Genomic DNA, 72,089 nt, shown 5'->3' with positions numbered 1-72,089 from the left:
ATGTCATGGGGAGAGGGGCGAGGGGGAGTTCACTGATAGTCCATGGACTAGATACATTAAAGGTAGGACTAGTTATGTTGATTTCATCGACATAGATACATTTTCAATACATGATTTAAATGCCATGGTTTATAAGTTAGGATATGTCACATGTAAGACTAAAATGATTTACTACTACTTTCTAATACATGATAACTATATGGATTATAGTCTACTCCTACCAGGTAATGATCAAGATGTCATTGTGTTGTCAAGTACATTGCTCATAACAAGGAAATAAGTGTGTTTAATGAACATGGGAGGACTTTACTATACAAATATTTTAAGTCGCGGGGTAAAGTCATTTTAGAGTAAATTCAAGTATAAGGGTCACCATAATATGTTAGGAATAGAAAACATAGTAAGAAAACAAGGTCTTGTAGTATAAGGTTAAATGTAGAGGATCCGATTGAAACATCTATGCCTATTGTTCCCTATGTATATGCCATGAGAAATTTAAAAGAATCATAAGGTCCTAGTGAGAGTTTAACTATTGTTGGTCCAAAGGGTGTTATTTATAGGGTGAAGGTCCAAGGGGTACAAGTTCTAGGAGTGGATGTCTAAAAGGCGTTGGTTCTATGGTGGAGGTCTTAGAGGTGTAGGTTTTAGGGTGGAAATCCAAAAGGTATAGGCTCTAGGGGTGGAGGTCCAAGGGGTTCAGGTTTTAGGGGTATTGGTAGCCGGTTTAATTGTTCAAGGGGTGTTGGTGCAGATGGTTCAGGAGGTTTATAGGGTGGTGGTGCAGATGGTTCATGAGGTTCAAGGGGTGGTGATGTAGATGGTTCAAGAGGTGTGTGGGATGGTTAGGCAACCTTCTGATTTATGGTTTATGTTTATATGGTATCTATTGAACAATGATAGCTTTTGGTATAATTTATATGATAAGTTTTGAGCATAACTACATCCTATGTGTTCATGCAACCCTAGTTGCTTTGGATCTAAGTTTTTCACTAGTTGAACATGCAAATTGAATACCAAAGCAAAACCCTAGATCTAGCATATATATAAATCAAAAATTACATAATAAAAGGGTTTTGATGTTTACCTTACTTGTTACGTAGTAATAACAAGAACACCTTGTAGATCCTTGACTCTTGAAAGCTTAATGCCTCAAATGTTGCACCTCTAATGGCTTACAAACTGTGACATCCCCTAATTTCTCGGCCAGAAAAGACCGATTTAATTTATGCTTTTTAAAATAAAATCAGAGAAATCTTTTTAAAAGATGTTGCGGAATTGGTCCCCAAAATAAAACATGATAAAAGTTTGTCAAAACCTTTCTTTAAGAAATATATAATTTCCTTTTATATCAAAACCTCGGGATGTCATGTTCCGATACAGATCAAAAGCATAAACAAGACATTATAAGCCTTACAACCGTTATTTATAACTACTGGCCTATAATCCAAAAATCACTCATCATCATCATCCGACTATGCTCGGGGTCCACTACCTGTAATCATAAAAAGCTGTGTGGGTCAGGCTTGGGAGCCTGGTGAGCATATAGGGTTTTCAACCCACAATAAATAATAAACTCTTTAAGTTTATCAATCAACAAATAATTTATTAATTTCATCAACCAAAAACAACCCTAATTACCCATTCCCGTTATCCTCACCTTACGTCCCCAAAACAACTATCACAAGGGACCTAGCCTAAGGATTTTCATTAGGGGTGACAACATTGCTTTGGGGGTTCCTCGGCAATTTATGTCAAATAGGGCAACCAATGGGGTGACAACTTTGCTTTCCTCAGCAAATTATGTCAAACAAGACAACCTAACATAAAACAACCAATAAGGCGACAACATTGCTTTCCTCAGAAATTTATGACAAATAACGCAAACATCGGGGTGACAACACTGATTTCCTTAGCAATTTATGTCAAATAAAACAAACACCGGGGTGACAACATTGCTTTCCCTCAGCAATTTATGTCAAATAAAACAAACACCGGGGTGACAACATTGCTTTCCCTCAACAATTTATGTCAAATAAAACAAACACCTGGATGACAACATTGCTTTCCCCAAGCAATTTATGTCAAATAAGACAACCAATAGGGTGACAACATTGCTTTCTTCAGCAATTTATGTCAAATAAAACAACCAATGTGGTGACAACACTGCTTTCTTCAGCAATTTATGTCAAATAAAACAACCAATGTGGTGACAACACTGCTTTCTTCAGCAATTTATGTCAAATAAAACAAACATCGGGGTGACAACATTGCTTTCCCTCAGCAATTTATGTCAAATAAAACAAACATCGGGGTGACAACATTGCTTTCCCTTAGCAATTTATGTCAAATAGGCACGAAGTCACATCGTCGCCAAGGTTTATACAACAGACACTACGTCACATAGTCGCCAGAGTTTATACAATAGGCACTACGTCTCATAGTCGCCAGGGTTTATCTAATAGGCACGAAGTCACATCGTCACCAGGGTTTATCTAATAGGCACGAAGTCACATCGTCACCAGGGTTTATCTAATAGACACGAAGTCCATAGCTGCCAACGTACTAAATACATAGCTACCAACGTACATCTATACTGTACTAAATTCATAGCTACCAACGTACATCTATACTGTACTTTTATCCCTCCTACTTTATCTACCCATGTTTTACCCAACATATTTGAAGATAAAATATTTATACATTTTAAATCATTTTAAACATGTATAAAACATTCATTCAACATCCATCTCAAATAAACAAACAACATATATACACATAGCACATATTTTATATAAAATACTTCATATCTATGTGTAAGATGAAAGTGACTATACACTCACCTGATTTAATGAAAATCGGGCAGCAATTCGTTTCCTAAAACGATCGTTTCTAATAAAACCGAGAGTTTTATTCAGAAACCGGGCTCTGCGAAGGGTCGGGCTTCGAAACCGAAAAGATGAATTTTCCGGGCTTCTCGGGCACTTCGTGGCGTATTCCGGGGGTTATAATTGATACCGGGGCTTCGGGGGATGTTAAAATGAAAGAAATATGGAAAAAGGGGCTAAAAGTGACAAAACTCCAAAAGTAACCGAGAAGGCTCGCATACCCTTCTATTTATAGGGTCCGAAGTCGGCTTAAGGAGGGTGGGGTCCGCAGGCGAGGGTGCGCAGGTGGCTGCACATGGGCTGCGCGTGCGAGGGCTCGGTGTCAGCCTCTGATTGGACCGCGACCTAGGGTCCGAGATAGGGGCTTCGTGGCTTCTTCTGCGAGACTCGGACACGAGGAATGGGACACGCGTCGGACAGGCATTGGACCACTTCGGATTTGCTCAGCATCTCGGATGACTCAACACTTATTTCGGACACGTGGCATGCTCTAAGCGAAGGTGACGTGGCCGAAGCCACCTATGCGAAATTTCTCGGTTTTCACGCCAAAACTTCTAAAATCCATAACTTTCACATACGAGCTCCGTTTTTGACGTTCTTTATATTCACGCGTAGCTAAATATACGCTCTACAACTTTCGTTTAGACTTCGTCGGCTAATTTTTACTTTAATTTTTATATTATTATTTTTAACAGACCGGGACAGGAAATCCATTAAAAATTCATAACTTCTTCATCCCACGTCCGTTTTCGTCAGAATTTTTACCGTTGTGCTACTAATGACGAGACCTTCGATTCTCATTTAGGTCGTGTCGGCTAAAAATCACTCGATCTAAAATTCGAGTTTTTAGTTGTCTACTGCTAAGCTGAAACTTCGAAAAATCATAACTTCCTCATACGAAGTCAGATTTGGGCGTTCTTTTTATCGAACTTCTCGGTTTAACGAGCACTACGACTTTCGTTTAGATCACTAAGGCTAAAAAGTAGTTTATCAAAAGCTCACTTTTTACGACATTCGGCACCATGCCGGTTTGTCGCGAAACTTCGAAAGGTCATAACTTCTTCGTTATAACTCGGATTTCGGCATTCTTTATATATTCGGAAACCTTGAGACATATACTACAACTTGGTTAAGATTAATCCTTTTAAATAATCTTCCATCAAAAAGTCATTTTTGATGCTTATCGTCTCTAAATTGACTAGCCCGGATCTACGGTCGTTACAATTATCTCCCCCTTAGGATGATTACGTCCCGGAATCATCAACGAAAATAGGACTTGTATAATGATTCCATACGTTATCTTTCCATCCTAAGTAATAACCATGATGCTCAATCTTACACCTGTTCTTCGTACTAGGTTGGACTTTCAATCGTAACCTACAAGTTACAAAATAAATCCTTATTGAGGAATCCTTCTTCTTCTTAGGATAAGTACTTCCCCTTATCTATTGTAACAGATCTACGGGTCATGTTCTAATGACCTTCATCGGATGATGCAACGTCTAGACTCAAGTATCTTTGAGTCAAATTCCAGAATGGAATATACCTTCGTTCGTACCTTAATGTGATATAATCACATTTTAGCATATAGCATTTCCAGCTACAAGCTTCATTAACAACGAGCGCGATGCTATCGATCACATTAATTTCAACCTTCTGACTTTAGTCAGATGCTACATCGAACTTGGTCCTCCGAACCATGTAACAAACTCATCGTAGTCGGACTCAATTTGATATGACCACTAGGGTCGGAATAACAACCAACTTACTAGTCATTACCGAAACAAGGGTAATGACATATCCGAATAAAACGGAATCAATCACTAGTTTCTTGGTAACCTTGTGACTTTCCCTGATCCAAGCGTGAGTCCTGTGCTTCCAGTAGTATAGATCTCTACTACTATTCACACCTACTCATACTCGTCCCAAGTACTGTCTCGCAGTCCCCAAGTCCTAAAATCACAAAACAATTTAACACATACGATGTGTCCAAGTAATCATAAAATTTTCCTAGACTCTACTAGGACTTCTTCCACGTGTATCTTCAATCATCAATTCTACTTCAACTTGGTTGGTGATGGAAATTCCAGATGATGGAATAACTTCAAGAATTACACCAACCATTCATCATCCTGCCAATCGGAGGTGTACTTCAGACGTACCGTACCCCTCTAAACGTTCCGTTATTTTATTAGACTTAGCAACCCTGATAGTTGCCTCAAGAACAGATGCCTGACGTACTGGCACAGTAAGTTCATCCTTACTTTGTTGAAGTAAACGTTTTGTTTCTTCCATCTGTTGATCCAACATCGTACGCACCATTGCCTGCATCCCAGTTATCGTGATTGGCTCAGGATGCGGATTATCGTTTCCGAATCCACTTTGCGTACTCGCCATTTCGATCTATACACCAATCGTAGGTGATTTTAGATCTTTATTTTCGATAGACGTTAAATCTTCGTTATTACTCCGAGACGTTTATATGTTAGTTCTAATCTCGTAATCATACGCTTAGAATCCTACACACATAAGGTTTCCAGATCCGGTTGGCAACAGACCATAGATCCGAACAAATAATGGCATATATGGCAATCATATAGCATTTAGCACATAAAAGCATTTTAGGCATCTTTCCTAAAATAAACTAGTGCTTGTGTCTAAAATATGGTACACACTCATCTCACAATCATCACTTAGCATTCTAAGTTTAAGTCTAGAAATCCTACAAATTCCTAGTTCGCTTAAACTAATGCTCTGATACCAACTGTGACATCCCCTAATTTCTCGGCCAGAAAAGACCGATTTAATTTATGCTTTTTAAAATAAAATCAGAGAAATCTTTTTAAAAGATGTTGCGGAATTGGTCCCCAAAATAAAACATGATAAAAGTTTGTCAAAACCTTTCTTTAAGAAATATATAATTTCCTTTTATATCAAAACCTCGGGATGTCATGTTCCGATACAGATCAAAAGCATAAACAAGACATTATAAGCCTTACAACCGTTATTTATAACTACTGGCCTATAATCCAAAAATCACTCATCATCATCATCCGACTATGCTCGGGGTCCACTACCTATAATCATAAAAAGCTGAGTGGGTCAGGTTTGGGAGCCTGGTGAGCATATAGGGTTTTCAACCCACAATAAATAATAAACTCTTTAAGTTTATCAATCAACAAATAATTTATTAATTTCATCAACCAAAAACAACCCTAATTACCCATTCCCGTTATCCTCACCTTACGTCCCTAAAACAACTATCACAAGGGACCTAGCCTAAGGATTTTCATTAGGGGTGACAACATTGCTTCGGGGGTTCCTCAGCAATTTATGTCAAATAAGGCAACCAATGGGGTGACAACTTTGCTTTCCTCAGCAAATTATGTCAAACAAGACAACCTAACATAAAACAACCAATAAGGTGACAACATTGCTTTTCTCAGCAATTTATGTCAAATAAGGCAAACATCGGGGGGACAACACTGATTTCCTTAGCAATTTATGTCAAATAAAACAAACACCGGGGTGACAACATTGCTTTCCCTCAGCAATTTATGTCAAATAAAACAAACACCGGGGTGACAACATTGCTTTCCCTCAGCAATTTATGTCAAATAAAACAAACACCTGGATGACAACATTGCTTTCCCTCAGCAATTTATGTCAAATAAGACAACCAATAGGGTGACAACATTGCTTTCTTCAGCAATTTATGTCAAATAAAACAACCAATGTGGTGACAACACTGCTTTCTTCAGCAATTTATGTCAAATAAAACAAACATCGGGGTGACAACATTGCTTTCCCTCAGCAATTTATGTCAAATAAAACAAACATCGGGGTGACAACATTGCTTTCCCTTAGCAATTTATGTCAAATAGGCACGAAGTCACATCGTCGCCAAGGTTTATACAACAGACACTACGTCACATAGTCGCCAGGGTTTATACAATAGGCACTACGTCGCATAGTCGCCAGGGTTTATCTAATAGGCACGAAGTCACATCGTCACCAGGGTTTATCTAATAGGCACGAAGTCACATCGTCACCAGGGTTTATCTAATAGACACGAAGTCCATAGCTGCCAACGTACTAAATACATAGCTACCAACGTACATCTATATTGTACTAAATTCATAGCTACCAACGTACATCTATACTGTACATTTATCCCTCCTACTTTATCTACCCATGTTTTACCCAACATATTTGAAGATAAAATATTTATACATTTTAAATCATTTTAAACATGTATAAAACATTCATTCAACATCCATCTCAAATAAACAAACAACATATATACACATAGCACGTATTTTATATAAAATACTTCATATCTATGTGTAAGATGAAAGTGACTATACACTCACCTGATTTAATGAAAATCGGGCAGCAATTCGTTTCCTAAAACGATCGTTTCTAATAAAACCGAGAGTTTTATTCAGAAACCGGGCTCTGCGAAGGGTCGGGCTTCGAAACCGAAAAGATAAATTTTCCGGGCTTCTCGGGCACTTCGTGGCGTATTCCGGGGGTTATAATTGATACCGGGGCTTCGGGGGATGTTAAAATGAAAGAAATATGGAAAAAGGGGCTAAAAGTGACAAAACTCCAAAAGTAACCGAGAAGGCTCGCATACCCTTCTATTTATAGGGTCCGAAGTCGGCTTAAGGAGGGTGGGGTCCGCAGGCGAGGGTGCGCAGGTGGCTGCACATGGGCTGCGCGTGCGAGGGCTCGGTGTCAGCCTCTGATTGGACCGCGACCTAGGGTCCGAGATAGGGGCTTCGTGGCTTCTTCTGCGAGACTCGGACACGAGGAATGGGACACGCGTCGGACAGGCATTGGACCACTTCGGATTTGCTCAGCATCTCGGATGACTCAACACTTATTTCGGACACGTGGCATGCTCTAAGCGAAGGTGACGTGGCCGAAGCCACCTATGCGAAATTTCTCGGTTTTCACGCCAAAACTTCTAAAATCCATAACTTTCACATACGAGCTCCGTTTTTGACGTTCTTTATATTCACGCGTAGCTAAATATACGCTCTACAACTTTCGTTTAGACTTCGTCGGCTAATTTTTACTTTAATTTTTATATTATTATTTTTAACAGACCGGGACAGGAAATCCATTAAAAATTCATAACTTCTTCATCCCACGTCCGTTTTCGTCAGAATTTTTACCGTTGTGCTACTAATGACGAGACCTTCGATTCTCATTTAGGTCGTGTCGGCTAAAAATCACTCGATCTAAAATTCGAGTTTTTAGTTGTCTACTGCTAAGCTGAAACTTCGAAAAATCATAACTTCCTCATACGAAGTCAGATTTGGGCGTTCTTTTTATCGAACTTCTCGGTTTAACGAGCACTACGACTTTCGTTTAGATCACTAAGGCTAAAAAGTAGTTTATCAAAAGCTCACTTTTTACGACATTCGGCACCATGCCGGTTTGTCGCGAAACTTCGAAAGGTCATAACTTCTTCGTTATAACTCGGATTTCGGCATTCTTTATATATTCGGAAACCTTGAGACATATACTACAACTTGGTTAAGATTAATCCTTTTAAATAATCTTCCATCAAAAAGTCATTTTTGATGCTTATCGTCTCTAAATTGACTAGCCCGGATCTACGGTCGTTACAATTATCTCCCCCTTAGGATGATTACGTCCCGGAATCATCAACGAAAATAGGACTTGTATAATGATTCCATACGTTATCTTTCCATCCTAAGTAATAACCATGATGCTCAATCTTACACCTGTTCTTCGTACTAGGTTGGACTTTCAATCGTAACCTACAAGTTACAAAATAAATCCTTATTGAGGAATCCTTCTTCTTCTTAGGATAAGTACTTCCCCTTATCTATTGTAACAGATCTACGGGTCATGTTCTAATGACCTTCATCGGATGATGCAACGTCTAGACTCAAGTATCTTTGAGTCAAATTCCAGAATGGAATATACCTTCGTTCGTACCTTAATGTGATATAATCACATTTTAGCATATAGCATTTCCAGCTACAAGCTTCATTAACAACGAGCGCGATGCTATCGATCACATTAATTTCAACCTTCTGACTTTAGTCAGATGCTACATCGAACTTGGTCCTCCGAACCATGTAACAAACTCATCGTAGTCGGACTCAATTTGATATGACCACTAGGGTCGGAATAACAACCAACTTACTAGTCATTACCGAAACAAGGGTAATGACATATCCGAATAAAACGGAATCAATCACTAGTTTCTTGGTAACCTTGTGACTTTCCCTGATCCAAGCGTGAGTCCTGTGCTTCCAGTAGTATAGATCTCTACTACTATTCACACCTACTCATACTCGTCCCAAGTACTGTCTCGCAGTCCCCAAGTCCTAAAATCACAAAACAATTTAACACATACGATGTGTCCAAGTAATCATAAAATTTTCCTAGACTCTACTAGGACTTCTTCCACGTGTATCTTCAATCATCAATTCTACTTCAACTTGGTTGGTGATGGAAATTCCAGATGATGGAATAACTTCAAGAATTACACCAACCATTCATCATCCTGCCAATCGGAGGTGTACTTCAGACGTACCGTACCCCTCTAAACGTTCCGTTATTTTATTAGACTTAGCAACCCTGATAGTTGCCTCAAGAACAGATGCCTGACGTACTGGCACAGTAAGTTCATCCTTACTTTGTTGAAGTAAACGTTTTGTTTCTTCCATCTGTTGATCCAACATCGTACGCACCATTGCCTGCATCCCAGTTATCGTGATTGGCTCAGGATGCGGATTATCGTTTCCGAATCCACTTTGCGTACTCGCCATTTCGATCTATACACCAATCGTAGGTGATTTTAGATCTTTATTTTCGATAGACGTTAAATCTTCGTTATTACTCCGAGACGTTTATATGTTAGTTCTAATCTCGTAATCATACGCTTAGAATCCTACACACATAAGGTTTCCAGATCCGGTTGGCAACAGACCATAGATCCGAACAAATAATGGCATATATGGCAATCATATAGCATTTAGCACATAAAAGCATTTTAGGCATCTTTCCTAAAATAAACTAGTGCTTGTGTCTAAAATATGGTACACACTCATCTCACAATCATCACTTAGCATTCTAAGTTTAAGTCTAGAAATCCTACAAATTCCTAGTTCGCTTAAACTAATGCTCTGATACCAACTGTGACATCCCCTAATTTCTCGGCCAGAAAAGACCGATTTAATTTATGCTTTTTAAAATAAAATCAGAGAAATCTTTTTAAAAGATGTTGCGGAATTGGTCCCCAAAATAAAACATGATAAAAGTTTGTCAAAACCTTTCTTTAAGAAATATATAATTTCCTTTTATATCAAAACCTCGGGATGTCATGTTCCGATACAGATCAAAAGCATAAACAAGACATTATAAGCCTTACAACCGTTATTTATAACTACTGGCCTATAATCCAAAAATCACTCATCATCATCATCCGACTATGCTCGGGGTCCACTACCTATAATCATAAAAAGCTGAGTGGGTCAGGTTTGGGAGCCTGGTGAGCATATAGGGTTTTCAACCCACAATAAATAATAAACTCTTTAAGTTTATCAATCAACAAATAATTTATTAATTTCATCAACCAAAAACAACCCTAATTACCCATTCCCGTTATCCTCACCTTACGTCCCTAAAACAACTATCACAAGGGACCTAGCCTAAGGATTTTCATTAGGGGTGACAACATTGCTTCGGGGGTTCCTCAGCAATTTATGTCAAATAAGGCAACCAATGGGGTGACAACTTTGCTTTCCTCAGCAAATTATGTCAAACAAGACAACCTAACATAAAACAACCAATAAGGTGACAACATTGCTTTTCTCAGCAATTTATGTCAAATAAGGCAAACATCGGGGGGACAACACTGATTTCCTTAGCAATTTATGTCAAATAAAACAAACACCGGGGTGACAACATTGCTTTCCCTCAGCAATTTATGTCAAATAAAACAAACACCGGGGTGACAACATTGCTTTCCCTCAGCAATTTATGTCAAATAAAACAAACACCTGGATGACAACATTGCTTTCCCTCAGCAATTTATGTCAAATAAGACAACCAATAGGGTGACAACATTGCTTTCTTCAGCAATTTATGTCAAATTAAACAACCAATGTGGTGACAACACTGCTTTCTTCAGCAATTTATGTCAAATAAAACAAACATCGGGGTGACAACATTGCTTTCCCTCAGCAATTTATGTCAAATAAAACAAACATCGGGGTGACAACATTGCTTTCCCTTAGCAATTTATGTCAAATAGGCACGAAGTCACATCGTCGCCAAGGTTTATACAACAGACACTACGTCACATAGTCGCCAGGGTTTATACAATAGGCACTACGCTCATAGTCGCCAGGGTTTATCTAATAGGCACTACGTCTCATAGTCGCCATGGTTTATCTAATAGGCACGAAGTCACATCGTCACCAGGGTTTATCTAATAGGCACGAAGTCACATCGTCACCAGGGTTGGTAAGTCACATCGTCACCAGGGTTTATCTAATAGGCACGAAGTCACATCGTCGCCAGGGTTTATCTAATAGGCACGATATGAGTTGTTACTATGAGTTGGTTATACATTGATTGCACGAAAATGCATTGGTAACTCGATGTTATAAAACGTGCCTTTGTGTATGATTCAACAAGTAGTAGAACAAGCCATATGAGTCGAAGTTTATCCATTCCTTTTACCTTCGGGATAAAAGCGATATCTGTGGGCCCCTCGATGATTTAAAGATGATACATGTGAGTGCTTGGCCAAGCCAGGACTGATTTGATTTGTTCAATCAGTCAGTCATCATGAATCGGAAATCGGGAAACAACAAATGGACAGAGAGAATGATTGATAATCCATGTCTCAGTCCATATGATATCTAGAATGGAGGAATATATGATCCCTTATCTAATGGACAAGTCATTGACAAAGGTCAGAGTTCATCGACAAGGTCAGAGTTCGACAGAAGCTTTTGAGAGCTACGATTGCTGATCGGTTCCTGAAGTCATACGCAATAATAGTTTTAGACTTATCCAAGTGGGAGACTGTTGGATTAATGTCTAAGTCCATAACTATAATTGGTAAGACTTGACCCGACCCGGCATGGTCCATTTGGGTTGCATGGCATCATGCATTTGGATAGACTATAATGAGAGAAATAACACTTAAGGTTGGTTAATATATTATAAGTTCTAATATATTAATAAGGCTATTTAATTAGTATTGATCAAGAATTAATTTGGAATTAATTAAGTCATCAAAAGGAGACTAATTAAATATATGGGTTGATTGTGTAAATCATTCATTCTTATATATGTGGGCTTGTGATCCAAGATTCCTTATGTTGGACTAAGTCCATGGGGTGACCCATGGATACTCCATGGAGGTTAAAATCCATGGAGCATAAGGAATGGGTAAAGTTATGAGTTACATGGTGTAACCCTAATAGCCACCATATAAAAGAATCCCATGGCTCAAGAAATCGTGCACTAATGTGTGAGTGTGAGGGCTAGACGATTTCAAGGAGTGTTCAAGTTTCTCTCAAGTTATTCCAAGTGTATTTGGTGTTGTGTGAACCATTTGAGGTGTCACACTTGGGGCATTAGGCACTCAAGCTTCATGAAGACATTCTACATCAAAGAGGTATGTATTCTATCTTGTTATATTTATTATTTTGTATGCTAGATTAGGATAATACCTTGGATGTTCATAATTGTATGTATAATAGAGAAAACATAGATCCAAGGTATTTAGGGTTGCATGTACACTTAGGAGTGTTAGAATGCTCATAACCCAACAATTAGTACATCCGCATGTCATTATAAATGACAACTGTGTACTTACATTTCCCATTACTTTCATAAAGTGACAGTACCACTTGAAAGTCAAACTCAAACTATTTTCGAGTCAAGATAGTTATAAACTAGGGAAAATATACATTTTTACAAGCGACAAACTGAACAGTCGAGTCTAGCACATAGCAGAAGATGTCTTGGTAGAAGGCTACGTTTAAAAGAAAGGACCATAATGCTAGTCTTATGATTCCTTAATGTATACATCACATGATATATATATACCAATAGAGTCCGACAGGTAATAGGATGTGTGCTCTCCGCTTCATCTCCTGTTCCTTGTTTGGTTGTGGGCTTGGAACGAATTCACCCAATCTATTTTCTACCCGATTATATATATATATATATATATATATATATATATATATATATATATATATATATATATATATATATGTATGCTTAGTATACATTAAGTCATCATAAGGGTACCAGGTATGGGTCAGGTTATAGGACACAGAGTCAAAGAACAACTTTTCTAGTACAAAACATACTTTCCAAAATCAGTACTTTTGGTATTCAAAACTAGAAACTTCCCAGTAAAGGGTTTAATCCATTTTATTAAACCAGTACAATTTAAAGGACCTTAGGTGAGTAACTCTATAATACCTTAGTTTATACACCATGTTTATATATAAAACTAATATCCAATAGGTAGTTGGATGGGTGCTTTCCGCCTTACTTCCTGTTCCTCGTTTGGTTGTGGGCTTAGGGCAGATTCACTCAATTAACTTTCTATCCAATATTAGATTATATATAGCAGTATAAACTAAGCTATTATAAAAGTAGTCACTGTGGTCACCATTTTATTATAAGAAATATGGGTTTTCTTAAAGAACTTTTCATTAGATATAAAGGAACCATTACAATTAACTCCATGAATAACAAGTGTTTACACTAGGGTTATATACGACGATGATCTAACAACCAATGGGATGTGTGCTATCCGCCTTAATTTCTGTTCCTCGTTTGGTTGTGAGCTTAGGGCAGATGCGCACAATCGATTGTTTGTTTACTCTGAGTCTTATATAACTCGTATCCGCTTAGTACCCATAGAAAGGGTTGTAGTGTCATTTTACTTAAACTTCCATCAAAGTAGGAAATATAGGATTTTCTAGAGGAACAGACGAACTTTTCAAAACAGAACTTACAACTTACAACATTTTACAACTACATGTTAAAACTACATTTTCAACACCGTTTTACATCTACATTTTCAACAACACTTTACAACTTACTTACACCACTAAACTCTTATGAACTCACCAGCTTAATTGCTGATCAACTCTTTCAAATAACTTGTATTCTCAGGGGACTATTAGACATGTGCTCGTGTTGGAAATTCAGAAGATGGAGCATTATAGCTTCAAGTCTTGTTTGGTTATTTGGGTATGAATTCTATGTTTTTGTGAACACACACATTGTAAACACCTTCTTTCGAAATGAAATGGTTGTTCATTTCTTGCTTACCATATACATATCTCGTGATACTAAACATGACGTCCTCCACCCCTGAACGATTCCACCGTTCCGGTTTTGGGGTGTGACAGATTCTTCAAGAAAGCTCATCTCCATCCCTTGGTGCATCTTCTGGACTTTTGTAAGTCCATAAGCTCTTATATTTTTCATGCAATCTTCTAGATCTAGTTTTTTCTGCACATTTCTTCATATTTATGTTGGTTTGAGTGGATGGATCCAATAAGTTTGGCAACTTTATTGATCATTGAGGTCCAAGAAGGTTAGATGCTCCAGATCTGAAGTGTTATGTAGATTTGAGCTCATGCATGGGGTTTTGACCCCATTTCTCTCATTTGACCTAAGTTGAGTAAAGGACATGCATTAGACATGCATGTCCTCAAAGCAATGATTTTTATGATGCATATGAGTACAATGAAGCTTTCTGGAAGGTATGAGTATATGGTTTAATGGATTAAGGGCTTAATTCATTAATATATTCTGGACATAAACCACGACGTGGTGGCAGAGCTTATCATGGCTGTTTTGTCATGGGATAGCCACGACGTGGCCAGCAGTTGGGCACAACGTGGTAGCTTGCTGAGTTGACTTTGACCTTGACCGTCGACTTTTGACCAGTTTGACTTTTAATCAAACTTGGAGAGGTTTTGAGTGGTAACATGAGGTTTGATTTATGATTGTTTAGGAGGTTCATGCAGCTAATTCTGTGAGATTTTCGAGTAAAGGATTACAGGTCGTTTATCATGTGAGTTTCCTCATTATACTATGTAGGGAACTAGGTGTCGTATGTGCTTGTTGTCTTTGAGACTCTTGCTGTTATGTTGCATGAAAGTCAATGGGGAAGGCCATGGCAACTGCAGAGGTGTTGTAAGACTACAACTAGGCTGTAGCTTTCACTTGGTATGAAATATGCTCGTTGGTTGAAATAGGTCGTACAAGGGTGATTGTAAGATTATGATGTAACACCATATCACTTGGGATGAAATAGGCTTGTTGGCTGACATAGGTCGTATTTCATGTTTATGGTTATATATGGTGTATGATATTTTGGAGAACTCACTAAGTTTTGTGCTCACGGTTTAAGTTTTAAATGTTTCAGGTACTTCCAGCAGCAAGGGAAAAGAGCCAACTCGATTGTATTGCATCCACCGATGATTTCCGAACTACGAGATTTTGGGATTTACTCTGATATTTTTGTGAAACAATATACTAATGTTTTGGATTACTTGACTTGTGATGTTTATAAGATGATTTTACTACTTAAAATCAAAATTTTTTCTTGGTATTTTTGGAACGTTACACATCTTCTTCAAAGTTCTTCAATGACAGATATGAGAAAGAGCAAAACACCCTCATGTTGAAGACATGTGTGCCCCATTACCAACTCAATTTACACGGGGTTAGTAGGCTTTACTCACATTGCAAAAATTGAAAAACACATCTGCACATGAACTCAATTGATATAAATCAAAAAGTTAAACTCAAATTGAGATGTTCACTAAACCACAAGGAGCATCTTGAAACTAGTCTTTTCTAAATTTATGTCAATATATCAATTTCTATTTTACATATAGTCGATTCTTATTTTAAATAGTCAAATAAATAGTTTCACCATAGACTAATGGGAATATGATTTTAATCGCGGATAGTTTAGAAATATTCAATAATTAATATGCAAATAACAAAAATAATTAATTTAGACATCCCACAAGCGTCCAGCTGTACCTCGTTCCTACACCTTTCTTCAATCTATGCAAAAAGGGGAAAAGAAAAGTTAGGTTTTATAAGATTCTTTCAAAAATCAAAACCCCATTCCATCAAATCAAGTCTCTTTACACTTTCTCTTTGTATCATCTCTCTGTGCTTGAATCATGGCGGTATGTTCATCTCCCAATTCGATCATTTTCATTTCAATTTCACCTTTTAATTTTGTTTCTATCATTGTAATTTAGTTCGATACTGTTACTCTTTGTTTTCACTCCGATACTCGATCATTTTCATTTCAAATTCACTTTTTAGTTTTGTCTATCATTGTAAATTCGTTCGAGACTCGATTGATTTCGCTTGATTTCATATACGTTTATGTATCCGTTTGAATCATATTTGGTTTTCTTGAGTTTTATATAGAACTAATCTAGCAATCGAAACTTTCATGAACTGTTTCCTCTTCCTATAATCTGGATTTGTGCTTCGATGCAATTACAATGATGTTAGGGTTGTTGTAATTTTACAGGAAGTAGGACAACCACTGCCAAAGTTTGGTGAATGGGATGTGAATGACCCTGCATCAGCCGAGGGCTTTACGGTAATTTTCAACAAGGCTAGGAATGAGAAAAAGACCGGCGGAGCAACAGATTCACCGGCTCAAAGTGACTTCACACCCCGTAAATCTGGGGGAGCTTCTTCACTTGGGAAGCCTCAATCTGTAAGCCAATCTTGCCTTTTATTTACAATGCTTCAAATATGAAATTAGTCCTTCATTTTTATACCAGATTTTAAATAATACAATACTAATCTTAATATATTTAAACAACAATGATCTGTAGTTGATTTGGTTTTAGATATCAGTTTATGAATTCTTAACTTCATTCTAATGAAACTAATAACCTTTATTGTGCAGAAGAAATGGTTCTGCTTCAAGGCATGAAAAAAAAAATATAAATATGTGTATAATGGAAGATTATTATTTGTCTTCTTGACCATATATAGATGATGATGTTGTGAACTTAAAAAATATATTTGGCTTTGTTTGGTGTCTTTTCTCTGTGATATCTCTTGTTTTATTTTTGTTGTCAATAATAAGGTTTTGTTGTATGGTTTATTATTCAATTCATTTCACAATATTTGGTGTTTGGGTTCTTGTTTATTGATGGGTATAGACCTTTCATACTATTACATGCTTAATTGTGGAGTTTAGAAAGAACTACACAAGACTTGGACCAAGTACTAAATTGACAACTATTTCGAAGTAATAATTTATGTCATGACAATATGTAAACATGTTTATATTTAGTAAACATTGTAATAATGTGTAAAATTATGTCTATGATAACCAACTTTTTTTTTAAACCACGCTCAAAGTATATATTATGTAGTGATAGTTGCCAAAATATAATCCTCACAATTTTTTGAGATTAGATAAAGCTTTGAAACCAAGACTTCAAAGCAAGATCATATAAACATTGTAATAATGTGTTTGAAGTGTTGAACAATTGTCTATAAACTAATCTTTCTGACAAGTTCTATTTCAAGGTACAACCCTAATTAATCTTTAAGGGTTAACACTGTTTGGGAAGCATCTTATTTTCATTGTCTTCGAGTTGCCAATAAACCGATTTTATTGCATAAAATAGAAGCAAGGAAGAGCATGTCATTTTGTAGTTTTACTCTTACTCTTGACGCTAAAGTTTCAAAGTTTGTTATCATTTTGGTTCAAACTATATTTTTTATTTTTTACATATTTGCCTAAAATTACTTTTTCTTTACATATTAGTTTTTTAAGACTTTTTTTACAATGTTTTTGAACTTTTTATTAAAAATACAACTTTTTATACAATCTTTTACACCTTTACAACTTTTTTTTCAACAATTTTAACTTTTTTTACAGCGTGTTTTACAACCATTTTAAATATTTTTGTATGTTTTTAAAATTGTTTACAATCAATACAAAAATAGTTCGAAACCCGTAGAACCAACCAATATAAAAAATAGATCGAAACCCACAAAACTAACTTTGTTGTTCGATCTATTTACAGATCAAATATGGAAAGAGAAATCATACATATTGGATAACAAAGTTGGTTGTATGGGTTTCAATTTATTTATTTATTTTTTGAGTTTGTTGGTTTTATGAGATTCAATCTATTTTCATATTCGATCTAGTTTTTATTTTGATTGTAAAACAATTTAAAAAATGGTCTTAAAAAAGTTTTAAAAGCTTCTAAAAACATTGTAAAAATGATTAAAAAAAAAGTTGTTAAAAGGTTGCACAAAAAGTTGTAAAAAACTGTAACTTTATTTTATATAAAAATTAAATTCCACAAAGCGCAAAGTCAAGCATGGAATGCAATAAATGAAAATAAATTTAAAGATCTAGAATTGATTTTTGAAAATACAAAATGAAATCCATGAAAAGAATGATATGAAAAATGTATAATAGTTAAAATGATATATGTACAAGGTTGAATTTTGCATCGAACATAAAAGCCATATATACATGCACCATATAGGGTCGATTCTGAGGATTCAAATGCCCAGAACGAGATGCAAAAAACAGCCCTTAGCCCCTAACGTGTGACGAATTAAATTATATAAACTGAAGTTTTTTTAAAACGACGATAAGTTTTAGAAATCTGCTTTTCTCATGTGAAAGTGTGAGTCATAATTTGTTTAGTTCAACAGACTTATCTTAAATCATAGAACGATATTTTATCAAACACTTTGTGAATAACAAGAAGATACAACTTCTACTCAAAGTGAAAGGGCATAAGTTTCAGAAATCTACTTTTTTCATGGGGCAAATGCTATAAAAGTTCCTGAGTTTTCAAAAAATTATCGGTTTTATCTTTGGTGTTTCTTGGATTTATTAAAGCCTCAGATTTTGTTTAATGGGTTCATTTATTGCATTTATTAGGTTTTACCTATTTTTGTCGGTTAACCTCATATGAAAAAATATGACATCAAGCAGGGATAAAATCTGTGACTTGCATAAAAAAGCAGCAAAATCACAAATTTATAAAAGAAAAACAAGATGGTTTGCTAATGCTAGGAAACAAAGATGACAAGATATTGTATCATTCAAGCATTTTGGGTACTCCGTACTTCATTACTTGGAAATAAAATGAGTTACATTGTAATTTTGGATGTAAGATTGGTTATGTCAAAACCTCAAGCATTTACCTATACATGAAGTGATCCAAGACAAACATTGTTGAGTTAAAACTTGCGACAATCCCAATTTAATCATCAGAATAACATTAATCATCCAAAAATTAGTTAACCCCAGACCAACAAATTAATCATCAGAATAACATTGTGATTCACCACAAAATTAAAATTGATAAAACCATTAGAAACACATCTCAAGCCTAAGAGGAAAGAATTGTTCATAATAATCAAACCAACAGAGATCGGATTTATGAAATGTTAAATTTGATATAGTATCTAACTGTAAAGATGATCAATCGAAGCATATAGTTCTTGTACTTAGACGACATTGATATTAATAACGAAACTGCAAGAGATACAAAATACTATGATATTGTTACCTAGGTTCTGTTGGTGATTTAATATCATTAATATTATTTAAGTGTAATAGGATTAAATTTGTTGACTAAAAGTGATATTGTTGAATATTGATCAAGTCAGGATGGTGTAGGAGTGCACACTTATTTAAGTTTTCAAGATTCAAAGTACACCGTTATTTAGGGGCGAAGACCCTAAACGAACGGGGGTCCGGGGGCAGCGCCCCTGGGAGCGGGGTCCAAGGGGCGGCAGCCCCTGGCTGGGTAGTTTTGATGACCCTTTTCCGTGAGATCCATTTTATGTTAGGTTTGGTAGTTTTGATGACAGTTTGTAATTGTCTTGTGACAGTTTTCAGACAGGAATAATATAACCATTTTTTGGTCATTTTATGGTATATATTTATTGTAGAACATTTCACATACATTCTCTGATTTTGTATCTCTGAATTTCATCCAATTGAATGTTCGATCTATACCATCGAAATACTTCAATTTGATAGTGAATCACGACTTTCAGAGAATCCAAGCAATCTGTTCATCCCCTAGTTCTAACAGGTTCTTGATCGAACCAAGAACGATGGTATCCGGAAGGGAACTGATTCGTACACAACAATTTTTCTCCATACACAACAATTTATGCTGTAAATTGTTGTGTTGTACAACTATATAAAGCATATATTGTTGTGTATGACAAAAACTGTTGTGTACAAATCATTTCCCTATTTGGAATCGAAATCATGACTTTAGCAACGAGATCAGAAGCTTGAAGTGCCGAAATGTATAACATATTAAAAAAATGGTCCCCTGAAATTTTTACGCCCTATTCAAGCCCATCTTGCCCCTATCCTACCTACACCGGCCATGGCACCATATTTAACATGGGTCCAAAACCATGCATCGCCCAAACCATGAAACTATCAAACGAACCTTTTTTTTTTCAACTCATCTTCTCTTATTTTCTGTTCTTTATATTTGCAATACATGGATAAGACTGGACATGACATAACCATAACTGAACCAGACAGAACAAAACTAAATAAATTATTTGTATTGCATTTGGTACGACGATGCTGGAACGGAACAACAGTAAAATTACCACATCTTTCCTATAACTAAACACTAGGGTTTTTTTAATAGTAATAATTACTAGATACATGTTTTATTTAACATATACGTATATATTAAATTCAACCTAGAAAGTTTTAGATTCTATTTGGAAACTAAAAATACGAACCATGATATTTAGGAATATTTTATAATAATTATTAAGAAATAAACAAAACTAGTTTTCTTTGCTTTGGTAGAAGTTGTGAAGCAGCAGGAGGGTATTTGAATTTTAATGTTCTTGTCAACCTTTGTTCCATTATTTTTAGTCCTAAAATCTGGGAGTTTAGTCGTTTTTGATTTGTTCTTTGTTCCATTCAATTTTAGTTCCTTCCTAACCAAATGTTATGTCTACCAATTTTGTTCTATTCTGTCCGGTCTCACTTATCAAATGCAACCTTAAAGATCCTAACTCTCTTATTCTATGTACTTACTAACTTACTTACATGTACTTAAGTACAAACGTTTAAAAATGCTAACAAGTCTAATGCAATGGAAAAAGAATATCATGCACTTATCTGTAATAAAACATGGGTCTTTGTGCATGACCTAGCGATGTGAACATTATTTAATTGCATTTGGTTGTTTAATAAAAAAGCAAAATGAAGATGGCTCCCTAGCTTGGTATAAAGATAGGCTTGTTGCTAACAGCCATAACTAACAATTAGGTAGGGCTGAGCATGAGTTGGTTTTCGGGTAAAATCAAACTCAAACTAAAAAAATTGGGTTTTCAGCTTTTGAACATGTTAAGTTTGGTTTTCTGTTCTAGGGTTGTGTTTTTCAGTTTTTTTTGTTCAATGGGTTGTTGGATTTTGGGTTCTAACCCGTTTTCCACCGATTATAAAGAAAGTGAAACAAATTCAAGCCAAACTTAATACCAAATCTGCCAAATAGTTTAAAGAAAAATTAAAACGATCAAGTTTACAACGAAAACACAATCAAAAATATATTGCTAAAAGTTTAAAACTACAAAGTTTAACACGAACAACAAACTTAAAGATACAATTCAACAACCCAATAAAAATGCCAAATTGACGTAAGCAGTTGCATAAAAATATGTTTGCGTGTAATTTGGTGTGTGTATGTGTGTTTTCTGCGTGGTTGTTGTAGTGGGAGTTTTTTGGTCGGATTTTAACTCAAAACTGCCACCACCGCCATGAGTGAGTGGTTGTCGCCATGGATCGCGGCCGACCACCACTGCCGAGGTGGCAGTGGGTGGTGTCCAACTTATAAAACACTAAATGACCTAAGCATGTAACCTTAGACCGAGTGGCACGTGTTTGGGTTGGAAACACTAATTAGGGTTTAGATGTAACATCCCACTGATGAGGTACTTCTAATTTTGACCATATGTTTGAATAATATTGCATCTTGGCCCTTGGGATTGAAAAGGATTGCAAAATGCCCCATAGTGGCATTGTTGTAAATTTTGGGCGAAACATAAGTACGCTGGGCGTACCAACATGGTACACGGGGCGTAAGACCTCTTAATGGAAGCGACGCCGTTTTGAGTATGCTGGGCGTACTCTGTATGGACGAAAGCCCTAACCTTGAGGGTTTGGACCCTATTTATTGATCCTTAAGTCCGATTTCTTCACCCCATTCCCAACCTCCATCACTTGAAATGTTCCCTTGCAAACCCTAGCCCTCTTTATTGCATTTTGAGACCTTTGAGTGTGTTTTTGTGTGTTCTAAAGAAGGAAGAAGGTGGTAGTGAACCCTAGAAGCTAGAAGCAAGTTTGGATCTGGAAGTCTTGCCTCATTCTCAATCTCCAGAAGGTAAAAATTTACCACCTTGATGATTAAGTTGCTAGATCTAGTTGTATGATGATAATATGAGCTTTTGTCCCCAAACATGGCCTTTCTTATGCATGGAATGCTATAGAACGTTTGGGTTGTCCTTTTAGACGTATTTCCATGTATTGAGTCATAAAAATATGACTGTGGCCCCTGAGATCCCTTCATGCAAACCATTAAGAGATTCAGAGGTTAAGATAAGTTAGGGTTTTGTTGTTGGGATTGATCTAGACATGTAGAACCATAAAGTTGGAAACTTTATGGTTTGGGATGCCATTTGGGGCTAAGACTGAAAGTTTGACGTAGTGACTTAAGGAATTAAGCCCTCAAAAAGAAGTTATTAAGTCATTGCGTACGTTGGGCGTAGCTTATCGTACGCTGAGCGTACGCCTGAGGGAGCCCGATCTGTATCGCGAGTATGCAGGGTGTACGATTCGAGTACGCGGGGCGTACTCGGTCTGGGTGACTTTTCTTGACCCGTTGACTTTAACTTTGACTTTGACCAAGTTTGACCTAGGGGTATTTTGGATTGTATTTGAGAATTGGTCATTTGGACATATAGGTGATGGTTAAAGTTGAGATTCGGAGTCTGGACCTCATCAACTATTGTTCAGACTGTGAGGTGAGTTTTCCTCACTGTACTTGTGGGTCGAAGGCACCAAGGCCAGCCTATTAGATTAATATCCTGTTATACATTGATATGTTGAGTATGGGATATATATGTATGATTATGTGATAGTTACTGATAGTTACTGATATACATAGATTGATATTCCAGTTCGATGATTGAGTGGACCCGAGGGTATTCCAGTCCGATGATTGAGTGGGCCAACTGTATATTGGTATTCCTGTCCGATGACTGAGTGGAACTGTTGTATATTGGCATTCCAGTCTGATGACTGATTGGGCCAGGAAGGGGTATCCAACCTGATGGCTGTGGACCCGAGGGTATTCCAGTCTGATGACTGATTGGACCTAACATGCTTGTTCATTATGATATGTGTTTTGTATGGTGGTACTTTGGGGGAACTCACTAAGCGTTGGATTACAGTTTTTGGTTATAGTTTCAAGTACATATGAGGATCATGGAAAGGCAAAGGTGTGGTCGTACACATCTATATTTTATGTTGTTGATCTTGGGAAACTCTGTTTTGAACAATGATTTGAAAAGAATGGTTTTGTAGACACTTTTATTTGTAAATGGGTTGATTTAAAAAGTTTAAATTGGTTATGATTTTTGAGACGATACATTTGAAACCCTAATGTCAAGAAAACCCTAGTTTTGTGTTTTGTCGGCACCCGCGTTGAACTGTTAATTGAACTTTAAATTATACTCGATAATGCCCTACGATTAGCTTAATGCAGTATTGGACTTAATGAATTAAGTCCTTAAGGGGTTAAGTGTGGAAAACTAACCCTAGTTATCATTTTATATGGAAACCCTAAAACTCGGGAATCCCTATTTTGGGCAATGACCGGGGCGTGTAATTGGGCTATTGCTTGGATTATTATTATACTCGAGTATGTTGCTATATTGTAGTGATTTGTTATATTTGTATGCTGGTATTGAGTATGTTTCTTTGCTGTAATAATTTGTAGAACTATATGTTATCTGTGCTTGCTGGTTATCATCTATGGAGTGCTTGTGGTCATGTAGGATAGCTTGAGAACTCTTGATCTAGGCTTTCTTGCATGTTCCTTGTTTGGTTGTGGCTCTAGAGTAGGATCATCTGTTCGAGTGACTATCTCATCTCTGGTTACTTATGGTTACGCATTTCATGGAGTTTAGCTGGTAGCGGGACTGTATGCTGTGAGAGGACTAGTAGGCAGTAGTGAGTTGTATGATTGATGTTGCTTGTATTATGTGCCTACTTAATCCTTGATTGTTTACATGTCGACATGTTGTGTTTGGTTTGGGGTTGAGGCGGTACTGCTTTGTGCTATAGGCCAAGATACCTGGTGCGGGCCGGCTGTAAGCCGTAGGAATGGAGGCTCGGGATGAGCGATTGGGTTGAGGTGGTAAGGCCAATAACCCGATATAGTTGGGCATTACAGTCCGATGACTGATTGGGCCCGTTGCTCGTTTATTTTTTTAGTTATGTGTGGTATTTTGGGGGAAACTCACTAAGCTTTATGCTTATCCGATTATTTATTGTTTCAGGTATCATTAGTGTGTATGGGAAGGCAAAGCGGGTCTATACACACTCATCGGCAACATTGAGGATTCCACATTTTCTATAATACTCTGATTTTAAATAAATGTAATTTGGAATAAATGGTTTTTCTTAATAATTGATTTATAAATTGGAAAGTTTTACTTAAATAAAAAATGAAAAATATTGGGTTGTGAAAAATGGGACATTACAAGTTGGTATCAGATCCCTGGTTTGAGTGAATTAGAGGAACACTTGTGTGAATCCAGTCTCAAACTAGGATCCGAGAGTTTTTTGTAAAATGTTTTTGAAAAAAATAATTTATAATAAATTGGTTGGGCTAAGGACATGGGCTCGGTCTCTTGTCATGTTGTTGTTTGATTGTTGGCTTGGGATCGGGAATATGGACCTTGACTTAACTTTGGCTTTTTTTAGGAAGATGTGGTGTGTATAGTCAGCCAGAGCCCGAACATGAGAGTTGTTCCCAAAATACCCATATTGTTATGTTTGCTGAGTTTTGATTTTGCTGATATATGAATTGTTAGAAAAACATGCTAGTGGATAAGGTTATTTTAGAAAATGTTGGATAGTAATGCCTGATTTTTGTGATGCCTTCTGATATAGGGAGTTGCTTACCTGCTATATGCTTTTGATTGTGTAATTGTTGCATGTATGTTGATTAGTTGTATATGATCAAGATTGAATAGCCTTAGAATGATTGACTTGGCCTTACTTCCTGTTCCTTGTTTGGTTGTGGATTTAGGGCCGAGTTGATTATTCAATAATCTATCTGACCCCGTATTATGTACAATAAACATGCACAAAAGTAACCAGTGGTGCAGGAGCGAGTGTAATCCTATGAAGAGTGCTTAGGAAGTTAGTTGTAGCTCGCAGGAGAAGTGGGTGTTAGTACACCCAGGAGTGGCTTAATGCAGTGACTTAGAACCTTAGAATGAATTCTGAATCAACCACGGATAGGTGTGGAAGGTAGTATGAGACTGTACTACTGAAAGCACGGGATCCATATGAGATTCAAGAGGAATTTTGAGGCTGCTAAAGGAACTAATAGGAGTAGGGCCTAGTGTGTTGAGCAGTGTATTGTGATGTCTGATCTTTCCTTGATGTATTTTCAGTATGGCGGTTGTTGAAGGTTCAAGATAAGGAGCCTGCAGCACTAGGAGAGCTTGTCTGAGTGAGGAGGAGATTCGTGAGATCATTGCTGCAGAAGTGGATGAGGCGATCAGGGAGATTACTCCGGAGTTGTTTGATTTTGTCAAGCCTGCCATGATTGAGCTATTTGATGATCGCTATGTTGAACTTTCTGAGGTTGCTATTGCTGCAGCTACCGTGACTGTTGCTGCCATTGGGGCTCAAGGAGAGAGAGCTTTCCAGTATCGGGACTCGATAATACGAAGGCCCCAAAGTTTGATGGGGTCTTGGACCCGATTGAGGCGATGAGATGGCTGTCTGATGTAGAGGGTTGTTTCATCACGTGTTCTTGTCCGAATGTCCAAAAGGTCAAGTGCGCCCTAAACCTTCTCAAGTTGGGGGCAAGGGATTGGTGGAGATTGGTGACTAGTTCTTATACCCCTGAGCAGAGGGTCGTGATGACTTGGGAGTAGTTCTCAGTGATGTTCTGTTCAAGGTATGTTCCCCTGGTCGAGAGGGGGAGACTGGCCCAAGAGTACCTGGATCTGAGACAGACGACCGATTCGGTGACGGAGATCACCAAGATGTTCACTGAGAGGGATTTGTTCAGTCCTGAGCTCGCTGCTTTAGAGCAAGCTCAGATGACTCAGTATTTGAGCATGCTCAAGATGGACATTCGATAGTTTTTGTGTACCAGACAATACGAAACTCTCGCCGAGCTTCAAGATGCCGCGAGGAGACGAGAGATTGAGATAGATACCTAAACGAAGGAGCAGTGTCAGGCTTCAGACCAGTCCTAGCCTGCAGCGAAGCAGTTCACGTCCTCCGACCAGAGTTCGAGATCAGTTGGAGGGAGGCACATATGTTCTATATGACACAGGTGTGGCGAAGAGGGCCAGTTTGGTAGAGATTGCAAGCGGAGTGCACGAGTTTGTTTCCATTGCGGTCAGGAAGGCCACATCAAAGCTCGTTGTCCTTTTCTCAGTGAGGTGTTGGATCCTACACCTTTAGCTTGGCAGTTACCCGAAGGTCATCATGGGACTGTTGGGGTCCCAAGGATCGAAAGTTGAGTTGGCAGTCTTTCTATTTAGCAATTGTGGTGGTATTGGTATTCATCTGTAATTTTTGTTTATGATTCAAAGTCTAGTTGTATTTTTTGGATGATCAGTTGAATGGAATCATCTTATTTAGCCCTGTTAAATTGATTCTTGTTATGAATTAGTCATCGTTGCCCTCGATTATATGTGTATTGGAATGTATGAATGTTGTGTTGATTAAATATTTTTATGTAACATGATATCAGTGGTTGGAATCAAGTGATAGAGTTTGAGTTAGTCTGGGTATCAAAGGACTATGAAGTTCTCAGTTTTAAGCATATTTCAAGTGGGGGAGAGTGGAACCTCGCAGCAGGAAGACTTTGTGCCAAGAATCGGTTGTCAGTTGGATTTATCTAAGTTCTAGACTTCTACGCAACTGCTAAATCTTCTGGGTTCGCGACAAGATCATTGTCAGCTATTGGGTTTTTGCCTTCGAATAGTATTAGTCTTAGCTTTGATAGCATCAGTAGGGCGCGCTTGTGCTTTAGACCCTAGGGTGTTAGGAGCTCAGGTTGAGGGTTTACTCGTCTGATATCTTCTGATCGGGGATAAGCCTGAGTGTTGATAGTGGATAGCTTAGCTAGGCTACCAGAGCCGAGCATGAGTGTGGTCTAGTTCTATATGTGATCAATTAGTTTTCATTGCGGTGGTGCCCTTTTGGTGTGGGATTAGTATGCCGATGTTTGGCCGAGAAGCTCTGGGAATGATTAATTTCGCGGATTTTCGTACATCTTGGTTGTTAGGGGGGGAGTGCATCATGAAGTAGAAGCGAGAGCTGATTTCGAGGAAAAAATCTAATTTAAGTTGTAACAACATAAAATTTTCAACCAAAATTTTCATTTTTAATCTCATAAAAAACATGTCATATTATTTAAACACCAAATATCAGTCAACAAAGTTTTCAAAACATTAAATAAAATCCAGGATCCATAACATAACTCCGTCTCAACTGTGTGTGTGTACAATCATGTCGGTGCCTTCCCACGGTCCTCTGAAGTACCTGAAACACATATCACATAACACGGTAAGCACGCATGCTTAATGAGTTCCCCAAAATACCACGTACATAAAATTAGCCACTCGAGGCTATAGATCTGCAAGACCTTCCGGTCAATTGTGTCTCAGTGGGACCTTTCGGTCCCACAACTCTGGTAAACCTTCCGGTCCTACCCATGATGACCTTCCGGTCGTAACTCTGTTGACCTTCCGGTCCAACCCTGTTGACCTTCTGGTCCAAACCATGCAAACATATACATATATATCACATAACACTTATAAGCACATAAGACCTTCCAGTCACACATATTTACCACTCCAGGTAAGGTATAGTGAGAAGACTCACCTGTCAACAATCGAATAGTCTCGAACTCGTCATACCAGTCTAGCCTCCGCCTAACATACACACTAGATATCCCTATCTAATAACAACACTCACAAGGCCAGACGAACCCTTCCTATGTACTCACAGAAGAGTAAAAGACCATTTTACCCCTCCATGGGTCCAAAATTCCACTTGTTGACCAAACCCTAAAAGTCAACGAAAGTCAACAATTTCGCGTACGCGGGGCGTACGACCCTCTACGCTGGGCGTACAGCCTCGCTATGCATCGGGGGATCCTTGACCATACGCTGGGCGTACCAGAATTACGCTCGGCGTACGGCCTAGTTTTTCTCTTTCCACTTATTTGGTCTTAACCCGTTAAGACCTTAGCTCCAATCCCAGATCTGGACTTCCTACAGGCTCTTACTCCATAAAGTCTGAGACTTTAAGCCTTTGCATGGCTGAAGAAGTCTCAAACACTAAAACCCCCACTCTAAGTACACAAAAAGGCTCATAATTCATGCATGGGGTGGTTATGAAGTCTAAGATCCCATTTTTATGATTTTACTCTACTAAGGACACTCTAAGGAGCATGTATTAGGTCTTGGAGTTGAACAAACTCATAAAGTTCCAAACTTAGGGACCAAAACCCTAAAATGGTCCAAGCATGCACATATCAAAAAGATGAGAAAGCTTTGAGCTTTTTACCTCCAGCAGATGCTCCAACCTCAGCAAAGCTTAGATCCAAGGCTTGCACTCCAACTCTATCTTCTTCAAGGCACCTCCTTCACTCTAAGAATATCTCAAGGTTACTTTAAGCTCAAAAATGGACTCTTAGCACAAGGGACGCGATTTAGGGTTTATGAAAGGTTTGGAGACTGGAAATGGTGGCCAGAAATGAGGCCATCATGTTCCTTATATAGGGCTCACTCCTCATTTAGGGTTTTCATCCTAAGCCTAGTATGCCCAGCGTACCCTATGGTACGCCCATCGTACTGGGTGACCTCCGCGTCAAGAACACGCTCACGAGTACGCGCAGCGTACACTCCCATACGCCCACCGTACTCGGTTATTACATATTCTTCTCAAGGACTAAATTAACAACTTAAGGAAAGAAGAAGGGCCAAAGAGATATACCTGATTGAAGTTGCATGTATTATGTGCCTACTTAATCCTTGATTGTTTATATGTCTACATGTTGTGTTTGATTGAAGTTGCATGTATTATGTGCCTACTTAATCCTTGATTGTTTATATGTCTACATGTTGTGTTTGATTTGGGGTTGAGGCGGTCCTACTTTATGTTGTAGGTCAAGATACCTGGTGCGAGCTGGCTGTAAGCTGTAGGCACGGAGGCTCAGGATGCGCGGTTGGGTTGAGGCGTTAAGGCCAATAAACCCGATATAGTTGGGCACCAGTCTGATGACTGATTGGGTCCGCTGCTCGTTTATTTTTTTGGTTATGTGTGGTATTTTTGGGGAAACTCACTAAACTTTATGCTTATCCGATTATTTATTGTTTCAGGTATCATCGGTGTCTATGGGAAGGCGAAGGCGGGACTGTACACACTCTTCAACAACATTGAGGATTCCGCGTTTTTTATAATACTCTGATTTTAAATAAATATAATTTGGAATAAATGGTTTTTCTTAATAATTGATTTATAAATTGGAAAGTTTTACCTAAATAAAAATGAAAAATTTTGGGTTGTGAAAAATGGGACGTTATAGTTTTCGAGTTCGATTTTGTTTATCTATACGATTGGGTATTGATTGCGATGAAGCTTTCAACCTCGTGGTTAAACCAACTACTATCTGTATAGTTCTCGATGTTGTTGTATCTCATCATTGGCCAACTTGATGTCAATAATGTTTTGCTTGAAATCGTTTAGATGTAACAACCACCAGGTTTTCGAGACACACACTTTCCGAATCATGTTTGCTTGCTTCAACAACAAGCTCTACGAGCTTGGTTTCAACCTTTTGATGCTTATCTTTTATGTATTGGTTTTTGCAACAATCATGACATATCTTTGTTTATCTATCGATATGGTCCATATACGACTTACCTACTACTTTATGTAGATGACATCATCTTAATTGCATCTTCAGTGGATTCCTCCATCACATTATCGCCATTTTGTGCTAAAAAATTTCGATGACATGCTTTAGGGATTTAAACTATTTTCGTAGTATTTCTGTGTCTTGCGACACTTACAATATGTTTTTACCCCAATAGTGATATACTTTGGAGATTATGGAAAAATCCAACTGTAACACCCGTGTCCTCATGTATGCTTCTCAATATTTAATTTTGGCATTTGTTCATTTTAGTTGCCCAATGCGGGGCATATGATGGCCTCCTTCACTTGGCATAGGTGAAAGATTCCATCGAAGGGATAAACACTAATTGAGGGGTTGTGAACCCTATTTAAAGGCTCTAACTCCTTGAGGGCCTCCCCGTGCTCAGCCTCCACCCTCATATTCAGTGACCTCGAAACCCTAGCCACCTTGTGAGAGTTTTGAAGCCTTTGTGTGTTTTTATGTGCATTATTGAAGAATGAATCCATTGGAGAAGCATTTTTGGGCTCTGTGCTTTGTAGATCCAGACTTTGCACTTCATCATCCACCTCTAGAAGGTATAAAGTTTGCATCTTGACGTTCCTTTATGTTAGATCTAGTTAGCCAATGAATTGTTTTGCTTTTACTCCCATAACCTTGGTATTAATGAGTATGAGCTACTCCAGACCTTATGAGTATCATTTCCAGTCGTTTCTGAGCTTGTAGAGTCATACAAATGGGAGCTTAGTCACTCCCATCCATCCATGCATGAGCTCTTGAGTATTCTAAGGATTTATGGACTTAGGGTTTGGTCTTATGCCCTTTTTAGACATGCAAAGGTGTAAAGTCAGAGACTTTATCACTTAGGATGTTCATTAGGTATAGATCTTAAAAATTGATGTTTAGTCCTTGTATATTAAGAGCTTAATGTGAAGTTGGCAAAACAGTGTAATTATGATGAGCTTAATTTGGGCTATGCTTAGCGTAGCTTGAATTGTTCCCGTTTCCCATCAGAGTCTATACACTGGGCGTAGAGCATGGTATACGCTTGGCGTAGCACCAAAATGGTGATTTTTGGACAAAATGTATATTAGGTCGAATGGAGTGGGTTCTAATCTTAGAAGGGTAAAATGGTCTTTTACCCCAAGTGGAGCATCTATGAACCAAGACCATCGAGTGTGGATTATTACCTTAATTTTTGATTAGGGTCTTATTATGTATTGATTAGTATGGGGAGTTCCAGTATCAAAAGCTCGAGTGTGAGATTTGTATGTCTTCAAATTGAGGTGTGTCTTCTCACTATACTATATAGGATGCTAGTTGTCTTTGTGACTCTTGCATGTGTATGTTGGCATTGACTCACTTATAATATGTTGGGCTAGGCCTGGTCAGTTAATAGCGTCGAGATCTCGGTGAGATCTCAGTGGAATAGCGTTTCACATGTGTTTGCAAAATACGAGTTTCAAATAGCGTTCTGATATATCGGAGCCGAGATTATCGCCGATATCAGCCGGTATCGGCCGATATTTCACTGATATTTCAATACCGGTATCCTAGTTTTTTCCCGCCATTTGATTTTTTTGGGTTTTTTTTATACAGATTTATAAAAAAAATAAGTACTTTGATATGGATTAGCCCACAACTTGTAATATTTTAATCCCAATCCCCTTTTTTTTAACGTTGTGACCTAATCAGAACTCGAAAGAAACTAGATGGAAACAATTTGGAAGAGACAAAGATATAAAAACTTTTAATTTGTAATTAAACCTCAGTTAATATAACTAATTTGTAATTATAATCAAACCTCATTTATGCATTTAATTTGTAACTCTTTTTGTACAACATATTATAGTTTTAACTTATAAACATGTTACTTTTTGTAATTATATATATATATATATATATATATATATATATATATATATGGTTTGGAGAATATGTGACTGTTATGTACCTAAAATTAGGTATAGAACCATAAAAAACTACATAGTTTTAACAAAATTCAATCAAATATCTCTACCATATTTCTTGTATCCTCAATTAGAGCTTATGTTAGACTTTGTATATATTTTTTATAGAGTTTTATAAGTTTAATTTTGCACCACAAACTGTATATAAGAATATTTTACCAACTACATGTAGTTTGGTATATTGAAATTTATTACAAAATACTATTGTGAAAGATTGAAATTGTTCAATAAAAACCTGATAAATCTCTTCCCGTAATCCATAAAAAAAAACAATGCAAGTATACATAAGGTAGATGTCGGGGGAAGTTATGAAGTTTCTACTAGAGGTCTAATAAAAAACACATTCGAAATACATAGATGTTAGGGATGAATTACAAAATAAAAAATAATATGAGTTCAAAAGCAATATAGGAAGAAGCTAACAGTGAAAAAAATTATGTTTTTTAATCAAAATGAAGTCAATTTAGATGGTTCTATACCTAATATTACATATATGACAGCTAAATATTCACTTTTTCCATATATATATATATATATATATATATATATATATATATATATATATATATATATATATATATATATATATATATATATATATACCTTAATAAGCATTTACCTCCAAATGCTGAATTTTAAGAGGTATAAGTCTTTATGCAATTTATACAATAAATTTATGCAATGAAAAAATAAAAGTCTTATTTAGTCAACATACGTATTAGATTGACCATTCCCTATCCCACCCAACAACCTCCCCACTGTATCGCAGGTTTTGAATTGGTCATTAATCCTTGCATTAAATCAGGAAAAAATCTCTCAATGTTGGCTATCTTCCCAGATATTATTGGTCTAATAGTTGAACTATTTATCCGCATCTCAAATTACAGATTCAATTCCATTTAGCATCTACATAGCCTTTCTCTCTCAATCCCATCGCATCCTTTCAAAATCATTGATTGAGGTTTGATTAGCCACCACCATCGCACACTGCCGTCCACCATTTCCTTTAATGTATCTTTTTTCTTTTAATTTTAGATTTTATCATATGTTTATGTCTATGTATTTAATTATATGAGTTGATGTTTCTTTTGATTTTAGATTACCCTCCTGGTATGTTTTACTTCCCCTGATATGATTTTATGAAAAGAGACTTGATGAGTGTGTAATCATTGATTAATTTGAAGTTCAAATTATTTGATTGAGGCACGAACATACCATTATGTGTATTTTAGTATGCTTAAATCTATGTCGGATCTTCATTTATTTGTAACCGAAGTCATTGATTCTTTTAGTTGGTTGGATTAGGGTGTTAGATTTTACAACTTCTCAACACAAAAGGAATCGTGCTCTCTCTTTCTCTCTCAGTTGATTCTTTAAAATTCTAATTTTGAAATTTTGTTATTTATGCACGGAATCCGTGTCTTTGTCAAGGTGACGATGCTCAAACAAAAATCAAGTTTCCGATAATGTTCTATATGAAAAATAAATTATGTTGGTAACTCATAACTCATACCTACATCTTTTAATATCTTTTTTCTGTAATCTCTTTTAATTAATCCTCCATTTTGAAATTTTTGTAGGGTTTGACAATGATATCATTCCAGGTTCGAGTTCCTATAATTGGTTAGTGTGACTTGCTCCGTGGTGGATGAATTTTAATTTTTTTTTCTTTTTTTTTCTTTTTATCAAAGATGATATTGTATATAACAAATAAATTATGTTGATCACATAATCAAAATCATTTTATATTTGGCAGGTGACCCATGACAACTAAAGATACAAAGCTATCATAAATAAACAGATCTATACTTTGTCATACTTAAAGTTTTCAATTACCATCACATGTTAGTGACCATCTTAACTTGATAGCTTGCCATGGGGATAGGGTAAATGATGAAAATTTGTGGGTCTTGCAACATAAGAAGAAAACCTTGGGTATTATCAATTCAGTCTGACTTGTTGGAATTTTGACTATGGAATCTTATGAGGGAAAGGTTTAAATTTTAGCAAGGTATGGAAAGATATTTTTTTTGCATGTTTGACTGATTCATACACCAATATGCATTTCTCGAATTAAGGTTGTAACTGCATTCGGTATAATTTATTTCTCTAACCATTTTTTCATCTTATTTAGTTGAGCAAATGGATTAATTGCTTTTTTTTTCTTGTAGAAACTGGGAATCCAGCTAACACAATGGACATGAAGGCCTTATCTTTGAAAACATTTAGTGATGTGGAGCGAAAAGTTGTGAAAAATGGATCCATTTGGTGCTAATGTGAGTACAGCAACACCCATGATATGTTAGTTTTTAAATTGATCAAAATGTATATTTCCGATGCCTTAATACTAAAGTAAAAATTGTTGTAATACAAAAATAGATTTAGAAATACCGAGTTTTGATACCCTTCTTTTGGCAACTTATTTGTGAAAAAGCATGTTAAATGTGATTAAAATGATTTTTTTTTGTTAAATTGCTATTTGTGAAGCATTAGCAATGGTACTAAGAATAAAACCTGATGAGTTAATTACCATATTGCTTACTGTATGGGAAACTTCAAAGTGTTGGGGACTCGCCTTTTTTTGGTTTTTATGTGGACAAAAAGTTTAAAAATTTCTCCTATTGGCATCAGTCGCCAATTAGTATAGTACAACATGTTATGTTATATGTTGTATAACAAACAAGGAGGGTATTTTTGTCTTTTTGACAAACTTTTCTTCCTATATATAGCTGTCACATGGGAGATTTGGCTGCTGGTTTGTACTGTTGGTCCCATTTACTATTAATAATACTTGGTGGCAGTTTAGGCTCAAATCCTCGGACTTTGGATCTAATTTTTAAATTTGAAGTTAGACATATGGAATGGACCGTTTCTAAAGGAATGATATTCCTTCCTTTTTGTTAATTTTCATTTGGATGTTTTGTTTCATTCCATCATCTTATTTAAGAAGATAACTAAAAAGATTATTCTATTATAACTTATATTTGTTTTAGTGAGGTTTTATTTTCTTTAAATGTTTCGTCATAATTTAGTCATTTTAATGCTTAAATAGCAACGTACTTTCCCGTGGCTACCAATATGAGCAATGTACTTTCTTTTTTGTACATCATAGCAACATACTTATATTATTTTACCTGCAACATACTTAATACTTTTTTTACATTAAAGCATCATATTTATATTGTTTTACAGGTTCTTCTTACACGTTGCTATTATTGGTAAAGAGATACAAGTACATTGTTGTTATGGATAAGTAAGTTTAAGCACTTTCTCTTTCCTGATAAGAGAAATATGAAACAACTAGAGTACAATGCCCATATTGGTAGTGCAATGGAAGTATGTTTTGCTGTTGGTTGAGGTATAATGTATGAACAAATTACAATTTTTCAACAGCAACATTTGTTAAATACTTATATTATTGGTGTTCATTGTGATTTATTCACTCACATCTTTTTTACATGTTATGTATGGTTTAAAAATTACTTTCTCGAAGTCTTTAGTTGTTGCATCTGTAGTTATAACTCTAACCTTTGTTGTCATTATTGCTTCTCTTCACAAGAATAAATGGCTACGACCTCACTTGCAGATGTTACATTCATGACTCATTATATCATTGCACTTTCATTGTTTCTTATAAATGCATTGTACTTTGAGAACTCATCCTTTTAATAGCATTCAAAGTTTTTTTGTTCAAGGACAATTTTACTTTAAAATCATACATTAAGTAGCACACACTCACATTGTATGTATGTGGATGTGTGCTGCTACTGTATGTGTTTGTGACGGGTGTTGTTAAAAAAACTCACTCATCTGTCTTTTCCTTTAACATTTTTGTTTGGTGAGTCTAGGAAAAATGGTCGAACATCGAGTGTGTGCTGCTGTTTCTGTGCTATATGTGTGTGGTGATGTGTTTTATTTAATTGTTAGTGTGCTATTATGTGTGTATGTGTATGTGTTATATTTCTAGCGTCAAATCTCTATGCCATAAATGATGTTTTGGTTTTGTTCCTGTAATCGTCTGCTGATTGAGTTACATGATTTGTTTAATTTGATGTTCTTTTTTGTTTTAATTCAATAAATCAATTTCATTTTGACTAATTTGATGTTTATTTTCATTTAACTAATTGGATTTTTTATTACTCTTTTTTATTGTTTGATGCTCGGTGCTAACTAAATAAGCTTAAATAAAATTAAAATGATTCAAAGGCTTAATGTATAAATGTTTTTTTTTTATTATCAATAATTATGTTTTTACAGGAAATTTGTCAATAGATGGGTTAATCTCACAAAACCGACAATTGTTTGTAGAGGGGACGAGGATTATTTATTTAGGTCAGCATATGCTTTTTATTACACGTCGGTTCATTTTTTGTTTTGCAAAATTTGAATGTATGTGTTGAAAGATCTTAAATGTTATTTTTGCCGTTTTACACTTCATTGGTTAAATTGAGTTAAGTTGTATTCATGTGTGGGGAGTTATTCAAGCAATAATTTAGGTTTTTAAATAAAGTTGATTTATTTCATTATTACATAAAATGATAATGTTATGTAAATATTTAAAAGATTTCACACAAAAAAAAAACAATAATTTATAAAATTATATGCCTAAAAAAAGTATACAAAAATTCAAACAAATGTATTACACACAAACATGCAATATTTTAGGAATGGATTTACATACTACTATTTGAGATTTTTCGGCTTACGTTTACGTATGGTGGAACATAGTTGTTCGAGTTTAATTGGTACGATGTTGAACATAACAAAGTTCTCATTTGGATGCTTGATTGTAACGTAAGTATGAATATAATAAAAAGAATGTCATTTTTTGTTTAATGTTTTATTTATAATTTAGATAACTACTATTATATTACATATCTCAGTGTGGCAAAATGCTTATAATCATTCGACAGTGTTTGAGGTTATTATTTGTGAACATGAATTTGGTGGGACGTGTATTTTCTTATTGATAATTTTTTAGATGTAATAACTATTTGTACAAAAACAAGACTAAGCATCTCTAGAAACTAATTTCTGAAAAAAAGTTATTCGCACCCGTCGCTTGGCGCGGGTAAACGGCTAGTATATATATATAATTTTTAAAACTGCAATTCCATCGCCATTCCACCGCGAGAACCGCTATTTTAAATCACGGGAAGCGTATACTAAAACATTTTATACCATGATAGCTGCATAGGGCTAGACCTATTTATATGAATGTTGGGCTCGACCCATTTATATGATTGGGCTGAATTTTATAGGATTTTTAAATCTATTGAGTATATTTGTTTCATGAATTTTGTAGGATTGTGAAGAAATTGAAAAAAGAAACTTCATAAAAATCGTGTTTTGTTTAAAAAACTAATTAATAAATTTCTATGAAATTGAATTAAATTCTTATGATTCATTGAGATAAATCCAAAAATTAAATGAATTTATCAGAAGAATTGAAGTTCCATTCCTTATTTCCTTACCCCTATTAAAAAAAATTATTTTTTCACATAAAACCTACGTCTCTCTTGTCTGCGATTGCTCGGCTCCCGCCATACATAAACATACGCTTCTTCACTCCTTAAAAACCATTGCGGAAGACACCAAGACTGTCTGTGTCAATGGCAAACCTTTTGTTGAATCACCCGATGATGATAGCGCAGACATCAAAAGCGCCCATGACGATGACAAACCTTTTCTTGAACGCTGCGCAGGCACCGAAACCCCCAATGGCAACGACGGCAAACCTTTTGTTGACCCCCCCCCGCTTTTGTTGATCCCTCCGCTGATGATCGCCATAAATTCCACTCAACAGCCTCTTTCTATCTTTAAAAGGGGTTTCTCTAATACTTCTCGCTCTAAAAAGAGTTTCTCATATACTCAGCCAACATCCTCTTCCTCGCGTCAACATCCTCTTCGTCTTTCTTCGAACCATGCTGCAGTGCCCATCTCTTCGGTCCTTAAAAAGGTCAACCGAAATACTTTTTCTTTTTCTTTTTCATATGCATGCATGCTGCATCTCCTAATCTTATGCAGTCATATACACCGTGTTCTTACTCTTAGGTTCTGTTTTTCTTTTCGCGATTTTCCTCATCCAGGAACATAACGGTTTTGGTGGCGCGCTGATTTTTGGGGCCCTTTGTCGGGTTGGGATGATGTGGTGCAAATGGGTACAAAGGTTCGTGGACTGTATTTTTATTGTTAAATTAATCTGTTCTTCATGAATTTGCGTTTTAGGTGCAAAATTGTGGCCAATATTTGTTTCATGAAATTTGCGTTTTAGGTGCACAATTGTGGCCAATATTTGTTGCAATGGTATATAGTATAATCAGGTGATTTGTAGGAGCCAATTTTTGACTTCCTTACATTCATAAAAGTCTAAATTCGGTTTTGAATTCCAATAACTAATAAGAATAATGTTGATTGTGGATATTCATGATAATTATAATATGTAAAAGTTAAATGTTTGAATTTCTAGAATCAGAACTTCAAGTTTTGGGACATACTTTTTATATATATATTTTTTATGTATGACTTATATATATATACTGTTGCATTACTGAGTATCTGCAACATCTGTGAAGTTTGTGTGTCAATCGGCGGCCAAAGAGGACAGTACTATTGTTGCAGAGACCGAAGATGGTATGCAACTTTTCTTTTAATGTGTGATTACATTGACACATGAATTCATTGCATAATTTTCTTGAGTTACATTACAGACACACAGGAAGCGAAAAGAAAAACTCCTAAAACAACAAGGATGTTTGATGGCAAATTGAGTCGAAAGATATACATGGTTATAGTCGGAGCTTCTTTTTGTGCACTTGTAGCATTTGTACCAAAACAACAAGCATCACGTTGCATAGTTGCCTCTGAGCATTTATCCAGAGCAATGAAGGACATCTTTTTTGGTGCCCTCTTGGCCTGCCCACTGACACGTCAGCTTTCATACGTATCAATGAAAATGTTCGTGTTCAACATGTTTGTTATAGCCCCTGCCTGGATCAATATCTGGCAATTGTGGTATTACCATAACGGTTTGCAAAGTTCTCAAAAAATTAAAAATAGAAAACCGAGTAAGAAACAATCCATAACTTTTGATGACGTGGAAGGAGTTGATGCTGCCAAAGCTGAACTTCTCGAGGTAGTTTACTAATTTGTCCCCTTTCCTTGGGATATGATGAAAGAAAGATTAATTATCCTGCATGCATGTTTGAACTTTTGTAGATTGTCTTATGCATTAAAGGAGATAGTAACTATATGAAACTTGGGGCGAAATTACCACGAGGAGTTCTGCTTGCGGGCCCCCCCCGGAACCGGAAAAACATTGTTGGCCCGCGCGGTGGCTGGAGAAGCTGACGTGGCGTTTTTCTCGATGTCTGCTAGTGAATTTGTGGAGGTTTTTGCCGGTAAAGGGGCTGCCCGTGTTCGAAATCTTTTCCAAGAGGCGAGAAAACATTCACCGTCTATTATTTTCATTGATGAGATAGATTCTGTTGGAGGGCAACGTGGAAATACTATGAATTCTGAACGTGACCAGACTTTAAACCAGGTAAATATAATTTTAATTTAATGCTCATGGTCAAAGTCAAACAATGAAAGTGTTGACATGAAATATGGTCTTTAATGTGGTAGCTTTTGACTGAGATGGATGGATTTGAGAAGGGTGCAACTGTGGTGGTTATGGCTGCTACTAACAGACCCGAGTTACTGGGTTCTGCTTTGATGAGACCGGGTCGGTTTTCTAGGAAAGTAGTTGTGGGTTTACCGGATGAAGATGGAAGGAGAAAGATTTTTGCTTTATATTTACAGAAGGTGCCCATGAAGGAGGACAAACAAGTCATTTGTGACCTTGTTGCTTCACGTACACCAGGGTTAGTTGGGGCTGATCTTGAAAATATGGCTAATGAAGCTGTATTGCTTGCTGCTCGTAGAGGTTTGTTCTAAACTTAACATTAAGTGTTTAGACATAGCAATGTGTTGATTATGATTGGGTATGTTATTAGGTGTTGATTTTGTGACCAAGGAGGATGTTCTTCAAGCTGTTGATAGAGCAACAACAAAGATTTATAATGATGATACTGCCAATAAAGCTAACTCCCTGTATTTGTTTGGAGAAATGACACTAGAAAGCGTGCATGCCGGGGGATGTTAATTTCGAACCAATTATCTATAGGATTCATTCAAGATGGCGCATTCGATTTTGGTTTTTTTAGATTTCATGTTTCTTGTAAGTATATAGATCTTTTGGCAAAAGTGGATATAGATTGTGTGTAAGTTCGGCTGAATTTAACCAAATTGACTAAAATTATTGCACATGTTTATTTTTTTGGGATGAGAATGTATTAATATAAAGTTTGAAGGTTATGAAAAGGGTATTTGGCATAAGCAATCCCATAGGGATATACTCAATTATATTTATACAGGTACAATCACAACATAGAGATAAGGACTAGATCCTCATTGATTGCATCTAATTTTTACAATACAACATTTGAATCATACTAATCTCTCTATTAGGTACCTGTTTTACATTCCCCCTCAATCTTAACCGTGACAAGGTTCATATTTTATCTTAGATGATCTAACATGTTATGCGATGCTGGTTTTGTGAATCCACCGGCTACTTATCACTTGACGATATAAAACGACCATCAAGAGTGTCTATTGCTACTTTCTCACGAACAAAAAAAAATCCACCATTATGTGTTTTGTACGTGCATGAAACACAAGATTGTCTGTTAGATAAGTAACTCCTAGATTATTGCACCACAAGACTGATGGCCGGGGCTGTCAGACACCTAATTCTTTAAGAAAAGATTGCACTCATGTTGCTTCTACAGTACCATTAGCTAAGGCCTTGTATTCAACTTCTGTACTCAATGTACTCGATCTGGGCACTGTAGGTTGCTTGTGAGAACTCCATGAAATCAGATTTGGCCCTACGAATACAACAAAACCTATAGTAGACCTTCGATAATCTAAACATCCTGCCTAATCAACATCTGTAAACACACTTTGAAGTGTAGAATTAGACCATCGACTGTGTAGCCCTGTGGTCATCATGCCTTTTACATATCTTAGAATTCTCTTGACCGCTTCCCAATGGATATCTGTGGGTTTGGAAGATATTAACATACTTTGTTAACATCAAATGTAATGTCAAGTCGTGCTAAAGTGAGATATTGTAGACCGCCAACCATACTTCTATATTTAAAAGCATCATCTTCACCAAGGGATTTGCCATAATGATGGTCCAGTTTATAAGTGACAAAGTGACAGACATCGGAGTTGAAACACTTTTACAATTCACCATATTAGCATGATGATGTAGTAAATCAGAAGCATGCTTATGTTGTATCAAGGTGATTCCCCCTGAATTGTGAACAACTCCAATCCCAAAAAGTAATTTAGTCGACCAAGATCCTTAATTGGAAAGGAAGAAGATAATACACGAATCAGTTTATCAAATGTTGTTTGAGAAGACCTCGCAATGACAATGTCATTGACATAAACCAACATGTAGATGGTAATATCTCGATGATGAAATATGAATAGGGAAGTGTCGGCTTTGGAAGAGTGAAAACCAAGCTGATAGAGTTTATCACTAAGTCGAGAAAACCAAGCACCTGGAGACTACTTTAGACCACAAATTGCCATTTTTTTTAAATTTGCACACATATTGAGGTCGTTGAGGACTTTCAAAACCTGGTGGTTGTTGCATATAGACTTCTTCATTTAAAAATCCATGAAGAAAAGTACTACTGACATCAATTTGACGAAGGTGTCGACCTCGAGAAACGACCAATGAGAGTATTAGGGGAACTATGGCTAGTTTTACAACTAGACTAAAAGTGTAATGGTAATCAATTTCCATCGCACTGAGTAAAGCCAAGAGCAACCTAATGTGCCTTATTCTTGTCAATATACCCATATGGATGTTGTTTAAGTTTGAAAATGCACTTAGAACCAACTAGATTAACACCAGGTCGTCGAGGAACTAAAGCCCATGTGTTATTTTGCTGAAGAGCATCGAATTCTGCCTCCATGGCTTTACACTAGGTCAACACAGAAAGGGCCAATTGATGGGAAGCGGGTACAACAAGAAAAGCTCGTTTATGAGGATCATAAGTAACAGTTCCATCAGTGTATTTTTGAGAAAAAAATTTCCTGCATGACTACGGGTTGTGATACCCAGTGGAGATGGAGATGGGACCGTCGGGAAGTCATTACCGACAGAGGATCCGATGCTGCCGGTAGCAGAAGGTGTGGTGTCACCTGTAGGTAGGGTCATTGTGATGTTATCAGGTGTGATAGTTGCTTTGTTGGCTAGTATAGTCTGCGTATCAATGAGATTAATTGGTGTTTCCTGTTGATTTGATGAATGAGACACTTGTGTTGATTGTTGAGCACCTGAGTTAGCATTGTTTGTTGTGTAAAACCTTTGAACCGGTGCCAAAGGTGTTGCAGCTGCATTAGAATAATTAGACAACAACATAGATAAATCATAATTCATCATATGGTCATTTATAATAAGCCATTTTAGGGAAGGATGCGACGTTTGACTTTGAAGAGGGTGTGGTGTAGATGGAGATGTCGCAAAAGAGAATTGTGATTTGTCAAAGATGACATCACGAGATATGTATATAGGCCCAATACTGACATCTAAACATTTGTACCCTTTGCGCATTGAGCTATAGCCCAGAAAGACACACATTTTAGAATAGAATTCAATTTTATAAGAATTATATTTGAAAAGACTTGGCCAAAATGCCCAACCAAAATTACGTAAAAAAAAAGAGTAAACTGGGGTTATATTAAGGTGACGTGTGATGGGTGTTGATTTATTTATAGTACGAATGGGCATACAATTTATAAGATAACAAGTAGTTAAGAAGGCTTCATCCGAAATCCGAAGAGTGAGACAAGAATGAGCTAACAATGTGAGACCAATTTCAACAATATGGCGATGTTTCCGTTCATCCATTCCATTTTGTTGAGATATGTGAGGATAAGATACATGATGTGAGATACCGATATTGTAACACCCGTTTCTTGTATTGGACCGGTTTAGGGCATTAAGGAGTCAAAAACTTGGTTTTTGGGAAAAACCAAGTGTCATGATGTGACATCCCTAATTCCACGGCTAGAAAAAACCGATTTATTTATGCTTATTTAAAATCGGAGTATCCTTTTTAGAGAATAATATTGCGGAATTTCTTTCCAAAAACATGATAATGATATCATCAAAACATTTCCGAAGAAATGTATTTTATTTATATTAATAATGTTGGGATGTCATCGTCAATACAATACATAAGCATAAACGAAAATTATACAAGCCTTACAAACTTCTGTTATTCTACTGACCTATAATCCATAAATCTCTCATCAATCATCACACTTGTTCTCTTGTGCCACTACCTGTGATACAAAAAACTGAGTGAGTTAGGCTTGGGAACCTGGTGAGCTCATAGGGTTTTCAACCCACAATAGTTATATATTTTTATCAAAACATTCAACCTGATCACCCATTCCCGCTATCCTCACTTTCTGTCCATAAAGCATCTAATTCAGGGGACATATCCTAAGGATCATCTTTGGGATAGACAATAATGCTCAGGGGATTCCTTAGCACTATATATCAATAAGGCAACCATGGGGGATGGAGTACACCTAGTGAACACTTAGTTCAAAAACACCTACAGGTTGTGAGCCTGCTAGCATTCCATTGGACTGTCTAGAATAGTCTATGGTCGTCATCTATACTTTGCTAAACCACTAGATCATCTTTAAAATCAAGGCCTCTCATCATCTATTTCATCTTTCATCTTTCATCATCTATATTATCTTTAATCTACCCATCTTTTACCCAATATATTTATAGGTATAAAAATACATGCACAGTTTAAATCAAGTAAAACATGTATACATCGTTAATCTAGTATAAATATCAAGAACACAGATAATAGGCACATATAGCATGTAATTATCTTAAATACTTCATATCTATGTGTAAGATGAAAGTAACTATGCACTCACTTGTTAAAGTGTTGACTAGAAATCCGGGCAACGCTTCGCTTTAGCACTTGGCTTTTCCTTTGATGTGACCTAAGTTCAATTATCAATAAGTCTTAGTTTAATATTTCTTATTACTAATTAATAGTCTAGATTCCTCAACAATCCTAATGTCTACTGATCTATAGCTGATAAGAGACAACTAGGTAGGATCATATCGAATGTAGGGTCCGTTTTTTATACAGAGTATACTGTTTGAAAATCCCACTTTAAACACCTCACTAAATCTATCATATACATCATCCCCATAAGTAAATCAATCAGTAATATGACGTTGGAACCACTGACAAATCTTATTTATAAATTCATAACAACAACTATTAATTTCAATATAAATTACACTAAAATAGAATAGAGTGTAATCTAACTTACAGAGATTCCCTAGACAAAAGCATGGAAATTACACTGGTAGTGTCCTTACTCGATGGCTACTACTTGTCGGGCACTCAGGGCTCGCAAGGCTTCGCTGGTATACTAGAAACTACGGTAAAATGGCTATAAGTCGACGAATATCGAGAGAGAAAGGTTGTAGGGGTGTGAGGAAGAAAGCTTATACAGAGGCGGGTATTTATAGCCCGAAAAAGCAATGTGCACCACACATCCTGTCAGGGGTGGCGACATGACATTCATGTAGTGGTGACACGTGTCGTAATCTCGTGGGTTGTCGATACGTGCCACGCATCGTATCTGGGCGTGCGACTGCGCCCCAATTTTTATAAAATTTTAGAAAACTCATAACTTCTTTATACGGGATCTGTTTTTGATGAGTTTTATATCTACGCGTAGCTATCGACGAGATCTACAACTTTCCTTTAGACTTTGTCGGCTATTTTGACTTTATTTTTAAAGTTATATTTTTAATAGGCTTAGGCTGTTAAAGTCTGTTAAAATTTCATAACTTTCTCGTCTGATGTCCGTTCTTGACTTTATTTATATCGACAGATTCCTATTAATGAGATCTTCGATTATTGTTTAGATTATTTTGGCTAAAAATCAACCAATCTAAAATTCGATTTCTGAGCTGTATACTTCTATGTTGAATCTTAGAAAAATCATAACCTCCTCCAATGAAGTCGGATTTTGATGTTCTTTATATGTACGCTATCGGTTTAATGACTACTACGACTTTCGTTTAGATCACTAATGCTAAAAAGCGATCGATCTCCGATTCACTATTTATGATATATGTAGCCGTATCGGGTCGAACGCGAAACCTCAACATATCATAACTCCTTCGTTATAAGTCAAATTTAAATGTTGCTTATATCTCCGGAATCCTTCTCATGACTACGTCAACTTTCATCAAGGACATTTGTCCTAATTATTATTCTATTTAGACATGTATTTTATTCTTATTTTATTATTTCGTTATAAGCACGTATACTACAAATATTAACACATAGAACACGTAGTCTTCACAAAATTTTCTTTTATTATATCGAATAGGTTACAATTGTTGACCTAACTATTATATCATCTTGAACATGGGTGTTACACACGACTTGACTATAGAGTGGTCGCGACGTGACAAACTGAGTTGAAGAATATGCACATTGGAGGAGTGGTCACGACGTGACACATAGCTGGTCACGACGTGAAAAGGGTTGCAGCCCAAGCCCTATGATCTTTTAGGATTTTCTTCGTATTTAAGCACCCTAAACTCGAATTTAGGGTTCATTTCTCAGCCTTCATCTCCTTTAAACCCCAAAACCCTAACCTTAATTCATCTTGGTGGTTTTGGCTCATTTTTAGTGATTTTGGTGTTCCTTGTTGAAGAAGATGGTCCCTTTGGTGCATTGTTTCAGCAATCAAGCTTCTTCCTCACCACCTTATATTGTTTTTGGACCTTCGTAAGCCCTAAATCTCTTGCCTTTCTCTCTTAAGCATGCTAGATCTATGTTTTATGAAATTTTCTTCATGTTTGGGTTGGGTAGGTGCTTTGGTGACCTGTTGGTTATGAAAGTTAGTTTTCTGAGTTTCTTAAGTGAAGTTTAGTAAGCCTCAAGTGTTCGTTTTTCCAAAAACCTTCCTGATTAAAAGTCGAGAAAAAGCAAGCCGAGTCCCGATTATCGAGACAATCGACTTTCACGCAACTAAGGTGAGTTCTACTGCCCTCTTTATACTTTTTAAAGCTTTCGGGGAGGATCCATGCACTTTATGTAACATCCCAAAAATTTCAATAAAATTTAAACTTTTCAAATCAACCGTTTAACAAAAGAAGTGTTTACAAAAGCATTGTTTCCAAGACATTATTTAAAATTCAGAATCGCTTTCCACATAGTTTTCAAAACATTCATATTATCCGAGTTTTCCCAGAAATCCTATGTCCAAAACGCAAGGATGTGTACGGTTACGCCTTCGCCACGACAAGATCCACTGAAGTACCTGAAACCATAAAACAAAATAGAGGCCAAAAACCAAAACATCCATAAAGGCCTGCTAATGGCTCAATTTTCCGAGTTGGGCCCAACCCCATAAAGGCCTGCTAATGGCTCAATTTTCCAACTTTACCCCTAAGGGACAATCCAAGTGGGCTCAAAATCCAAACCCTAGGCTAAAAATGTTAAGGGATTAATCAATAATCACTTAATCACCAAGACAAATCCCCAAAATACAGATCTGGTCCTTCAAGGTTGCGTGGACACGTTAAGCATCCAACTTTACACTCATGAATGGCTAGGAGAGGCTCAAAAGCTCATAAGAGACCAAAAGAAGAGCTTAATAGATGCATGAATCCCTTAAGACCATAAAGTTGGCACATTTATGCCAAAAGAACTCATGAAGATTATATATCTGAAAGAATAAACACTTGGGACTTATATTTCCCCAACAATCACCCATCCATGGCTAAAAGCATGCAATTTAACCAAAGAAGAGATCTAATCAAATATTAAGCAAGGTTAAAAATTTATACCCAAAATATGCTGGAAATGGAGCAAAGAATCCAGATCTGAAAGCTCCTACTTGAACCACCACCTTGCACAAAGCTTTACTTCCCTTCAATGAGCTTCCAACACACCAAAGCACACCCACAATGAGCTCACAACACTCAAGTAGGCTCTAGGGTTTCGAGATTAGGTTTAGGGGCTATGGAGGCCGGGAATGAGGCCACCACCTGTAACTTAAGGTGTTTAAATAGGGTGCAAAACCTAAAATTAGAGTTTCTCAAACAGCTTCCAACTCGTCGAGTTCCTTTCACCAACTCGACGAGTTGGTCCTTAAAATCACGCGCCCCAAAATCTTTCAACACGTCGAGTTTATGCCATAAACTCGACGAGTTGGCCCCTAAAAAGAGAATTTATTTCCATAAACTCGACGAGTTGGCCCCTAAGGTGTTCAATTTTATAAAATTTTGGTTTTTAGGGCTTTTAAGGGTTTTGGGACCTTGTTAGCTATTTAAAAATATAATGAAGAGAAATTAGAAAATTTTAAGTTATTTTAGGGTTTCATACCCTTTTTTAATTATAGCAATGTTTATATTTTGTTCTAATTTGGGTATTGGCATTCTCTACAGTAGTTGAACATTTCACTTGAGTTGTAAGAGTCAAGTATAATAGTCCTAGATTTTAGTTGGATCCAAGTTTCTACATGATTTTGACGTGATTTCTACTGCTAAGTCAAATGTATGAGGTGCATATATGATTTGTGCAAAGGTGTTCAAGTCAAAGAATGACTTGAATTTTATAGTTATCACACTCACAACGCCACTGAGCGCCAAATAGATGCTACCCAAGCAATCCTTACGAAAACAAAGTCACACATGACCCGCAAATAGGATAATGGTTGCATTCTGGGTCCAAATTGGAAGCTAGAACCCAAAAGAACCATGAACATAATTCGAACTAAGAGCCCCAAAGCCATATTACCCAGCTCAAACGGAACACCCCCGCACACATACTCAAAAAATCCATATTCTCATCCGAAGAGAAAAGAAATACCATAGATAATCGGAATGCCACCTTAATCAAAACAGAAAACATCCCTATGATCAGACACAACAAGGCCCCATACTTGATTTAGACTGAACGGATTCCATAACTACACTACTAGCTCGAGGAGTCCTCCAAGATGATCCTGCAGGTTACCAAAACCCGATTCTGTTATAAACCAAGTTCCCATTCCACCATTAAGGGTAAACATAATTGAAGACCGAAGGAATCATATAATATATCGAACTTGACAATAGATTGGCCCAATCACTGAATCCTGACTGACACCTCTAAACCTTCAAGGGAACCTTCGCTGAATGATGAACCCCACGACCAATGGTCAAGGACACACTAACACTCAAAATGAGAAATCAAGACCCGCATGGAACTGAACACACCCGCTTCTGGAAACGATCCATCGATCAACAACTGCCAAACTAATCCGAAGACAACGATCCGAAACAACGAACTGACAAGACCCTTAAGGACTGACACTCAACCTAAGAATTCCTAATTCTCCCCCACTTAGAACTCGAACCACCACCCACTAGTGGTGACACCAAAACATAACCCAACTAATCCAACCAGGTGTAACCATACTTGTCCATGGAGTGAATAACACCCACATAATGGACCTCTAGATACGAACCGAACGAACCCCAAGAGAACCCAAAATTCCAGCTGAAAACCTCTGAATCACCAATAATAACCACTTACGGAGCATAGGCTACTACCAATTTACAATCCAAACATACACCCCCTTGCTTGCAACCTGAACAACAATCCTGCACCTGGCTCTCCCGTCTCCCAAGGATACGGCCCATGCTCGCACCGCTAAGGTACTTGAGCCACATCAAACCACTTGCGCACATCGGTGCTGACATACTGTCGCCGACTACCGTGACCAACATACCTCAAGCTGAGAATCCAACCTAACTTAGGAGTCACAAGCTGGCTCACTTCTTCAAAATCATAAAACTGAAGGGAAAGATCATTGCCACAGATAATGACAATCTAATCTGACAATCTACCACTCAAATCCCAGACGCAATTTCCAAATCGATCATGTCAATCACTTCTTCCCCGTGCCTCGAGGCCCGAGGCACGACCTCTAACAAAACCCTCGAGACTCCCAACCAACATACTTATCTGAGTTAAACCACTCATCCCACATCAATATCGCCACAGGGGCCTAAACAACACAAAACCCATCCCCGCCCCTGAGCAGCCCCAAGCCAAAAGATTAACAAATACGGAACCACTGCCTCGAACCATGGTATCCAACCATGCTATCTTCTCCGACCATTCTTTAGAATCTCTGAAATCCTCCTTGATTTGAGTATGGATCCTGTGCTTCCGGTAGTACGGGCCCAATACTACCTTCCACACCTACCCATACTCTCCTCAAAATCCTCTCGGGTCATCTAAGGCCTAATCATAAAATACTCCTGAAACCTGCTCAACATCACAACAACCGCACTAATCATACTCCCTAGGATATCCTCGGATTCACCCACACCCTCTCTGCCATCAGCTGCTGAAGAACCCCTACCAATGCCAGCAAACCACTTCATGAATACAATTATATGCAACCAGGCTTAAATAATCCTTCGGCTAAAGGACTCAACCCTATAACGGTTGGACTCAGGAAAGAGCTGTACAATAGGTCCAAGTCCTTTATCCTAATATTATTTAACCCTCATAGCTGACCGAGGTCGTTGTCTCAATAAAAAATAACCTCAAAAACCACTAGATAGCTAGGGTAAGTAAGGGTCGAATCCACGAGGAGTTTGTGGTCAAACTTTGTGCTATAGTAGTCAATGAAAAAGAACTAATACTTGAAATTGTCATGAAAAAAAAATATTTAAGCTAAGATTTGACTAAAAACTAGAAACTTTATATTCCAAAGGATTAGCAATGAGAAAAATAAGGTTACTTCTGGTTCAGTGTCGGATGATTAAGAGTCACGTGTTTATCTTCCCTTAAATTCCAATTTAATTATGAAAACATAACTAAGGTCAATTAGTATGCAATAAATAACTTTGGGCATACAATATGTTATTCCTACTAATTGTCTTACTCCATATTTCTAATTGGATTAGGAACAACTAGTGGTTTGACAATATTGTGTCTTATGGTTACCTTACAATGTTTAGCATTTCAAAATCACAAGTTTGGAATAGTGTATTTTGATTCAACCGATCGTCTTAGTTCCTAAACTATATGAACTCGGCACGATTAGTGAATTTGATAATATACTATCTTAATTGTAAAATCAAACACATGAATAATACCCAACTCCAATTATCATTAATCAAAATCATAACTTTAAGAACAAACAATAACTAAAGTTGATTGGAATAGAAGTAATAATCAAAACACGTTCATCAAATCATCCTAAACATTCCCGAAAGTAACCTAGGTGGTTTAGCCTTCCATAGAATTCACAAAACACAAAACTTGAATAAAAAAATGTAATTCATAATAAAATTCATAAACCAACTTGAAATCATAAAACTAATAAAATCTAATGATCAATCAATCATGGAACGATGAAACCTTGGAGAAGAAGTAACCAAATCTGGAGTTTGATGGAATTGATGATGATTCACCGGTTGAATGATCTTCAAGCGTTGCTTGATGATGAACTTGGTGATTCGTAGCCTCGGATTCATAAATTGATGATCAATAACGCGTTTGGAGAATGTTTGAAAGTCTTTGGAACCCTCCAAAACTGTGGAAAATCGTAGGGGAGAAGTTCTATTTCGATTAGGGTTAAATCTCCTTTAAATAGGTGTTGAAAAACTGATTTTCGGAGCTGTTTTCCGCATCGACGTCATAATGGGCGTCTTAAACGTCATATAGGACGCCTGGGCATCCTTCGTGGCGTTTTACAGGCTTTCTGTCGTCCTTGATTTGCACTTGAAAATGGCCTAAAACGTTAGGCGTCCTAGGGGCGTCTTAGACGCGTTCTAGGACGTCCCTCATCATTGTTGCCCCTTTTTGGTGATGAAAACGGTAGAATCAGTAAAAACGCAAAACATGAAAGTTGTAGGAAATTTTGTCTAGTTTCCATAACTTCTTCATTCATGTCAATCGGAGCTCTAGATCTTGAGATATGATCAAAACATTGAAGAGTGGTCAAGTTTCTCAGCTCCATTTTTCTTTATTCCTTTAGCAATTCGTCTCTCATGCTTGTTAGCTTCCTTTTTCTCATTTTTCTTGTAGGTTCCGCCCAATTTAACACTAAGTAGTTGCATGTACATAATGCTCAACATTTCATCAAAGTAGTGCCATTCTTGGACAATTATAAATTAATTCAACATATTTAGTTCAATTTATTGTGCTATAAATATAGACTGATCAATAGCATATAATATAATGTATTTATTTGATGGTTAGCTCCCATCAATATGGGTCCCACAAGCACAAAGCAAGCAGAATTCGAGCAGAGAAGCCGACTAATCACTAAAATGCAATAAAATAAGACATATCCTCGAGCGAAATCCTCGATCTTCAACTCCCCGCACCACAAGTGCACCTTCGTCCTACTCACACTCTCCCCAGAGTGGCTAATCATTCCTTGCACTGACCCACTATACACTGCACCCGCTCATGAAACTTCCACCAACCCTGCAGCACTCGTGTATGCTAGCCATACATAACACTGGATGTTATAGACAGTCGAATACTCAATCCTATTCTAAGCCCATAACCAGACAAAGAACATGAAATAAAGCCAAACCAAATATTCTCAGGCTATAGAATATTAGTTATGTACAACTATGATGAATACACTAAGCAACTACAGTAATGATGTCAATTTCATATCCACAAGAAACCTAGGATATCAGGCATCATATAAAAGCAGGCAACTGTATCATGCAATTCATGAAGGTCCTTAGCCTATCACTAGCATGCTGTTCTAACATATCACAAGATCAAATAACAGTGTGGTAATTTGGGGTCAACTTACTGGCTCCGGCTGAATTTGTTTTAAAAACCTTTTACCTTTGTTTGAGACTAGATTTACACGAGTTTTTCTCCAATTCACTCAAGCCAATGCTCTAATACTAACATGTAACATCCCAAAAATTTCAATAAAATTCAAACTTTTTAAATAAACCCTTTAACAAAAGAAGTGTTTACAAAAGCATTGTTTCCAAGACATTATTTAAAATTCAGAATCGCTTTCCACATAGTTTTCCAAACATTCGCATTATCATAGTTTTCCCAGAAATCATAAGTCTAAAACGCAAGGATGTGTATGGTCATGCCGTCGTCCTGAGAAGATCCGCTGAAGTACCTGAAACCATAAACCAAAACTGAGGCCCAAAACCAAAAGATCCACACAATTTTCCGAGTTGGGCCCAACCCCATATGGGTCTTATCCTAAGCGCATATTTTCCTTAAATACAAATCAGGTTACCACAAACACCCCTTGGGACAAACTTGGTCAAAGACATAAGTCAAAAGTCAAAGTCAACGACCCGAGTTGACTCAACTCGCCGAGTTGCCCTTCAACTCGTCGAGTTTCCTTCATCAGACTGCAAAAATCGTGAAGATTCGATCCAACTTGTCGAGTTCAACCAAAAACTCGTTGAGTTCATCAGGAACCAAACATCTTAATCCATTAAGCCGACATAATCGAAACTAACAGCTTCCTCACTCAGATCTTAACTGAAATAGCATCTAGAAGGGTAAAGTTTCCAACTTTACCCCTAAAGGACCATCCAAATGGGCTCAAAACCCAAACCCTAGGCTTAAAAGGTTAAGGGCTTAATAAATAATCACTTAATCACCAAGATAAAGCCCCAAAATACAGATCTGGTCCTTCAAGGCTGCATGTACATGTGAAGCTTCCAACTTTACACTCATGCATGGCTAGGAGAGGCTCAAAAGCTCATAAGAGACCAAAAGAAGAGCTTAATGGATGCATGAAGCCTTTAAGACCATAAAGTTGGCACCTTTATGCCAAAAGAACACATGCAGATCATAGATCTGAAAGAATAAACACTTGGGACTTTTATTTCCCCAAAAAACACCCATCCATGGCTAAAAGCATGCAATTTAACCAAAGAAGAGATCTAATCAAATATTAAGTAAGGTTAGAAATTTATACCCAAAATATGCTGGAAATGGAGGAGAGAATCCAGATCTGAAAGCTCCTACTTGAACCACCACCTTGAACCAAGCTTTACTTCCCTTCAATGAGCTTTCAATACACCAAAACACACCCACAATGAGCTCACAACACTCAAGGAGGCTCTAGGGTTTCGAGAGTAGGGTTAGGGGCTATGGAGGCTGGGAATGAGGCCACCACCTGGAACTTAGGGTGTTTAAATAGGGTGCAAACCCCAAAAATTAGGGTTTCTCAAACAGCATCCAACTCGTCGATTTCCCTTCACCAACTCGACGAGTTGGTCCTTAAAAACACGTGCCCCAAAAGCTTCCAACATGTCGAGTTTATGCCATAAACTCGACAGGTTATCCCCTAAAAAGAGAATTTATTTCCATAATTGACCTTCCAGATTTCGGATGTTACACTTTATATTTACGTTTATTCGCATTTAAATTAGGTTGATTTATGTTATTTACGTTCATTCATGTTATTTATGTTTATTTGCATTATTTACGTTTATGTTACATTATTTGCATTTATGTTAACTTTATTTACTTTGCATTATGTTTATATTTACATATTTATTTATGTCATTTTCTTATATATAAAGATTATATAGTATATACGTATATACGGTTAAAGACCACTTCAAGCAAAACTTCGAGAGTATCTTCAATAAGCACCAGGAATGTAATTGGAGTCAATCTTTGGGTGAGACTTCTCGTATCTCATATGGGGAGAGAATTGAGTTGGAAAAAGGTTTTACAGAAACTGAGTTAAAGGAAGCTTTGTGGAGTTGTGGGTCTAATAAATCTCCTGGCCCTGATGGATTCACAGTGGAATTTTTCAAAAAAAATTGGTTACTCATAAAAGATGATCTTCTAGAAGCTTATAATGAGTTTGCGAGGAATCCTAAAATACCTAAAGGTGTGAATGCTGCTTTTATTACTCTTATTCCCAAAATTCCTAATCCTGTTTCGGTTAAGGATTTTAGACCCATCAGTTTGATTTCATGTGTATACAAGATTCTACCTAAAATGCTTGTGAATATATTTAAAAAAGTGCTTCCTTCTATTATTGGTACCCCCAATCGGCCTTTGTTAAAAACCGCTAAATTCTTGATGGACCTTTGATTGTCAACGAGGTCATCGACTGGGTTAAAGCAAAGAAGAAGTCCTTCTTAATTTCTAAATCTGATATTTCTAAAGTCCATGACATTGTTTCATGGGATTACCTGGATTCGATGATGGATCAGAAAGGATTTGGTTGGAAGTGGCGTAATTGGGTGAACGGATGTATGCGTTCTGGATCGTCTTCAATTCTTATCAAAGGGTGCCCCACGTTTGAGTTTACAGTCTTTCGTGGCCTTAGACAAGGGGAACCTATATCCCCATTTTTATTCACTTTAGTTATGGAAGGTCTAAATCAACCTATTGCTAGAGCGGTCGAAAATGGCAGCTTCAAAGGCATAGAGGTGGGGGAGGACAAGGTTTCACTAACGCATCTCTTTTTTGCAGATGACTCGGTCTTTTTTGGTGAATGGTCGGTCGAAAATGTTCTCAACCTTATCAGAATCTTATATTGCTTTCAAAGATCAGTTGGGCTTAAAGTGAATATGGAGAAAAGCTCCTTGTTTGGATTCGGCAGCAACGCAATCTCAGTGGGGGCGATGGCAACCATAATTGGGTGCAAAGTAGGTAAGTTTCCTACGATATTTTTGGGCATGCCTATGGGTGTGAATATGGGTGCAACTAAACCGTGGAGGAACCTAATAGATAGATTCAAGAAGAAGTTGAGAAAGTGGAAGATAAAAACGCTTTCGATTGGTGGAAGACATACGATTGTGAATAATATTTTAGGTAGCTTGGGAACCTATTTATTTTCACTCTTTAAAGCTCCCAAGAAGATCATAAATACTCTGAAGGGGATGAGACGTGACTTTTTTTGAGGAGGAAATCAAACTGAAAAGAAAATCCCCTGGATTCAATGGGAGAAAGCTCTAGCGAGTAAAGAAAAAGGAGGATTAGGTATTGGTTCTTTGGAATCGTTAAACTGGGCCCTGTTAGCTAAATGGTACTGGAGATACAAAAAAGAGGGTGGAGCTTTGTGGGTTTCAATTATTAATAGCATTCATGGTAAGGATACCTGCTTGGAATCTAGTACATGTATAAAATACGGTCACACGTGGAGGCGAATTGTTCAACAGTGGAATATACTGAATGAAGCTGATTTAGATCCCATAAAGCTCATAAAAAAATCGGTAATGGAAAAGGCACTCTCTTTTCGTTTGATCGATGGATTGGGGAAGATCCACTTCGTGAGGTGTTTCCCAGATTGTTTGATTTGGAGAACAACAAAATATGTTCAGTGGAATATAGATTGTGCGGAGATGGTGGTTCATGGGAGTGGAGAGGCGAATTGCAATCTGGTAGAAGTATGTAAAAGATTGTTCGGCTACGTGAGACCTTATCCACAGTGCAACTGGTCAACAAAGTGGATACGTGGATCTGTCCTAGGGGTCCCACTGGAAAATTCTCGGTGAGCTGGATAAGAAAAGAAATTATAAAAAAGAAAGATACTTGGACTGGGATAAATAGGTGGTCTAAGTGGATCCCCAAGAAGGTCAATATTTTTATTTGGAGGTGGGTTAACAACAGGTTAGCAGTTAAGTTGAACCTGATAAAAATGGGGATTCCTCGACCGTCGAGCCTTTGTGATGTGTGCCGTTCATGTGAGGAATCGGTTATTCACGCCCTTAAAGATTGTAATTTGGCTGAGGTTGTTTGGAACAAAGTGATGTTATGGTGGGATCTCATATCTCGGGATACGACCACAGTGGAACATATCTTAAGTTGCCTGTAGGAGGAAGGTAATGACATCTTGCAGAAAAAAGCTTTAGTTTCTGTAGGAATTGCCACATTGTATATTTTATGGAGGAATAGAAATGAGGCAAATTTTTTGATCCAGTAGAGGAAGGCGGATGAGCTATTTATCCAGATTCAAAGGGAAGCGTTTCTTTGGATCGAGAGTAGGGTGTCTAAAGTGGTGATTGATAGGAGCTTGTGGATTTCGAGCCCTAGAATAGCTTTGAACACTATGTAACTGTTCATTTGAGCACCCCAGTTCCTGGCTGGGGTGTGCTCCGGTTATAAAGTTGCCTTTTCAATATATATATATATATATATATATATATATATATATATATATATATATATAATATATATATATATATATATATATATATATATATATATATATATATATATATATATATATATATTGTAACACCCTGTTTTCACTCTTCGGTAGGGTCTAATATAAACCGTTGGTTTATAAAATTCGAAGTAGTAATATATTACTTTTTTTTTATCCAAAGTAGTTATTATAAATATGTAGGAAACATCAATACGATTTTCGTTGATATATAGAATGCTCAAATTGAACTTCGTATGGAGATATTATGATTGTTCGTAGTCTTACGTTCAGCCCTATACGACAAAGTGTGTGGTAAAATATGAATGGGAGATAGGGTGCTTATTAGCCTTAGTGATCTAAATGAAATCGTAGTAATCGTAAAAGTAAGAGTGTGCATATAAAGAACGTTTAAATGTAACTTCATATGGAGAAGTTTTGATTTTTCGAAGTTTCGATACAACAGTGCGCAACACTAAAATCGAAATTAAGATCGGTGGATGGTTAGCCAAAACAATGTAAACGAGAGTCGAAGATCTCGTGAATTGAAGTCTGTCAATACAAAGACAGTCGAGAATCAAAATTTGTTTGAAAGCGTTATGATTTTTATATCGGTTTTTACATTCTAAGTCGTTTGAAAATATAAAATTTTAAATTGAGCCGACGGATTCTAAATGAAAGTTGTAGTACTCGTTGATAGCTAAATATGAATATAAAGAATGTCAAAAACGGAGCACGTATGAGAAATATATGATTTTTTTAAAAAATTGTACGTGCGCCGGGTGCGGCGCGCGCTTCTAGAAAGAGGTGATGTCGAACCAATCAATAGATGTCACGTGTCAACATCTGTAGGCTAACCATACTGACCAAGCAAGGGTGTGGTGCGCCCATGGTCTAGGCGCGACGTACCTCTCGCATATCTGCCTATAAATAGTCATTTGCCCCTCTTCACTTCTCAGACTTTGATGAATTCTCTCTCAAACCCTTAGGCCGATTTTGAGAACTTTTCTATGAGGTTTTGAAGTATCTTAGATTAGCAAAGCTATAGAGCATCAAAGAGCCCAACAAATAGAAGTGTTCTAGTCGGATTCCTACCCGCTACTTGTCGGGTTTTTGCTAGAAATCTCTATAAGTTAAGCTACGCTTACTACGTTTTAGGGTAAATTATAATGATATGTAACGCCCCATTTATTTAAATAAATTAGTAAATGTGAGTCCCGGACTAATTTGTGAAGAATTTTAGAAGTCGGGGGTTAAAAGAGTAAGTTCGGGATTAAATTGAAAAGGATTACGGAGGTCAGGGTGCGTTTGGTAATTTACGGACTTAAATTGAAAAGATTTGAAGGCTGAAGGGTTTATTGGTAATTTAGGGATCTATTATGAAAGAAATTTATGGGATCAGGGCTTAAAATGTAAGTTTTGGATTCAGTTTGTAAATATTTCGGAAGGCAGGGTTAAAAGTGTAAAATATGAACTTATTTTGGAAGAAAAGAAGGAAGGAGGGATCGATTATGTTAATATGGGGAAATGTTTTAAGGCACTGGGTATATAAGGTTACCACCTCCGTAACCCTAACCCTAGCGTTCTTGGATTGAGCCGTCACCCTCTTCACTTCCATTCCTCCAGCCGCCATCACCGACTTCCCCCCCCCCCTTGTTTCTCCGACCACGAGCCACCGTAGGTGCCTTCCCGTCGCTGCCGAAGAAGGAGACCATCGTGGGATGCTGTTGCTTAGTCGATAACGATTGGAGGTGGATCGTTGCCTCCATCTCCTGCCATGACAGCGCCGCGCCGCCACCTCTATGGAGGTCGTCGACCATCGAACGTCGCCACAGCCTCACTGTCGTTGATGGTTGCTTCGTTTCCGCCGAGAACGAGTCGCCACTTTGACATCCCGCTGAAGACGTGAGCCACCACTAACCATGGACGCCAGCAAGCTTCTAAATGCCCGTTACCACCCCCTTCACCTCCAGCGCTGCCGATATCGCCGTTGGTACCGCTGCCCGTGTTAGTTAACGACAAGCTGTCGCCGCTGCTGTGTTTGCCGACGAAGCCAGAAGCCGTGCTGCTGTGTTGCTGTTACTGTCGGCACCTCCTCAACAGCCTCTATCGCCGGACATTTTGGGTAGCCAAGAAATGACACCGGGAGCTGCTGCCAGCCGCCATCGCCGCCGCATGCCGCTGGGGAGGGACGATTGTATGCGGGTTTTGCTTTGTAATTAGGTGTGTGTGTGTGTACTGTTGCTTATTATGTTAAGTGGGTGTGTATGTTGAGTAATCGGGAGTTGCGGAAAGGCCACCGCCTCCACGTGCCACCACCGGCCACCACTATGGTGGCTGTGTGTGTGTGTGTTTAACAGTTAGTGTGTGTGTGTGATATTTTGAATTTGGGCATTGCAATTATAATTAGCAAAATAATTAATGAGAAGAATCGTAACCACCACCGTGAGGTGGTGGCTGCCGCCGTGAGCCGCCATTGACCACCACTACCCGAGGTGGTAGTGGGTGGTTCCCCACAAGCAAACCCTAATGGACCTAGCAAGACCTTAATGGGCTTAAAGATTAATTTTGGGCCTATTGGGCCATGGATGGGTGAAAACCCTAAGTGTGAGTATTTGGGCCTTGGACTTATTGGACCCACCTTTTGGGCCATTGAGATTGGATTATGTATTAAGCCCAATTTCACCATACCATTTATCTAGTAGATTAAAGGACTTAATGGATTAAGTCCTTAATGGGCTAAGTGAGAAAACCCTAATTATCATGTTATGTGAAACCCTAATTTTCACTTGGGCTTTGAGTTGGGCCTTCCTATTGGGCTTTGGTAATTGATTTATTAATGGGCCATTCAAGAATAATCAAATGAACTAGAGTAATTAGTAGGGCTTTAGGGTAAGGCCCATATGAAGGATTGGGCCCAATTTAGAAAATTGGGCCATAGTTTGGGCCTAGATGGTTGTATGATATTAGGCCCTTAGAATGAGACATGTTGGACTGGACTGAACAATTAGGCCTTAAGGGAAGTCCATGTAGAGGTTTGGGCCAATTTGGAAAATTGGGCCATATGTTGGGCTTTAAGCCATGGTCGGACTTTTGGGCCTTTGGATTGGGCGTTGGGCTTGAATCAAGCCAAGTTAGGGGTATAGTAGTCTTTTACCCCAAGTATGGACTTATGGTTATGAGTTGGAACCCAATTATTAATTGGGTGTTATTTTGATATTGACATACCGGGAATATGTCATCCAGCAGCTATGGTTTTGTCAGCGGGACTTCAGCAGTGTGAGGTGAGTTTCCTTCCAGTAGGAACGGGTCTACGGCCACAATGCCGTCCCGCTTAGATAGCAGTAGTTTTCGGACTGTGGTCCGATGCCGGGGTAGTCCCGAGAAGTAGTTCAGTATGCTTGATGTCTTTGTGATTCAGGCATGTCTATGTGTTATATGTTACGGACTGCGGTCCGATGCAGTATGCAGTATATGTGTTATTGTTTTGCTATGATTATGTTATGCTATGTTCAGTCAGTTCCAGACTTCGGTCCAATGCAGTGGGCAAGGCCCTAGTTAGTTCCAGACTTCGGTCCGATGCAGTGGGCAATGCCCTAGTTAGTTCCGGACTTCGGTCTGATGTAGGGGGAAATGCCTCAGTTAGTTCCGGACTTCGGTCCGATGCAGGGGGCAAGGCCCCAGTCAGTTCCGGACTTCGGTCCGATACAGAGGGCGAGGCCCTAGTCAGTTCCGGACCTCGGTCCGATGCAGTGGGCAAGGCCCAGTATGTGCTTTATATGTTATTGTATGGTATGTGGTAGTTTGGGGGAGCTCACTAAGCTTCGTGCTTACAGTTTCAGTTTTGGTTTCAGGTACTCAGTTTTCAAAAGAGGAGCTCGGGAAGATTGCAGTGCACACACCATCTGTTCAGTCTGGGATGTTTATACTCTGATATTTTGACAATTGTTACGATATTTTGAGATACACTGTTTATGATTTTTATATGATGTTCGATGACTATGGTTTTATTATTAAATTAAAACGAAATTTTTAGACTGTATCATTGGGATGTTACATGATATTTATAGCTGTTATTAGGAACCTATAAGTATCAGATTAGTCATTAATTCCAATTAAATATTTTGATTGATCTACTTGCAGGAGAGGTGTCTAGAATAGACACGTTGGCATATTTGTTGGATTTTAGAAAAAACTATATGTTGAAAATGATCTTGCCTCCCAACTGTCATGCCTAGTTGACTCTTATTTGATAGACATGAAAGTATATTTTGAATTAGTGAAGAATCTAATTTCTACCAGATTGTCATAGATATTAATAAGTTATAGTATTATAGGTAAAGTATTACATCATCATACTAATGTTTAGCCTAGTAACACCTATGTTTCTAGGCTAAACGTTAATATGATGATGTAATAGTTAGGGTCAACAATTGTAACCTACTTTTAAGTAATAAAGAGGAATTACTTGAATATTATGTGAATTATGTGATTTTTATGTGCATTATACTTATTTATGAGATATAATAAATTAAGAATGAAACTAAGCGTCAAAAATAAAATAATAGATGAACCCAATATATATGAAGAAAATTGTAGTGGTCCTGACAAGGATTCCAGAGATATAAAGAACGCCGAAATCCGACTTATAACGAAGAAGTTATGACTTGTCGAAGTTTCGCGACAAAACTGACACGATGCTGTGTGATGTAAAAAATGAATTTTGATAAAATACTTTTTAGCCTTAGTAACCTAAACGAAAGTTGTAGTATACGTTAAACCGAGAGTGTGCATAAAAAGAACGTCCAAATCTGACTTCGTATGAGGAAGTTATGATTTTTCTAAGATTTAGCATAACAGTGCACAGCCCGGTATTCAAATTTTAGATAGATCAATTTTTAGCTGACACAACCTAAATGAGAATTTAAGATCTCATTAATAGGAGTTCAACGATAAAAAGCCAGTCGAAAATGAAGTCCGTATGTAGAAGTTATGAATTTTACACGGTCGTTAGATAGTGTAATCTTTTCATAGTGTTAAATTTAAAATTAGTTGAGAATTAGCCGACGGAGTCAAAATGAGAGTTGTAGATCTTGTCAATACCTGTGCGTGGATATAAAGAACGTAAAAAACGGAGCTGGTATGCGATAGTTACGGAATTTAGAAGTTGGAAGGGTGCTGCTGCGAATGGGGTGACGTGGCACAATATAGGCCACCACTTATCCTCCACGTTTTGCCACCAGAATGGTGACACTTGGCACCTACTTGACGAGTTGGAGGCCCATAACTCGCCGAGTTGAGCCAATTTCCATCCTATAAATACCATGCGAGGGTCTCCATAATTCTCACACCAAAAACCCATTCTTTCTTTCTTTCTTTCTTTCTTTCTTTCTCTCTCTCTCTCTCTCTCTCTCTCTCTCTCTCTCTCTCTATCTCTCTAAGTTCTCTTTAAGCCCTCCCAACCTCTAGTATCTTCTAGGTGCTAGCGTAAAGCCCCGGAGCGCCCGAAGGCTCCGTGAAAAATAGCTTTTTGGCTTGGAGAGTTCTGCTCCCATAGAGCCCGGTTTCTAGCAAACCCCGTTGTAAGTGAGATACGCTTACCCTACTTTAAGTATAACTTATATTTAAATTTAGTATCGTTATTATGAACTTATAATAAGTATTTGGGATAGGATTATGACTTATATAAGTGTCTTTATAATGCCTTTTTAACTAATCGCGGTACGGGGAGTCCGGTTTGAAAGGCCGCCTGAGTTCTTAGATTTCAAAAGTACTATAATGCCAAAATGGTCCTACCCTCCGGTGTTTCATGTCTGGGCCCTGTCTGTACATCGTAGTTGAGAAGTGTTGTTTAACTCTTATATAATAATAATAATAATAATAATATTAATAATAATAATAATAATAATAATAATAATAAGACTAATAATTAGTCACGGTAAATATTAGACTAAAATCTAGCGGTAATGATACTAGGTTTCGTCAAAGGAAAGTAAATTAATAGAAGCGAAGCGCTGTCTGAGTTCGGAATCACCACCTTAACAGGTGAGTGCATAGTTACTTTCTTCTTACACACATATATGAAGTATTTAATATAAATTACGTTCTATGTGTGCATATTATCTGTATACTTGTTATCTATGCTAGATGAACGATTTATACATGTTTTAAATGATTTAAAATGTATATGTATTTTATATCTACAAATATGTTGGGTAAAACATGGGTAGATTAAATAGTTGATGTGTGATGAAATAAAATGATGAGAGGCCTCGATGTTGACGATGATCCAGTCATCTAGCGGAGTATTGATGACGACCACATACTATTCTATACAGTCCAGTGGAACGCTAACAGGCTCGCAACCTGTAGGTATATATTTGAACTACAGTTTCGCCAGGTGTACTCCATCCCCCTCATCGCTGCCTTATTTGAAGTAAATTGCTGAGGAATCCCCTAAGCAGTGTTGTCACCTCGATGAAAATCCTTAGGCTAGGTCTCTTATAATAGGTGATTTAGGGACGTAAAGTGAGGATAGCGGGAACGGGTAATCGGGTTGAATGATTTGATGAAAATAATAAACTTATTTATTGTGGGTTGAAAACCCTATGTGCTCAATCGGCTCCCAAGCCCGACCCATTCAGTTTCTTGGATTACAGGTAGTGGCACGAGAGCATAGATGCGATGACTTGATGAGGGATTATGGATTATAGGTCAGTAGATATAAATAACTGTTGTAAGGCCTATGTTGTTTCGGTTTATGCTTTTGATATGATTGACAATGACATCCTGAGGTTTTTAATATAATGAAACACATTTCTTCGGAAATGCTTTGATAAAATCTTTATCATATTTTTGGGAAAATATTCCACAACATTCTTCTTTAAAAGGATACTCTGATTTTCAAATAAAGCATAAAAAAATCGGTCTTTTTATGGCCGTGAAAATGGGGATGTCACAGTTGGTATCAGAGCGTTAGTTTAAGCAAACTAGGAAATTGTTGGATTTCTAGACATAAACTTAGAATGCTAAGCGATGATTGTGAGACGAGTGTCTACTATACTTTAGACATAAGCACTAGCTTATTTTAGGAAAGATGCCAAAAATTCTTTTATGTGCTAAATGATTTATGCTATAGTTATAGAGATGCCTTATATGTTATTATTTGTTTGGATCTATGGTCTGGATCTAGAAACCTTATGTGTTCAGGATTCTAAACGTTCGACTACGATATTAGAACTAGCATGTAACGTTTCGGAGTGGCAAGGATGATTTAAACGTCTATCATAAATAAAGATCTAAATTCGCCTACTTTGGTGTATAGATCGACATGGCGAGAACCCGAAGCGTATTCGGAAACGCAAATGGAAATAGGAATCAACAACCTCAACCCCAAGTGATTGAGCAAGTACCTGTAGTAGCAGCTACACTTGAGCCAATCACAATGGCAGGATTTCAAGCCATGATTAGGGCTATAATGGCCGAACAGAGGGAAGAGATGAGGCAAATGTTACTAAATAATAGGGACGAACCTACGATGCCTGTTGAATAAATAGAACTAAATGGCGGCCAGTCAGAAGAAAGGAATTACAGTAGGACCGTTGGTCAAGCTGAACCACCAGTGGTTAGAAGGAATAACCAAGATGAAGGAGTCGATAGGAACGGATGCAAGTATAAGGACTTCACAACTTGCAAGACATCGACTTTCACTGGGAAAGAAGATCCAATTGGAGTGATGGACTGGATCTCGGAGATGGAGTTGGCCTTCATAACATGTGGTTGCAAGGGCAAGCTACAAACCACATATGCAGTGCGTCAGTTCAGAGGTGGCGCTGTTCGCTGGTGGAACACTTTGGGGAAGACCATAAGCCCCAATGAGCCACTACAAGTGACGTGGGCAGAGTTCTTGGTGCACTTTAAGCGCAAGTACTGCTTAGCTCAAAACCTGCTTGAGCAAGAGAACCAATTCCCGATGTTGAAGAAGGGAAGCATGTCCATTGATGAATACACCAATACCTTCACAGAAAAAATGGAGTTTGCTTTGCGTATCGTCCCATACGAGCTGACGAAAATCGACAAGTACGCAAAGAGAATTCCATGGGAGTACGCAGTGCCAGTACGCCAGGCACCTACTCTGGAGGTAGCTATATGGGCTGCCAAGTCTATTGAGGAGATGATCAAGGGAAGAGCTTCCAGCAAGGTCGAGGTTGGCGAAAAGAGGAAATTTGAGGAATCTGCAAGGTCCAAAAAGAAGAACAAGTCTGGTTCAAGGAATTTTTCAGGAGGATGAAGCGAAGCTAAGTGGTGCGAGAAGTGAAAGAAGAAGCACTTTAGGAAATGTAACGATGAGGTGACTTGCTACAAGTATGGAAAGACTGGGCGTTATGCCAACGAGTGCACAACCAACAAAAGGGTGTGCTATGGATGTAACGATGAAGGGAACATTTTGAAAGACTGCCCGAAGAAGAAGGAGGCAGCAAGGCCTAACGTTCCACCAAGGCCGAAGGCGAGAGCTTTCCAGATGACCCTGGAGGCCCCAAAGGATACAACAGATATCACTTCAGGTACCTTTCTTCTAAATGGATTGCCTGTCAATATATTGTTTGACTCCGGAGCAAATTACTCCTTTGTATCACATAAATTTGGTGGAAGACTAGCATTGCCTATAGAGAAACTTGATAATGATCTAGTTATAGAAGTTTCCAGTGGAAAATTCATACCTGTTAGCGATTACATTAAGAACATCGTCATCGACTTGAACGAAAACGAATTCCACGAGGAGCTATTACCCACTGAGTTGAATGGTTTCGACATCGTACTGGGAATGGATTGGCTTAGTGCCAATGATGCCGAGATACTATGCAAGAAGAAGATAGTAAGATTAAACCCACCCGGAAAAGAGTCATTGATGGTGTACGGGGACAGACGTAGAGTGAATTTTGGAATTATTTCCCTGATGAAAGCCAGAAAATGTTTTTCCAAAGGATGCACATCATACTTGGCATTTGTTATCGATGCTAAGAAGGAGATACAAAGAATACCAGTGGTGTGTGACTATCTGGAAGTCTTTCCTGAAGATCTTCCTGGATTGGCCCCTGATAGACAAGTAGAGTTTTGAATAGACTTGTTGCCAGGAACGACACCAATACCAAAAGTACCATGCCGATTAGCACCGACGTAGATGAAGGAGCTTATGACACAACTTCAGTAATTGTTGGACAACGAGTTCATTAGACCTAGTTCATCACCCTGGGGAGCTCCGGTGTTATTCGTGAAGAAGACGGATGGAAGTATGAGCATGTGTATAGACTATAGAGAGCTGAACAAGGCAACGGTAAAGAACAATTACCCACTGCCAAGGATTGATGACCTATACGATCAGTTGCAAGGTTCGAGCTATTTCTCAAAGATCGATCTTAGATTAGGATATCATCAGCTGAAAGTGAGAGAGCAGGCTATTGAGAAAACCGCATTCATAACGAGATATGGACAGTACAAGTTTTTGGTTATGTCATTTGGACTAACCAATTCTCCAGCAAAATTCATGGATTTGATGAACAGGGTTTGTAAACCATTCATCGATAAATCTGTAATAGTGTTCATAGATGACATTCTGATTTACTCAAAAAGCCATCGGGACCATGTCAAGCATCTACAAGAAGTGTTAGAAGTTTTGAAGAAGGAGAAGTTGTATGCAAAGTTCTCCAAATGTGATTTTTGGATTCGAGAAGTCCAATTCTTGGGTCACATGGTTAACCAAGAAGGGATAATTGTTGACCCAGCGAAAACTAAAGCTGTGATGAAATGGGAACGATCAAAAAGTCCCACGGAGATTCGAAGCTTTCTGGGATTAACTGGATATTACCGAAGGTTTATCCAAGGCTTTTTCTTTGATAGCTGCTCCATTCACAGATTTGAACCATAAAGGAGCTACCTACACATGGAGTGAAAAGCATGAAGAAGAATTCGAGAAGCTAAAGAAGAAGTTGTGTGAAGCACCAATTCTTTGTTTACCTGACGGAGTTGAAGACTTCGCAGTGTATAGCGATGCATCTAAAGTTGAGTTGGGTTTTGTTCTGACCCGGAGGGATAAGGTGATAGCATATGCATCTCGACAATTGAAAAAGCACGAGAAGAACTACCCCACTGATGATCTGGAGTTGGCAGTGGTAGTATTCGCATTAAATATATGGAGGCATTATCTCTATGACACAAAGTGCAAACTTTTCACTGATCATAAGAGTCTCCGGTATCACTTCGATCAAAAGGAATTGAATATGAGGCAACGATGCTGGCTAGAGTTACTCAAGGATTACAACTGTGAGATACTTTACCACCCCGGTAAAGCAAATGTCGTAGATGATGCCCTTAGTCAAAAAGTAAACCTGGAAAGAAAAAGGCCAAGAGCGTTAAGAATAGAAGTTGTCTCGACAATTGTGGAAAGCATTAAGAAAGCTCATGAAGAAGCTTTAGAGAAAAATGAACGAAAGGAAGAACGTTTAGGTAAAACGTTGGTGTTCGGTACAAACAGTCAAGGACTGAAGGTATTCCAAGATAGGATTTGGGTACCCAAGATGGAAGAAATAAGAGATCTTTTGATGGAAGAAGCTCACAAGACCATGTACTCGATTCATCTCGGTAGCACTAAGATGTATATGGATCTAAAACCCTACTACTGGTGGCCGACGATGAAGCTCAATGTTGCAAAGTATGTGGCAGAGTGTGTAACATGTGCGAGAGATATGGCACAACACCAGAAACCGTATGGGAGTTTAGAACCTTTACCTATACCCATAGGTATATGGAAAGACATCACCATGGATTTTGTGACAAAACTTGCCAAGGACGAGGAATGGTCACGACATGATTTGGTTGGTCATGGATCGGTTCACAATAGGTGCACACTTCATAGCAGCAGCCAATGAGAGATGGTCTATGGATAAGCTTACAAATGCTTACGTGAAGGAGGTAGTAAGACTTCACAGTGTACCATTAACGATTGTATCAGATCGTGATAGTCGTTTCACATCAAGGTTTTGGAGGAGTCTACAAGAGGAAATGGGTACGAAGTTGTGTTTAAGTACAACATACCATTTGCAGACTGATGGTCAGAGCGAGAGAACGATTCAAACACTGGAAGATATGGTAAGAGCATGTACCCTGGAATTCCAAGGTAACTGGGATGAGCATTTACCCATGGTAGAGTTTTCCTACAAAAATAGTTACCATTCGAGCATCAAGATGGCACCTTATCAAGCTTTGTACGGACATAAGTGTCGTACGCCGTCTTGTTGGCTTGAGGCCGGGGAAAAGCAGTTTATGGGCCCGGAGATAGTCCACCAGACTTCTGAAAAGCTAAAAGTGATTAGAGATAGGATGTTAGCGGATCCGGATCGTCAAAAGAGCTATGCTGACAAAAAGTGACGACCGATGACATTCGAAGTTAGAGATTCGGTTTTGCTCAAAGTCTCACCTTGGAAGGGACTTATAAGATTTGGAAAGAGACTACATTTGTCCAAGGTTTACTGGATCGTTCAAAGTTCTTCAGAGGATTGGGAACCAAGCTTACAAGCTGGAATTACCAGAAGAACTAGATGGTATTCATAACACTTTCCATGTGTGTTATTTGAGGACGTTCACAGGAGAAGTTCATGATATAATTCCAATTTCAGAGTTAAGGATGGATGAGAATAAAAGGCTAATCGAAGAGCCTGAGGCAATTGTTGACCGTAAGACAAAGAAGTTGCGACGCAAGATGGTCGACTTAGTGCTTGTACGATGGAAACATATGAATGGGCCGAACCTCACCTGGGAAACAAAGAGTGACATGATGAGTCGCTATCCACATTTGTTTGCAGATGCATGATTCCGGGACATAATCATCCTAAGGGGGTGAGAATTGTAACGCCCGTGTTTCTAGGCTAAGCATTAGTATTGTTTTGGTCAAAAATTACACAAGTATAAATCAACCAAATTGAATGAGAGGTTGTGATGTTCGAATTGTGAAATAGAGAAAGGTAAAGAGAATGACATGGTTGTTTACAAGGAAAGCCCTTGATCCTTGCTAGGATCTCCGACACAAAACCTTGGGAGGTGACAATGATCACCTGCCTTGATGATTTTATTAATATAAAATGATGATTATAAAGAGTATTTCAGTAAGAACAAGTGAAAAAGTTCGTAGAGTAATCTAAGAGTCAGCAGAGTGTTTTGTGTGCGAGATACATGTGCCAATTTAAAGTTTAAACTAGCTAACAAGATGTTCGATATTCCCAGGATCATCTAGGACCAGCTTTGTGAACGTTGTCGGACTTGGTATTCCGGGTCTTTAGCATAGTTGAGACGACTCTCTGTTGAGAATAACTCTTCTCTTGACTATTTCTGCACATGTTTTAATTAAGAACAAAATATAACCGTTATAAATGTTAGTAAATAATAATAAAGGTAATAGTTGAGATCCTGAGATAGTTGAGGATCTTGAATATCTGATGAGGTAGAGGATCCTGAATGCTTTGAGGATCCTGGACTTAACAAGTATGATGATGTAATAGTTAGGGTCAACAATTGTCACCTACTTTTAAGTAATAAAGAGGAATTCACTTGAAAATTATGTGAATTATGTGATTTTTATGTGCATTATACTTATTTAAAAGATATAATAAATTAAGAATGAAAATAAGCGTCAAAAATAAAATAATAGATGAACCCAATATCTATGAAGAAGGTTGTAGTGGTTGTGACAAGGATTTCGGAGATATAAAGAACACCGAAATCCGACTTATAACGAAGAGGTTATGACATGTCGAAGTTTCGCGACAAAACTGACACGACGCTATGTGACGTAAAAAAAATGAATTTTTGATAAAATACTTTTTAGCCTTAGTAACCTAAACAAAAGTTTTAGTATACGTTAAATCGAGAGCGTGCATAAAAAGAACGTCCAAATCTGACTTCGTATGAGAAAGTTATGATTTTTCTAAGATTTAGCATAACAGTGCACAACCCAGAATTCGAATTTTAGATCGATCAATTTTTATCCGACACAACCTAAAGGAGAATTGAAGATCTCATTAATAGGATTTCAGCGATAAAAATACAGTTGAAAACGAAGTCCGTATGTAGAAGTTATGAATTTTACACGGTCGTTAAACAGTGTAATCTTCTCATACTGTTAAATTTAAAATCGGTCGAGAATTAGCCGATGGAGTCAAAAGGAGAGTTGTAGATATTGTCAATACATATGCGTTCATATAAAGAACGTAAAAACGGAGCTCGTATGCGAAAGTTACGGAATTTAGAAGTCGGAAGAGTGCTGTTGCAAAGGGGGTGACGTGACACAATATAGGCCACCACTTATCCTCCACGTTTTCCACAAGAATGGTGACACTTGGCACCTACTTGACGAGTTGGAGGCCCAGAACTCGCCGATTTGAGCCAATTTCCAGCCTATAAATACCATGCGAGGTTCTCCATAATTCTCACACCAAAAACCCATTCTCTCTCTCTCTCTCTCTCTCTCTCTCTCTCTCTCCCACTAACTTCTCTCTAAGCCCTCCCAAACTCTAGTATCTTCTAGGTGCTAGAGGAAATCCCCACAGCGCCCGAAGGATCCGTGAAAAAGAGCTTTTTGGCTTAGAAAGTTATGCTCTCGCAGAGCACGGTTTCTAGCAAACCCCGTTGTAAGTGAGATACGTTTGCCTACTTTAAGTATAGCTTATATTTAAATTTGTATCGTTATTATGAACTTAAATAGGTATTTGGGCTGGTATTATGACTTATATAAGTGTTTTTATAATGCCTTTTTAACTACTCGCGGTACAGGTGTAGGTTCCCATTTTGTCGATTGGATCGGTGCAGAAGATATTACCAAGAAGATAATCATGTATGAACATGATGAACAAGATATGTGAGTAAAACCGTAGTGAATAGATAGAGAGATATAAAATATTATAAGAACACTCATGGGTTGGGAGAGATAACTCTCCCTTGGTGGGAAAGATCCCACCACACTCTCTCTAAACTACAAAGTCTACATAGTGAACACATACATTAAAATGACCACTCACCTCCACTTTATATACTAGTGGAGGGAATATGCTTTCCATACAAAGGGAATATTCTAACCTAATAAACACTTATCATTGTAGATCATTTTCATGCTCCAACAATATCCCCCTAAATGCTCGGAAATGGTGTGGGTAAAGCAGTGATAAAAGGCAGAACATCCGACATACAGGTTCGGTGGGTCTGGTGTTGAAGTATCTCGGAAGTGCTGAAGCAGTCGTGATCTCAGAATCTGGCAATGGAATCTCTAGAATCAAAGAACATACAGAGAAACCCCAATCTCTGAATAAAACTATGAAATCCCAATCTTTAAATGTGATCAGTCCCCAACAACTAATCATGTTCACAGTCTCCCCCTCGACTGTTGAACCGGAGAGAACAATGTCAATTCACACAACGTCTTCAATATTCCGAAATCGAATGATAATGCACCAAATAATCTCTGAAGAATGACCTACTGAAAATGAAAATGTGAAGCATCCAAAAATAAAGTCCGAATGATAAATAATGTGAATCCGAAGACATGGTCTAGCAATGCCAAAATTTTGATTGGGGGATCAAAATTAAGTGTCACGCCGCATCACCAAAATAATCATCGTCTTCAAAATATCGCAAATCCAAACTCGAGCAATCATAAGATCTGAATCGGCTGCAAACACAAATGAGACATCCCAAAGTGTAGAGTCTGAAGATAAATATTCATAATCCAAAGAACCATCTAGTAGTGCCAAAAATTCGATCTGTGAAGATCAAAAATCAATGCCACATGACAATACTAAATCGATCTCCGTCTTCAAATGTCTCTAACTCAAAACTCCAATAATAAACCAGAATGGATGCTCATAATTCTCCCCCTATTTTTGATCGACCATGCAATAAAGGTAAAAAATAATCATGAAACCGGGAAAGAAAATATGTCGGATATGATGGAGCATCGCACACTCCCCCTTGATGTGAGCAACTACCCATAAAAACGAGGATATTATTTTTCGGTCATGGGTAGACTTGGTGATGTATTGTCGAACTAAACAAACACTGTAGAATATATATCATAAAAACCGCTGCTGAAGAATCATAATGCTGAACCGAAGTAATGCTGATAACCGAAATGCAAACCCGAACTCCCAAATAATGGTTTGAGGCCATATATAAATAGTCTGAAGGGAGTAAACATGTGAACCTCAGAAATAATCAATCTCTGAAGCACATAAATATGAGGCTGCAAATGCGAGTAGCTCGGTAGAAGTGAGACACAAAAATAGTAATCTCTGAACAAACTGTATGGTCACTCATAATCAGCATGAAGAATGAAGTCACGAACCATGGGGCTAAAATTGGTGTTAAAAAAATAATTGGGTTTAATAAAAAAATTGGTTTTAATAAAAATAATTGTTATTAAAAAATAATGGGTTTAAAAAAATAATTGGTGTTAAATAAAATTAATTGGTTTTAAAAAAAATGAAGGAATAAATTGGTTATAAAAAAACTTTAAAATAAATGGGTTAAAAAAATAAAATGAAATAAAATAAAAGGAAGGGGTGAATTTCAGAGGTTTTAAAGTTCAGAGGTGA

The 72,089-nt window shown here is 37.6% G+C and overlaps 2 protein-coding genes and 1 pseudogene across 2 annotated transcripts; all 3 read left to right on the top strand.

The window, feature by feature from the left end:
* The first annotated feature begins 15,986 nt into the window (after positions 1 to 15,986).
* LOC145111791 (protein NOI4-like) lies at positions 15,987 to 17,101 on the top strand. The gene is made up of 3 exons (XM_079048040.1): positions 15,987 to 16,126; positions 16,483 to 16,674; positions 16,870 to 17,101. Exons 1-3 carry the CDS (start codon positions 16,121 to 16,123, stop codon positions 16,894 to 16,896), a joined length of 225 nt encoding a protein of 74 aa, XP_078904166.1. The 5' UTR covers positions 15,987 to 16,120; the 3' UTR covers positions 16,897 to 17,101.
* A 21,198-nt stretch (positions 17,102 to 38,299) lies between these two features.
* Positions 38,300 to 54,395, top strand: LOC145113324 (uncharacterized; annotated as a pseudogene).
* Positions 54,396 to 54,508: 113 nt separating this feature from the next.
* LOC145113323 (uncharacterized) lies at positions 54,509 to 55,804 on the top strand. Its single transcript, XM_079049427.1, has 2 exons — positions 54,509 to 55,121; positions 55,215 to 55,804. Exons 1-2 carry the CDS (start codon positions 54,509 to 54,511, stop codon positions 55,802 to 55,804), a joined length of 1,203 nt encoding a protein of 400 aa, XP_078905553.1.
* Positions 55,805 to 72,089: the final 16,285 nt, after the last annotated feature.

This window comes from Lactuca virosa, chromosome 5 (genome assembly GCF_052849685.1).
Source record: "Lactuca virosa cultivar CGN04683 chromosome 5, Lactuca_virosa_CGN04683_v6, whole genome shotgun sequence".
NCBI classification, from domain to species: Eukaryota; Viridiplantae; Streptophyta; class Magnoliopsida; order Asterales; family Asteraceae; genus Lactuca; species Lactuca virosa.
Note: the sequence above shows the minus strand (reverse complement) of the source record. Positions and strands in the feature narration are given on the sequence as shown.

Excerpts from the sequence above, each read along its gene's own strand:
- LOC145111791 (XM_079048040.1), top strand. Across the intron at positions 16,675-16,869 it reads CACTTGGGAAGCCTCAATCT|AAGAAATGGTTCTGCTTCAA; the intron begins GTAAGCCAATCT and ends TTTATTGTGCAG.
- LOC145113323 (XM_079049427.1), top strand. The coding sequence starts at position 54,509 with ATGGATCAGAAAGGATTTGGTTGGAAGTGGCGTAATTGGGTGAACGGA. Across the intron at positions 55,122-55,214 it reads GATTGTGAATAATATTTTAG|GAAATCAAACTGAAAAGAAA; the intron begins GTAGCTTGGGAA and ends TTTTTTGAGGAG.